This window comes from Cheilinus undulatus, linkage group 4, assembly GCF_018320785.1.
Source record: "Cheilinus undulatus linkage group 4, ASM1832078v1, whole genome shotgun sequence".
Lineage (NCBI taxonomy): Eukaryota > Metazoa > Chordata > Actinopteri > Labriformes > Labridae > Cheilinus > Cheilinus undulatus.
Window position 1 is genome coordinate 47,403,592 of NC_054868.1, and position 72,089 is coordinate 47,475,680.

Here is a 72,089-nt window from a genome sequence, read left to right on the forward strand (position 1 = left end):
TGGTTCCAACTTTTCTCAGCAAGCCAAAAGAAAGCTCATCCAACAACTCAAAGTGAAGTGCTCAAACTGCATAGAGAGTCCAGAACTAAAAGACTTTTAGCTTTTAGTCCTTGAAGGTGCCACATTTAGAAATGGGCAGGGATTTTCAAATATTTGAATTAATGCCTTAATTTATATATATTAAAAAAAGATTTCTTGCAGAATTGTACCACCACACACCCTCCTTTTTGCTGTTCCTATCAGCCACAATGTCATAGCTATTCAAGGCAGACAGACCACGAGCTACCTGAGAGTGAAATGATGGCATATGACCGTGTAGAAGAAAAGTTTGTATGCGATTAACCTTGTTTTAAGAAATTCACCACACTCCTAGAGTGTCACAGCGATGTCTCTGATTGGTGGAGCCAGCCGTTACCTGTGAAACGTGCATGTTCGGCCAAACTTAGCCATCTTTTTTAGCTACAGACAATTTAAATGGGGAAATAGTGATTAATGACCATGTGTAAGACACAAACTTTGTTTTAGGAAAACATTGGCAGATTCCACCATAACACATTAATTTTGTCTGCTAGGTAATTTTAACGATCCTAGAAAGAGTGGCGCGATAACTGTTGAGCTCTGTCACCTGATTAGTGAATACAAAAATTCAGTGGAAGTATTCATATTTTACCTAGGCAGTCAGAAGCAAGTGGTGAAAGTCTGGCAAAAATAGGATAATTGCAGCAAGTATGGGTTAAGAAGTACAAAAAAGGGTAAATGTGTAGCAGAAAAAAGGTGAAAAGCAGTTGAAAAGTGGCAAAATGGGTTTTAAATAGCAAAAATAGGTCTAAATAAGTGGTGAAAAGGGGTTAAAAGTGGCAAAATGGGATAAAAGCAGCAAATATGGGTTAAGAAATGCAAAAAAATGGCAAATATGGGCAGAAAAAAAGGTGAAAAGCAGTTGAAAAGTGGCAAAAACTGTTTAGTAGTGGCATGAAATGGATAGTTATGTAGTGAAAAGGCATTAAAATATCAAACTGGTTAAAATTTTAAAAAAAAATAAAATGATGTAATGTGGAAACAAATGTGGCATAAAAGGGACACACAGTGAAGAAAAGTGGATAAAAAGCAACACAAATGATTGATTTGAATATCAGAGCCAATTATAGCTTGACACTCTTTTCTGTTAGCTACTGTTAGCCAGGATGCTAGTTGTCCAATACACATAAATTGGTTTCATGAATAAATCACGACTGTGGAGGGTCCATTTTACCGGGTATGTTCAGTACTATCAGATTATTTAAGTTAAGAATTGAAGTTGAGCAATGCCATATCTTTTAGTCTGTTAATGGAAAATTTTATATATTAAAATCAACCCATTTAGACCCAAGGCTGTCCTAAAAAACCCTCTAAAACCTACGTATTGTTTTTAAAACAACCAACAAAAACCTGAGGGTTTTCACAAAGTTTCAACATTTACTACAATATTTCACATGAATGATGTAAGAAATCAATACATTTGAAAGCATAAGAACCTCGCCTTTACCTGTAAATAACGCCCTAAAACTTGCTGATGTCGTTTAACCAATTAAGCACTAAACTTTAGCTGAAGTATCTGCTGTCACATCGCAGTCTGGGTCGCCATTGTTGGACTAAAACGCTGCTTTATTGCTCCCCAAACTCAGGTTGTTAGCATCATCTGTCAACTGTAAAAACTTTTTCATCCATCAACTTGAAACACTGGATGCTAAAAGAGCTGAACCATAATATTTGTATCCTATCTGCCTTCTAGCATGTATTTTAACAATGAGCCTGCAGTTTGTTTGCCATATGTCTAAAAAGCAGTGTGATTGTCTGAAACAGACATTACTTCGAGTTTTAAAGAAAGAAACACACCAGCGTTTAATCTGGTGTTAAAGGTTCATCACACAAATGCTGCATCCGCTCTTAATGGGTTAAGTTAGCAAGCTTTTCCTGGTTCATCTTTTTGAATCATCCAATTTTCCTTGAATGATCGCCACTGAATTTCCAAGCATTTACTAGAAATGCACATCCCCAGCTGCTGTGTTGGTCCTTTGGATGTTTTTTTTTTTTTTTTTTTTTTTTTTAAATAAAGCCAGGCTAGAAGATTCTGATGACGTGTTTATGCTAAGCTAATCTCACTGCTGACTGGCTGTAGCTTCATGAATGCACAGAAATGGAGAAAGTATCAGTGTAGCTTCAGTAAGACAGCTCATAAGCACATCTTTAACCACGGTTTGTCGATGTATACCTTCAAACTTCACTGCAGTAAGGCCCTGAGGTCGTAAAGCCGACGATGCACCGATCACACACCAGCTACGTAAGCTGAATGTAATTTGACTTTTTAAACTTTGAACCTCAACAGAAATCCCTTGGCTGGTCACCACGTCTGTCCTCAGTAGTGATCTCATGCTGGTTGTTTTGTGTTATCTATGCTGGTAGTTTATTGAATGTGTTCATCAAACAAAGAGATCCTACGGAGCGTCCCGCAGGAATGTCGAACACAGTTTGTCCAGGGCTGCTGCCCGGTAAGGGAAACAGGATCGTAAAACGTATTTGTCCTTACTTCAACCCATTATGCCTTCAGTATGAAAATTAAAATTTAGATATGTATTTGTTTATAAAAAAAATGTAATTTTAATAATCACCAAGCATGTTCTTTATAAGGAATGTTTTCCTGATGAGTTGAATTATCTATTTTGTTTTAATGTTTATGAACCGCTAAGGCCCTCTGATTTATTTTATCTGTTAGAGAGAAAGCCCAGGGAACGTTGGATGACAACATATGTTAAGAGTTGTTTCTTGTGATTATGATTCGATGGACAAAAGCAAACGACTGCGTCTGTTGTGTTGTCGGTTTGTGTGAAACACAGTGCCTTTATCATGTTATCTTTGGAAATACCTTTATTGAACCAATCCATGCTTTTTAATAGATCTTTTTATTTACACTCAGTCCCGTTGTTTTTTTTTGTTTGTTTTTTAGCTGCAGTCATGCTCGCTCACTTCTGTTCTTAGATCCTCTGCTGTAAATATGTACATTATCATTTCATATGTGTCTTCAGACCTGCACCACATGTCCACGGTGTTTCTGTTTTTCAAAGGCAAACGCCAAGATGTCACTGTGCTGGTTCCACTTGTACATTTCTTTTAAAAAGGTACTTCATAATAAAGATGTTGAATAAAACAAATGCTTCGTTTGTGTCGTTCCCACATCATTCTCTGGATTACAACACTAGTAATTCAATTGTTACAGTACTTTCAAGGCCCCAAATGATGCTTCATCCTAACCTTTCAGGCACCCAATTGGGTCCTTTTAGCCACTTTTAATTGTCAGTATTTTTGCCTGTGTTAACACGCTATGGTTTCAAACTTAATCCCGAGCATTAACGCGTGAACAGCCCTAGTTTATTCATATGTTTAACAAAGAAGTTGATGTAATAGTTTAGAACCTGATGAAAGTGAGAATAAATATTATTTTTTATGATTCTGTGTTAAACCTGTGTTGCTCAAACAATGCAACAAAATCAATGTTGGAATTTTATTTACATATACATGGATCTAATAACTTCACCCCAAACATTACACTCTGCAATTAATGTTTGGAAAACGTTTCCTATTATGTGGTTTTCTCATTATAATAGGGGCTGCCATTATGAAAATAGCAGAAAAATATACATTAAAAAGTTCTGATTAGGGTTTAGGCTGATTTAAAGATTTAAGCTTTCAAAATGGAAATGTTTTTTATCTTTATGATTTTTTAGCACTTTTTCTGAAGGGACCCATTGCGTCCTAAGGGTCCTAAGTGAGTTTTTGATAAACCTCTACTGCTCAAAAATAATAATGTAACAAAATCAATTGTGTTGTAATTTATTTACATATACAAGGCTCTAATAACTTCACCCCAAACATTCCTCTCTACACTTAGTATTTGGAAAACGTTTCCTATTATGTGGTTTTCTATTTTTAATAATAGGGGCTGCCATTATTAAAATATTGCCAAAAAATGTAAAAACTTTTTTTTTAATAAATAAGAACTCTATAGCTCTGATTGGGGCTGAAGCTGATTAAAGATTTAAGCTTTGAATTTTTAAAACATATTAATATATATGATTTTTATATAGCATTGTTTTTCTGCAGAGACTCGTTTGGGTCCCAAAAGTCTGAAGTGTGCATTTTCCAGGAGGGACCCTGGAGGGTTAATTATGAAGATTATGGTGGACGATAAAGAAGATAATGCTAGGATGTTCTAGAAGTCAGTGATGAGCTTTTTTCCCTGTTTCTATGACCATAAATCAACCCCAGATTTGTGGACTGGGTGCAGGGATGAGGAGGGCCTCACTGGACTTAATTACTAAAGTGCAGGTGGGAGGTGATGGGGGTCTCTATAAGGCGGTGTTTGTCATCTCATCAGTGGCCTCTTTCTCCAGGATGTTGCAGTATGGAGAGGAAACACAAATGTAAACCTTTACTCCTTGAACTATTAAACAAAAAGATAGAAATTCAATATTCTTAAAAGTCTTTTAACAAACATTGATTAAATATATGATCAGGAGTAAAAATGCCCTTTTCTGTCTGTTGCTCAAAACATACAGGTGCTTCTCAAAAAACTTGAATATCATGAAAAAGTTTTTTTTGCTGTGATTTATTCCAAAAAAGTATCTTTTATATATATTCTACATTCATTTCATACAAAGTGAAATATTTAAAGACTTTTTTGCTTTAATGATAATGCACAAAAATTAAAAATCCACAATCCCAAAATATTAGAATATTGTGGAAAAGTCCAGTATATTGTCAGTTATTTCTCTAGCTCAGTTTCAGGTCACACAACCACAATCATGGGGAAGACTGCTGACTCGACTCTTGTCCAGAGGATAATCATTGACATCCTCCACAAGGTGGTAAACCACAGAAGGTCACTGCAGAAAGAGCAGGCTGTCTAAGAGGCTGTATCAAAGCATACTCATGTAAAGTTGACAAGAAGGGAAAAGTGTGGTAAGAAAAGGAGCACAAGCAACAAAGATGAGCTCAGCCTTCAGAGGATCGTCAAACAAGGCAGATTCAAGAACTGAGCTTCAAAAGGAGTTGACTTAGGCTGGAGTCAGTGGATCAAGAGCCACCACACCAGTCCAGTCCAGACCAGTCCAGGAAATTGGCTACAGGTGTTGTTCTTACTGTAAAGCCGATCCTGAACCACAGATGTCATCAGCATCTCCCCTTGGCTAAGTTTTCAGATAAAAGTCAAATTGTCATTTCATTTGTTAATCAAGGTCCCAGAGTCTGGAGGAAGATCAGAGAGGCACAGAATCCCAGGTCCTTGAAGTCCAGTGTTTCCGTTTCCAGAGTCAGTGATGGTTTGAGGTGCCATGTCATCTGCTGCTGTTGGTCCTCTGTGCTTTATCAAGTCCAGAGTCAACGCTGTCAGCCGTCTACCAGGAGAGTTTAAAGCACTTCATGTTTTCATCTGTTGAGAAGCTTTATGGAGATTCTGATTTCTTTCTTCCAGCAGGTCTTGGTACCTGCCCACAGTGAAGCCAAAACTACCAGAAAATGAGTTGCTGACTATTGTATGATGTAACTGTGTTTGATTGGCCATAGTGAAGCTGGGGAAATGTCAAGAGGAAGATGAGAGGCACCAGACTTAACAAAACAGATGAGTTGAAGGCTGCTATCAGAGAAACCTGGGCTGCACAACACCTCAGCAGTGCCACAGGGTGACTGGCTCCATGCCACTTTGCATAGATAATGTAATGTGTGCAAAAGAAGCTCTAACTAACTACTGAGTATATAAAGGAGCATAATTATTCAGGTCAACATTTCTGTATTATAAATCCATTTTTAACTGATGTTTCGGGATATTCTTAAATTTTTTGGTAGTGGAAACGATATTTGTAAGCTGTAATCATCAAGATTCATACAAAAGAAGTAATGAAATAAATCACTTTGTAATGATGAATCTGGAATAAATGTAATTCTCATTTCTTGAATTATTCACAGAAAAAAAGCAAACTTCATGATATTCTAATTATTTATATACATTTGTAAAGGGTTCCAAGTGCAAGCCATATGTAACCACTGGGTGGGAGTTGCATACAACACTCAAACCACAGGACTGATATCTGAGGAGAATGACCTGGACACTGATGAGATGACTTTGAGGGGCTAGGAAGGGATGCAGAGTAGACTTCTAAAGACCTAGGTCTGGATACAGATTAGATGTAATGGAGGTGGCTGGGGTGGAGGAGGGTGGCGGTGATTCGCTGAAACGACAAACTGAATGTGGAGGAGAGGAGAACAGATTTTAAAACATGACAGCAGCAGGATGATTGGATTGAGAGAGGTCGAACCAGCTGATTACCAGAGCAGGAAAACAGAGACACCTGAATGTGTATGAGGAATTAAAGGATTAATGGAAATGAAACAGCTTTCTGCTTAAACTATGCTAACAACAACAACAACAACAACAATAATAATAATCATAATAATAATAATAATAATTATAGCATACACACACAAATTAACAAAAATTATGACTCCTGGCCAGAACACTATACACAAATAAATTACTCTCTTAACAATTAAGTTCAGTGGGACCACCAACAACATTAATGTTAGCTTACAAAATAAAAACTCATCATTTTAGAGGAGGCTTACATTTTGAAAGAGGCAACAATGAACAACATGTCTATTTTTGTTGCTTTCAAGCAGAGCTTAACATTAACTTTTTTCTTTTTCAACAATCCCCAAGTAACTAGCCATTCTGAATTTTTATTTGCCACAATTCTTTTGTTGGAAATAATTCTATATATGATTAAAGTTGGCTTTTGCATTTTAAAATTTACTTGAACTAGATCTGCTGTCCTTTGAGATGTAACTGAACACTATACTTCCAACCTTAATATACTTTTTTCTCATCCAACTTGGAGAAAATACAAATTTACTAACAAAGTTTTTGTTCTAATATAAACTGCACACAAATCTAGCACTTATGATTTGTTCTGGGGGAAAAAAATATCCTTTTATGTGAGAAAAACAGCCTCAGTGCAATAAGCATCTACCATTATAAGTATTCACAAACACTCACTTACAGCTGAGCCCAGTAAGAATAAAACACAGGATGTGTCACCAATAAATATAGCCTGCCAAAGCAGCAAATGCAAGTCACTGCACTACCTGCCAAGGCTGAAATCCACCTGCGTTTGGCTGGTTGGCAGGCCACAGGTGTTAATGTTAGGCCCTGCTTCCAAGTCACAGTGATTATTTGTTTCAAAATTAACTGCTTAATTTTAGGATGGACCATGTCTTTGGTAACATAAACGAGCCTCTCTATGCAGCTGGACCCCTCTTTTGGAAAGTCCTGCTTAAACTCTAGTGATAGCAATAGGTAATCTGATGTCACAGTGGGCCAGAGTATCTGTGATGATGTTCATAATAAAAAAATAATAAAATTTTGAAATAAGTTACAAGACTGCAATCCAATTTTAGGTATGGTTACTGTAAGATGTGTTGATAACATTACAGGATGCAGACTGTATGATGCTCTTTAACTCTGTGCTTTGGCGCCCTCTTGTGGAAGTTTGCTGTCTAAAAAACTGATAAGTGGACGTTGAATCATGACGTAAGCACGTAAACAGACACACAAGAGTTGGAAAGCGTTGCTGGAGGAAGCGTTTTGTAAACAAGTCGAGTAATTTCTTGATTCATTCAAAGATTTATGGGACACTAAAGGGCTCCAGCACTCGATTTGTCCCAGTTCACCACCGGGGATTTTTTTTCTAACTGTAAAGAGCCGCTAAAGAGCTGCCGTTAGGCTAGGTTAGCATGTTAGCTAGCTGACAGCGTTAGCATCGGTTGGAGGCACGTTATGGATCCGTTGAGTATAGTGGCGGATGAAGTGGCTTTGGAGGGGCTGGACGGGATAACTCTTCCCACGTTGTGGATACGACTTGAGGACAGAAAGCCCAAGTTTCCTCTCAAACTCGACGACTGCACTAAGGAGCTTCTGTGGAGGTCTCTAATCAGCAACAGCGACCTGCAGTTTTATGAGCTCCCACAGGAGAGAGGGGATGTTGAACTGTTTGACAGGTGAGTTTATCAGGTTCTCTCCAGCCTTTTATATCATGTTTTAACAGAGGAAGTTGATGTGATTTTTAATAACAATTCCTAATAACGCTGCCTGTGTTTATTTACGTGTGATACATATTTTCCATTAAGGTATTTACACTTTATTTTAAGTAAAAAGAATGAATATCCCCTCCACCACTGTTGCAGCTGCAGTTTTTGCACCTCATTTATTATTCCATGTAATGTGGGAACATCAGATTGTACAGTTTGGAATGGGGGGCAGTTCCTGAAAAAGAATCCCATATTAGTGGCCTGAAATATTCCTTAACATACATTCTGTGTAATAATTTCTAAACTGTTTAGGATGTTCCTGTCCATAACAACCTCTGTAACGATGCAAGCACACACACACCTTGACAGTCTTCGCAATTATAAATGCCTTTTTTCTTTTTGCCAAAACTAGTAAGTGATGCTGATTTAGGTCTCTCTTGTTAAGCACAACAGCAAAAGCCCGAAAAACGGGTCTTTGCCCCTAGCATGAGATCCACTGTAAAATTTGAGCCAGGTAGTTTTAAAAAGCAGCATGAAATGTCTTTAAATGCCTTCTCAAGTTGGACTCCTTGTGCACTGATATGCTGTCATTGCAGAGTAAGCACACACACCTTACACAACCAGTTCAACCAGAACCAAGACAGACTTCTTTGTCAGTTTGCTGTTGAACTGTCTGTTCTCTGCATCTACTTTTTTAAGAAGAGGAGACATTTTTGGTTTAATGGTTTGGTCTAAAGATGTCCATAGGTGCTGAAAATTGGGTTGAGATGCTAAAGTGGGGCATGTAAGGAGATGTGAAAGAAGGATAGCTGCAACACTGTAAGGTGGCACAAACAGATTAGGAATAAATTTCACCCATTATTTTGTAGATATAATATTCTTACATTGTCTGTTTAGTAGAAAAAAACCTCAAGGGTCATCTTTAAGCAGTAGTAGTATAATAGAGGGCCTCTAAAAATGACCTCAGGGGGTCTGACTTGGCCCATGGGCTTCCAATTGAATAGCCTGGTACTAGTACTACAAGCTTTTGCTAAGCTTTTGATATGTAGAGACTTTACCACTTCACAGAGTTTAGATTCTAGTGAACAAGTGAATTGCAGCAGTGCACCTTCTGTTATAATCTCAAAGTTCCTTTTGTCTTGTTTTTTGGATGCGTTATCTAACATTCTGTGTTCGTGTCGTTGTTTGTTCCCAGATTTAAAGACATCGACCCAGAAACCGGTATCGAGACGACACACAAGTATTCTGACACCCGGAGAGACGTCTACCCAATCCATATTGTCCAAAACAACAAGAATGGGATTCAGGGCTCATGTGTCTTCTTTGAAAAGAGGAAAGATGTCACCAAGTTTGTCCGGTGCAAGTCCCTCACCCCGCTGATCACCTTGCAGGAGGCTTTGGAAAGGTTTGTGGAGTCTGTAATAGACAGAGCGTATGTTTTCACATCATACTCTAAGTAGACAAGTGCTGCTTATGTAGGCAGACAGCACTTAAATTACACACCCGATGTTTTAAAATGCTGAACACTTAGTGAAGAAATCCTTGATCCCATATTGCCCCCCCACAGGTCAGTTGTGATAATGATATCATGGCCACAATATTTGAATCCTTATCAACCCACAGCATTTGACCCCTACACAAACACATGTTGTGTAGCTGACTTTCAGGGTATTTGTGATATTTTTTGTGTCAGGAATTTATAATGTAATGTCTATTATTATGTCTTTTTTGTCCTCTATAAACCACTGTGAGTATAATCTAAGTTTGTTGCATGTACAACTTTTCTTCTTGGCTCCTCTGTCTAACCTCTTTAGATATGGCCGAAAGCTTGTCGTCGTGGCGTCTCAGTCACTGAGATTCAGGGCCCTGATTGGTAATGAGAGCGATCCTGATTTGAAACTCACCAATGAATCTTACTGTGTGTTGGAACGAGTCGGCAGAGCGAGATGGCAAGGAGAGCTGCAGAAGGATCTGCACGGATCCTCTTTCAAGTAGGAGAGAGAATCATTTCACACCAAATGGCTGCTGCTCTGTGTTCACTCTGCTGCTCTCCCTGACTGACAGCCTTGGTTTTGTCTCAACAGGATCGATGCTCGAAAATTGCACTACATGAGGAAGTCTTTGGTCAGACATGGACTAGTCAGCATGCAGTCTTACGTCACCAGAACCAAATCTGGGCAGCAGCTACACTCGATTCTCCTGTTGCTCAAACGCTTTCATGTAAACAGGTTTGTGAATGATTTATGTCCTCTGTTTCTCTTTTTTTATTGTCAACATTGCTGTGCAAATAAAGGACAAAGACATTTTTACTCTGCCCTGGCTGTTGATGTCTCTAAGTGGTTGCTCAAATTAGGCTTAGTTGCCCTGTGCTATGCTGAAGCCTAATTGTCTCTTTTGCCAGTCACTTTGCTTCAGGTCCAACTGGGCTAGATTTTGCGTGGCGCTAGATTTAATCTGACTGTATTTACAAAGGAAAAGGACAGATTTTGGCTCATGGGAAATCTCTTCTTTGGGTTGATTTTTTTTCTAGGAAAATTTTGATCCTATAGTTTCATCTTGTAGTAGTGAAATGAAAAAGGGAGGCGTCTTGTTGGACTCCCATAATCATCAGGAAAAGAAAAGTTGTGAGAATTTTTTGTTTTTTCAAAAGGTTCTAAACAGAGCAAACTTATCATAAAAAATACAGTCATATTGAAGTAATTGTGTCTCTTGCATCTGAGAAAATCCCTTGAATCCTTTGTGTTCTTTCAGGAGGAGTAAGTACGACATACTGATGGAGAACGTGTCCAACTTCCTCGAGCAGATGCCTGGACAGTTGGCAACTTTATTTACAGTCAGAGAGCAACTCGTGGGTATTTTTCTGAGTTTCTGTTAGTTTGAGAATTTTTCTTTGTTTGGGATACAATAATGACTACATGTTGTTGTTTATTTTCTCTTTTTTTTGCAGAATATAAATGAACGTACATACAAGCGTATTTTTCAGTATATGAAAGCTGCCAAGTTGATCGAGTTGTGCATGTGTCCTCTGGAGGAGTTAGACCCTGGGAAAGGGCCCTGCATAAATAAAAAAGGTAATATACCAACTACATTAGAAGAGGCTCTTGAAGGGTGACACAATATGGCTTAGAAATAAAATTAGAGCCATGTCTATCTTGGTTAATATCTGAAACATGTACAGGTAGAGTAAATGGAGAGAGAAAATTGGAAATTGGTGATTTTCTGTAGATGAATATAACGGTAAAAGGGCTTAAATGGTTATTTGATTTAAACAGTGGGCATTTTACTTCTCTTTAGGAGAGAAAGAAAAAGCCACTGGTGCACAAATTATCCAAATATCACTGGGTGTTTCCAGGCAGGGGAGCCTCTCAAGGTTTTCATGAGAAAATCCAGATTTCCAGGGTGTATATTTTCACAAATATGATTAATCAGTGACATAGATTTATCACCCAGGCCTATGTTAATGTTAGCATCTTAGCTAAAGCACATTAAACTTTATAATTTGAAGGTGATTATATTAATCATTTTATTTGCCTCATGCCTAACACTGAATTGTTTCTAATTTCCAGGGAAAAAAGTGCAAGTGCGCTGCATGAGGCTGATAAAACCATACTCAAAAAAGGGAGTTCCCGATGAAGACGATGATGAAGATGATGAGGAAGACAATGATTCTGGGGGTAGGAGAAGAGCTCTGTGTGCAGAGGGGCGTATTATGGAGATGGATGTCCTCACACAGGCCTATCAGATGGGTATGAACTCTTTTCTCAGATTTCAGGGAGGCTGTGTTCAGGGGAATAAAAATGCTGAGCTGATATGGTTTAATATTTTATATTTGTTGAGTATCTTAAAGGTGTTTGGACACTTAAAATCATCCATTTCTTTGAATAAGCCCTTTAAGACATGTCATTGCCAGATTAATGCTATTTCTGTTTAAGTGTTAGTTTCAAGTCTAAAAATGCTGCAAACTCACTTAGAATTCACAGTAAAATTTCCTTTAAGAATTTGCAGAAAACATAAAGCAGTCTTACAGCTACAAGCTACAGGGGAACAAGGTTTTATCATTAGATTCCTCGACTGGGAAAGTAGGGCTGATACTGGTATTTTTTCAAATACTTAGTTTGGTCCAGCATTTTAAGAAAATGCTTAACTCGCCTAACCTTGCAAAGCAGATGGATACGCCCGTTTCCTTGTTTTTCACTGGCGAATCCATCTTGCAAAGCTCCCATCTGAACCGTTTGGGCCCGGTTAGAAAGTGACAGGACCAATCAGCGATGAGGGGCAGTACTTTCAGGCGCTGCAGAGTTGTGACGTAAACAAGCAGCAGCAAGAGCTGGTGCAGTTATGGAGGAAGACATTAGCGTGGATGCTGCTACAGCGCCAGTTTTATCAGAACTTGACAACATTTCTTTCTTAAAAGAAGAACAAAGAACAGCAGCGAGTTGATTTCTTTTCAAAAATGAAAAAAGTCATGTACTTAGATGTCTATAGTCGCCATGTTTCATGTTATTCCTCAGTAGCTGCGCACGCACAGCTTGATAGCGGCTACGTCACGTGTTTTGTTGCTCTGTTTGGCCCGTAGAGATGTGACAGACAGAACGTTCACCCAATCATGTTCTTAGTTTTTTTCAAAGCCCCTGCCTTTTCTCAAACGTTTCCTATTGAGGCTTTCCCAGATGGATGTGTGAAACAAATCCATCTGGCGTGTCAGGTTATAACTCGCCAATATTTTCTGAAAAATTTTCTTAAAGTTGTTCTAAAAAGTTCCCAAGAGAAACTTACATCAGTTCATGAAGTGTTCTTATTCTGCTGAATCATTTGCACACCTGTTGTTAAATTGATGAATGCTGTGTCCTTGTAAGCAGGATGCTCATGCACATTTTTTCTATTAAGCATAGAGAAACACCCCTTTTTGCCCATATAAGGGCATGAGACTGCAGAGCAGTGTGCATACACAGAAAGTACCCAGGAGTGATCTGGGAAAGCTTCAATAGGAAACATTTGAGAAAAGGCAGAGGCTTTGAAAAAAACTTGGAGTATGATTGGATGAACGTTCTGTCACATCTCTACGGGCCAATCAGAGCAACAAAACACGTGACGTAGCCGCTATTACTGAGGAATAACGCGAAACATGGTGATTGTAGACATGTAAGTACTCGACTTTTGTCGTTTTGGAACGACAGTGAAAAACAAGGAAACAGGCGTATCCGTCTGCTTTGCAAGGTTAACTCAGGACTTGAAGTATAAGAAATACTTAAAAAGTGGATGTGATGTTGAATAAATGAAACAGAAAAGCTCATTTAGCTTTATATTTTAGTGGCCCTGGTGGATATTAAATATAGTAGCAGATAGAGACTTGATCATATCATAGGTTCAGACAGTGCTGTCATCAGAAATGGCAAATAGTACGCTGTAACAAGAAAGGGATGCATCCCAGATAGATTTTTTAAAAATTTAAAGGCCAAAATTAATATGACTTTATAGAAACTTAAACTTATTCTAAAACCTGACTCTGTAAAATGATGGTACATACATCACATGAAAATATTCAGATACCCATGTGTGAAGGTAATTTCTTTAGTTTATCTGAAAGTTTTGCCCCCAAAGTGTCTGTTTAGGAAAAAGCTGGCCCCTGTACAAATGTCATTGATGATTCATGATCAAAGATATAAAATGTATCTAGTATGATATGTTACTGTGCCTTTCTTAATTTAGCAGATTTAAGTGCTGATAAGTACAAAAGTAATAATTTTACTGTGCCATATCAGCGCTCAAATTTCTCTGTGTGTTGTTAGATTTGTTCCTAGCTAAGAGTAAATCATGGATAAGAAAACTTTGGTGAATTACAGATTTAAGAAAAAAAGGAACTCCTGCCTCATCTGTGCAGTTGTCCTGGTTCTAAATCCAGCCTGTGGCTGCTTTCCCTCATGTCATTTCCCACTCTCTCATCCCTGTTTCTATCCTTCTCTGTGAAAAACAGCAGAAAAACCCCAAAATAAATCTTTAAAAAACGACATGTGGGCATGACAGAAAACATTCTTCTCATCATGGTTGGTAAATGAGATTCATATTAAACTAAATTTTTGAGAGGATATTGATGAATGCGGCTCATCATTTCTATTAAGATGCAATACTGAAGAGGAACAAGAGAGAGAAAAAAAATGGAAATCAGCACACCTTTAAATTGCTTTATATTCATTAATCTTTCATTTATGTCCTCTAGTGCTATCCTCAGGAACAAATGGAATAGCAAAGACTGCTATTGGCCAGAAGATGAACATTGGGAAGCTAGAATCCCGAATGGTCTGCCGAAATCTGGAGAGGGCCGGTATGGTTAAGGTAAGATCAGAGTGGTTTTCCCGTTTTTTGGGATTTTTTCCTGCCTTATTGTTAATGAATCTCATCTCCTGCATGAAGTGGCCTTTAGTGCTGATAAACATCCATTAGCTTGCTAAAATGACAGATTGAATGAACATCAGTCTTTTAGCATCGACTCAGTGGTTGTCCACTGATCAACTAAATAGTCTATGCTGATTTTTGGGGGCGTTCAGTGGGCAGCATTATTTTGATTTATTGTGAAATATAGGCTGATTATTTTTAGTTATTGTTTCACATTATCCCGGTATTTTTATCTTTCTGATCATGTATTTTGTGTTAATGTCGTCTTCACCCTGCAGGGATTCATGGTGGACGAGGGTCGGCAGAGGACGACAAAATACATCAGCCATAAGTGCGTTTCCATAAACCTCTTCATAATCATCTCCTTATAAAATTCTCTTGCTTAATGGTTTTCTGTACATTTGCCCTGACAGATCCGTGGAAGTGAGTAATCAACTCCAACTTTTTGCCAAAGAGCAGGAACGGTGCAAAATGCTCACCTCGTCTGGGCCTCAGAAAACCGATGGTGCAGTCGCCACCCCTAAAACACCAACGCCAAGAGCAAGAGAAAATAAAAGTTCAGCAAGAAAAAGGAGCCAGAAAACAGACAAAAGAGGAAACAAAGATGCAAAAGAGTTGGAGCAAATATGTGCTGCTGGAGAAATGGAGCCAGCAGATGAAGGGTTGGATGGAGAGAAAGGAAATACCACAGGGAGGAAAAATGATCAGGCACAATCTGAGATCCCTGTTATGGAGTCAACAAAAGCTGAAGGTGAGTGCATATCAAAGCTTTGCACATTTTACATCACACATCAAGCTACATTCACAGGATGTGTCCTCACTCACCAGTCTCTCAAACCAAAACAAACTGCACCGTCTTGTCTCCTTCCCAACTCTGGACGCATAAAAAAAAAAAAAAAAAAAAAAAAGATTAGAACCTTTTCGGGCCTTTGAATGAAATCTAATTATACTTAGGTCCCATCAGTGTGAACACAGAGCTGTTAACAACAAACTCAGACAGAATTTGACTTTTTTTAAAATGCCATTACATTCAAAAAATAAAATAACATTTCACCACTTATATCTCTTGAAATTTAGATTTGACTTTGTCATTTTTATTGTTTCGGGAATTTATAGATCCAAATATTGTTTGCTCTCTCTTATTTCTTTTACTTCATCTTCCAGATGCAACACTAAACTCCATCAAGCCCGCAGCAGCAGACTCAGAATCCACCTCCAGAGAAGGTAATTCAATGAACCTGAAACTATCTTTAAAGTAAGAGTTGGTATCATTACCAAAAGCTGTAAAAATTTTTTGCCTTACTGAGGCAGTGGAAGATGTTTGTAAATATGAAATAGTCTGACAATAAGTTTAGTATATACAACTCTTTAAAGATCAGTTATACTCTCTGCATACAATCATCCCTGCTACATATGTTTGCATATAACATCGTTGATTATATCATTGATGTTTTTTAATGTAACAGATTTAAACCTGCATCTGTAACATGAAAATTCACAATCTACTTAAAAATAATCACCTTTTTTTACCTTATTGAATTAAGGTTTTTTATTGAACAAGATATTTTGATGCCTGTGTTCTGCACTGTGTTCTGTAATTGACTAATGGATCATTAGATATTTACAGAGTAAAATACTAATTATTATCCTGGATTCTGTTTATTTATGTTTATTCCATTTTCAACAGAAACCAGACAAGCTGAAGAAGAGGAAGGGGAATCTAAATCACAACCCACCAGTCCTTTGCCCCAGAATGAGGAGTCAAATTCAGCCTGTAAATCAGGAGAAAACAATATTGAGGTTGTAAAAGATGCTTATCAACTGGAGGTGAGTCTCTTAGACTGTTAATGGAGATATTTTTGTTGCAAAACAATTTACAGAGGTGCAAGTACAGTTCATTCAGAAAGTATTCAGACTCCATACATTTTTTCATTGTGTTATGTTGCAGCCTGATGTTGGCTTTATGGCAGAGTGGATGGAAGATCTTTTGAATGCATGACTTTCACAAAACAAAAAGGAATCACTTGGTATCCTGTCAAACTTAGTGCAGTGAATCCGTTGCTTGTAGTTCAAATGAATGGGAGCTTACGTGTAATAAACTCCTGAGAGAGGAGCTTTTTTGGAATCCTTTTTTTTTTTAAGGTTTATTTTGGGCATTTTGTGCCTTTATTTGATAGAGGAGAGGATAGTGGATAGAGTCGGAAACAGGGAGGAGAGCGGGGAGAGACATGTGGTGGAGGGCCTCAGGCCGGATTCGAACCCGGTCCGCCCGCGTACATGGGTCGCGTGCCTTATCCATTCTGCCACCTGCCCCCCCGGAATCCATTTTTTGCCTTGTTTCTTCCATTTATTTGGTATTAGTAAAACCTGAGAAGTTTTTAAGGTATCCTATAAAAACTATCCCAAAATATTTTCAAATATTCCCCAAATGTTTGAGTTTAACTTTATCATACACCCTAAATACCTCTATAGATTACTCATAAATTCCATGTAAATTCTTGAAAATGTTCAAGGAAATTCCACAAAATTCCAAAGCAAATTCCGCCTAGAATTTCATATCAAATTCACTAAAAATTACCCAAAAGTCCATTCAAATTATGATAAATTTCAAGCAAATTCCTTAAATTCCCCATGAAAATTCCTGAAAATTTCAAAGGACACTCCACATTCAAATTCAAATCAAATTTCCCAAATTTCTAAAGTAAATTCTCCCAATTTTTCATGAAAATACCTAAAAATTTTGATGCATGTTCCCCCCAAATAATTCCAAACAAATTCTCATAAATTAGAAATACAGTTCCCAAATTTTCCAAATGCCCATGAAAATGAGAACAAATTTCAAAGTGAATTTCCTCCCAAAACTATCCTTCAACATTTCCTCAAAAATGCCTGAAAATTTAAAAACAAATTCCCCCAAATAACCAAACAATACGTCAAAATTTTCCCAACATTTCAAGCAAACTGCCTAATCTTTAATGTACATTCTGGACATTTGTCTTAAAAATTCTCACAGCAAAAATTATTGCTATTGCAGGAAAGTCAAAAAGATGTAATGTCCTTAAATGTGCATGCAGCATCTCGGCAGGATAATGTGGATCTGTTTGCCTGTTTGTGTGTTTTTTGTAAAGATCTATGTTTGCATGTTTGGATCTGTTTACATCACTGTGATTTATTTACAACAATTATTGCTCCATATATGGGAGCATTTCTTTGATTTTTGCGGTGCAGCACTGAAACTAAAGTTTAATCAACCTCCCTCAGGCCCCCAGCTGCATCACCTGGTCCAAAAGAGCTCTGGACAGGTCTCATGAGACGTACCGCATGCTCAGGAGAAAGAACCTGATCGTTGAAGCAATCCGCAACTTCAAAGTCATTGAGGGAACTTTTCCGTAAGTATTTCTTCAAATGTTAGGGTTGAATTCAAAGTAAAAAAGAAGGAACGTGAATAAGCAGATGTTGTTTTTTTTCCAGACTACAGAAAATGATCAATGAGAACGAGAAGCTGGACGGGAACAACTGTAAGTGTTGCAAGAAGACTATTTTGCGTCTCATCCACAGTCTGTCCAGAGAGGGTTTACTTAAGATTTACAAGACAACTGTGATACAGGACGGGATCACCAAGAACGTAAATGCACACAGCACTCCTTCATGCTTATAGCTCTTAACCTGCATAAATGCAGCCGTGAATTATACAACAAACGTGCAGACTAGAAAGAGATGAGCTTTAACAATAGCGGTTATTGTGATCAGCTTAAGCTTGTCTATCTGATGTCTTTCCACTTACAGATTCAGATGTTTGTACATCCGTCTGTTACGCCCAACGATGACGTAGTGAATCGAATCATTGATCAGGTCCGCTTCAGAATCTCCAGCTCTTACCAAGCCAGTCGGTGAGCACAAACTAAATCCTTTAAAAACCTATGCCAGAAAGATAATACACTCTTTATTAGTGGGAAGTTTTTGCTTGCTGTAAGAGCCTGAACCATTGGCACATTTTCAAGACCGATGGAATTCAGATAGGGAAAAGCTTTAAGCCTTGTTACAGTTTGACATGTCCCACCTGGGCTGATGGTATTGATGAAATAGTTTGTCCTTTGGATTGGAGAACAACCCTGGTGTTCCCTCTCATTTGTACTTTGTCAGTTTCTTGATGGTCTTCCTCTCTGTCCCTCAGTTTGCAGGAAGCTGAAGAGAAAGCCAGACAACAACAAAAAGACAAAAAGAGACAGAGCGATGACGACTTCAAGCCTGAAACAGGTTCTGTTCACTTCATGTTTTGAGAGCAGCAAAATGAGAGGAGTTACTAAACTAGCCTTTTTTGTTTATTTACTGTTGTATATTGTTATTTACTGTTTTGCTCCTTCCCTCTCTGTTTTTCTATGTATAGTTCGTGGATTGGGCAAAAGTCTCGGCTTCCAGCCTAAGATGCATCGCCTGCGCGTCATTCATAACTTCCTCTGGTACCTGATATACGGTCACCCGCTCAGACAGGACGCCTCTGGTTCTAACTCAGTCAGTCAAACTCCAGAAAACACAGAGGTGCAGCCCTCTGAAAGCACTGCCTCCGGCTCTTCAGATTCACAGACTGCAGATTCTTCTTCGTCCAAGTTAGATGTCGCATCAGGGGATGAGGATGAAGAGCAGGAAATATCAGAACCAGGCTCCTCTCAGTCTAAGATAACAGGTGAGAGAGCTTCCTGTGTGAGCACTCAGCAGTGACAGATCTGAGCTGGTTTTGAATAAACTTGTTTATTTTCTATGACATGCTGTGTTTAAAAAACACAGCTGTGTGTTAAGTCTTGGTGATGCATTCAGGAGAGGTTTTTCCCACTAATTTTTATCTTTACTGTATTGTCTCTGGTAGTGTATGCTGAAGAAGAGTCATGGAAGAGGTTTATGCCTCCGGTCCGTGTGCGTAAGGACTACAGCTCTGGTTGGGCGATGGTGGGTGACCTGCTCCTCTGCCTGCCTCTCTCTGTCTTCATTCAGGTCATACAGATCAATTATAAGGTATTGACATATGTTTTGCACTCCATCCCCCTTAATCAGAGCTCAAACAACAGCATTTATGAGCTTTTTTTATCAAACAGATCAGAAAGAAAATAATTTCCGTGAATCATGATGGCACATTTGGGTACTCGTTTCAACAGGTGGAAGGACTGGAGGAATATCTCAACGACCCCTTGAAGCAGCACCACCTGGTCCGGATGCTTCCTGCTACAATCAAAAGACAGCTGCTCTATAAACGGTGACTTTCCTTTTCTCTCTCCTTCTCTACACCTGATCCACTAGACCTATTTCTAAAAGATCTTCATTTCTGTACCAGGAAATACATCTTCTTATTCTTCGAGAGCCTGCAGAGGCTGGTGTACATGGGTCTCCTGCATTTTGGTCCTATAGAGAAGTTCAAGGACAAAGACCAGGTATGCAGTCCACTACAACAAAAGTCACAACAATATAACTTTCACTGCCCTGAACATAGACTCCAGTGTTAAATTTAGTCATTGTGATGGTTGATTACCTTTTTCCATGATGAAGACAAGACTAAGCTAGCTCTCTTTCTAAAACCACAGCTGTAATTGTTAAAACTCTTCTGAAAAGTAAGTTTAGTTTTCATTAAGAAGAATGAAATGAGACTCAAATACTAGTCCTGGACTGTTGGACTTTTAAAATGCATATTTCTCTACTGTGCATATAATTGGTAAAAAAAAAAAAACACGAGTAGAAAGCTTTTAAGGTATATCAGTATTTTCTTCAGTGTCTTGGACTTAAAGTGCTGCAGACATTCAGCTGCCATCACAGTAATCATGATAATATTTTAGAACAATAAGCACAACAATCCTTCTAAATACAAAGATCCACAAGTACATGGATTAGCACATACCAATGAGAACCAACATCCCAAATATATATCACAAACCCTTATTGAACAAGACAGGATAGAAATATGTTTACAAGTCATCAAGGTGGGATAACCTGGAGGATGATGGGAACCAGGAGGCTTTAGCAACTCTGTTTTTTTTTCCTTTATTCGTTGACATATTTTATATAAACTTTTGGGGCTGTTTGAGGATTATTGGCCGTAAGCAGAAGTTATTTTAAGCCTTTTTAGAGACAATCAGACACAAGAGATAGCACTGCAACAAACACTACATAAAATGTGTTTGACAGATTAGTCAAATGAAGTAAAAATGTCACAATATTTTATTTGTTTAGACCCATGGTTTTTAACTGGTGGGTCGCATAGCTGCTTTTAGTGGGTTGGGAATTAGTGCCTAGGGAAGACAGTGTCAAAATGTCTAGTATGTACAAAAGACATGTCCATTTTTTTTTAATTTTACCTTGTTTTGCTGGAAATGGAAAAAAATACAGTTTTCTTAAGATTTTGACTTATTTATCCTGTTGTCTTGATTGGAAATATTTTCAAGAAAGCTGGCTTCCCCATGATGATGTCTTATTTTTTCAAGATCTTTATAAAAACAACAAAAATTTATATTATCATAGTAAAAAAGAGTTTACTGACATGTTGGCATGCATTTCCTGCTAAAGTTTTGTTTGGTTTATTTTCACGTGCTTTATCTAGGGTCCAAACTGCAACTTTTTTCATGAATTTAGAGGTTGACCATGTTTGGAAATTTGAGTCACAATTTCATATGAAGCAGGTGTTGGTGGGTCCTAAGGCTAGACCAGTCAAGAACCACTGGACATGACTTAGGCTTCACATAAAAACTGATTGGTTGGTTGATTGAATGTTAAGTGTAGTGTTTTGCCCTGTGTATAAATTGTGCTTTATAACTCGACATGTCTTAACTTAATCTTTGTGTGTTTGTGGAACAAAACTTCCTTGTAAAGTGTGTGAACATAAAGACATGAACTGTTCCATCAAAAATGTAGACCGGGCTGTAAACATACTGATTTTCCTTGCTGGTCATATGGTCATTTGAACATGTGTATTTGATCTCTGGTGCTTCTGCATACTCAAATGGGTGCTCAAGGGGTTGCAGGTTTTTGTACTTCAGTATTGGCTTCATTTTTCAACTACAGTGTTTGCCTCTCTGGAGCAGCTTGTGATGCAAAATCTAAGGCATTTAATATGACTTTTTTTTTTCACACTGCAATGGATTTTTCTCCATGCTGTTTATAAACCCACCATTACCAAGAATATTTATTCTCGTGAATCAAGAATCAAACGTCAAGAAAATTCTTCATAGTCTGTCTTTTATCCTTTCTTTTTTTTTTTTTTTTTTTTAATCCAGGTGTTTTTATACCTAAAGCGCCATGCCACCATTGTTGACACGACCAGCGCTGAGCCTCACTACTGGCTGGTCACAGAGTCCCCTGACAAACCTTTTGAGAGGCGGCAGTACACGTTCAACACCGCTGAAGATGTGGAAAACTACTGGTTTGACCTGATGTGTGTCTGTCTCAACACACCTCTGGGTAAATGAACACATCACCTAATATCAGAATAACTCACAGGGTTTATAAAAACATAGAAAATGCATTTTATGTAGAATTCCTAACGTGAATTTTTTTGTTTATATTGTAGGGGTCATCCGTAATAAAAGAAATGTCACCAACGAGGAAACACCTCCCTCCTTTGTGCACGATCGCTATGTGTTTGTAGGACTGTCATATTTGCTGAAGTAAGCAAGAGAAGTTTATTTCTGTTTGATGCTTACTTTAAAACGCCAGTATTTAAAATACATTTTCCTGTGCATGACCACAGAGGCAGTCGTGAAGTGTGTGACGACGGGTCGATACCAGGTGACGCTAAAGGAGCAGGAGGGCTGCACTCTGAATTCTTCAGTCATCTCAAACGCAATTGGCTGTGGACCAATCACCTACTCGCTGTCAGAACGGTACGTATTATAAAACACAAGTAGAACAGAGGCATTGTTGAGCTTTTGGAGTTAAACTGTTGTTTATTACTTTTAGACACCAAGTGGTTTAGAAGCCAAAGAGACCAAAATCAGACTGAACAGCCTGCTGAGTAGAAGTGCTCTCCGGATCGCGCTAAAAGCTGGTGAGTTGCTGCTCAGAACATGAAGAATTTCTGTGCTTGGGCTCCATGTGTGTTGTGTCTCAACTTTTAGAGTGTATAAAAATAACCCTGAAATGGCATGTGAAAATAAAATAAGAGTCGTTTTAATACTAAGAGTGGGAACTGCAGGGTTACCCAGAATACCAATAAATGATAATAAACATAATACATGGCCCAGGTGACTGTTACTGTATATAACGTCTGAAACATGATTTCACTCACTGTTCATCTACCCATCGATAATTTGGCAACAGGAGGAAGTTCTACACCTCGATATCTGACCAACAAGAAGATACTGACAGTGGAAAATGTGGAGGTAAGAGCTCAAACAATGTGGTTTTCTTCTTAGATTGTCTTCTTTAGGCTTCCCAGGCTAGTCCTGTCCAGGCTACACACAGTGTGTCAATTTGTACTCTTGTTTCAAGACATGACATTTATTCTCCCATGACCGCCTTCAATATGAATGTCACAGAGAAATAAAATAGGGAAGAAAGGAGGTTGTAGCAGAGCTGTTAGCCCCAAATTCCACATACTCCGCCGTCTGTGCTGCATTCCCAGTGCACAGTGCTTTTCTCCTACTGATGGCAAGTGACTTTGCCCACTGGAGGCATTTCTGGAGCGCTATTTATTTATTTTTTATTTTATTTTATTTTATTTTTTATTTTTGTTGCTTCTGCCATCAGTGAGTACATTCAGAAGTTAAATGGTTGGGGTTTACTACAATGATGTGTGGTTTCTTGAAAATTCTGTGCAATTTCTTTTCAAAAGTTAACTTCTTCATCAGTGGCACAGTAGTGCTTGGTTGCCTGTTGCTTGTGCCACAGGATGAGGTGTAATGTTGATGTGGTGATCATTTACGATCATTTACAATGATCGTAAATGATCATTGTGCATTGTGAAGTTGACCAAATGCTTTGCAAATTTTTCTGACTGGATCTACCCGCTCTATGTGGATTGATCTGTTTTGGCAAAAGAGACCTGGTGCGTATCTCAAAAGGAGTGGAATGGCACTTCTGGGATATGCTGGAGACGGACCGGAGCCTTTGCAGTAGAGCTGCAAAGGCTGATCTGGAAGGGAATAATTTACTGCACAGTGCACTTCACAAGTGGATCGTTGCACAGCCAGAGTATGTGGAAATTGAAGGTTAAAGAGGCAGGACAGAATCAACAGAGCAAAGGGGGGGAAAGCACTGTGATGTGTGCATGTTTGATTATGTCAGTGTAACGTACTGATGCAAGGCTTAATCTGAAAGACAACTGGACTTCTGGACTAGATTGGACTGCAATGAACCTTCACAGACAGGGCTCCATGAATTAACAGACAGGGGTACTAAATATTACCCCAGAATCAATATTAATGCCTTAAGACAGGATGATTGTATAGCTTTATTATGGTGCTGTTGCTTATGCTTTTTGTCTTTATGTGATTTTAACTAGGTGGGGATAGAGCCTGCATCTAGAAACAAGCAGGTGGTTGGAGGAAAGAGTCAGAAGAGAAAGAGAAGCAAAAAAGAGGTCATCAAACCCCCACGCAAGAAGAAGAAGGGTACAGTGAGAGTGTAAAATTTAACACATGTGACAGACTTCAACAAGATCACTAAAGGAGTTGTGATGTTTTTTTTATTCCACTCTCAGAACCAAAGAAACGTTTGCCTGCCCACGATGAGGCGGACCACAGAGCTTTGAAAATGATGACCAGACAGAGAGTCCTGTGGAGCGTACAGGAAGACTCACTGATGATGCTCTGCAGTGTGGCCTCACACTTGTTCAACAGCACAGTAGGCATACAAAAAGTTTCATATTTAACACATGATCCCATAAGATAAAGTCAAAATAAACACCTACATCCTTTAGGCTGAGGTCAAGCTACACAGTTTTATCTGTTACGATGGTCACTATGTCAGATAGGGACTAGAAAAAAGAAAGTACTGGGCTAGAATAGACTACATCTGTCCTGACTGTAAACCAACATACCATATTTGCTGTATGTTTGTCTGTCTGACTATTGTGATGAATGTTACGATCCACCAGTCAGGATTTTTTTAAACCAGTTCATCCTCCAAAAATGTTAATCAGCTGTGTCTTTGTGCATTGTTATTGCATTGCAGCTACGAAGGCCATTTGTGTCTCATTGTGTGGTCAGAGACATGCTCCACACAGAGTATGAGATGTCAGCTGATAAAACATCCCTCGCCGTTGGACGTCGCTCAAGATACATCCTTAAAAATCCCCAGACTCTTCTAAACTACAGGTACGTTTAATTATAAATCAGCCCACACATTTTGAACTCAAACCTGAGCCTTCATTCATCATCGTAAAACAGGATCTGTTTGGCTGAGGTGTACGAGGACAAACCTCTCATGAAGCTGTTAGACGAGAACAAACCTTCTGATCCAGACAGTCCAGAGGTAATTTTTTGTTGGTTTTGCTCATGATTTTATTCCTCTTCTTCACAGCCACAGATTTTTTTTGTAATTTTACCTGTGGATAATTCTGCTTTTGTCATTGCAGGATTGTGCAGCAGCGTTCTCTGAGTATGTTAGACTGCTCAGAGAGAAGTTCAGCTCCTCCCTGAGCGCTCGTGAAGTGAGCCTGCCTGACACCAAACGTGAGCTCTTCTCACGGTAAGAAAGTTTCCCCTCCTTAGCTGGCCTGCAATCATGTTGCAATGATTTGCAGGCCCAGGGTAAAGACAAACTTGAGTCCCTTTCCCGTTCAGCTGAAAGCAACTATAGTGAGGTAAGACAAGCATTTCATAGCATCTCTTTTCAGTTAAACATAAAGAGCCTTAAAATCTATGGCTAACATTATTTGTTAGCGTTTTAGGCAGACCGGTATGTGTCTATATGGGTGTAATTGGCTTGATTTTGGGGGCTTTTGAGGGGCTTGGACCTTGTCATTGGGGCCAGGGATCCTCCAAAGGGACTCCAACCAACACACTCGAACTCCTACAGTCACATGAAGTAATAGATAACAATAATAAATCATCAGTTGAAAGAGTGACATTTGGAAAATTTGGACTGAAAAGTCTTCACTACAGATTTCAAGGCATTCAGAGACACCAAGTTTTGCAGTTTAGATTCGGCCTGCAGATTGTTCCAAGCAAAAGTTGCCAAAAACCTAAAAGTATTCTTTCCCAGTTCAGTTCGGAATCAGGGATTTTGTCCAGGATTGCTGTGCAAATCAACATGTATGAACTGAACTGAAAGAAGTTACCTCTTTTATGTATGTCATCATAAAACCAACAATTACCTTTCTTTACTTGAAGAGCTGTCTCACAGTCAGCAAAATGGAGAAAAACACAGAGAACCTGACTTCGGATTTACTGACATTTTGGCTTTTTTGGGTATTTTGGTCTAATACAGCCATCGTCTGGATTTCTATTATGAAAGGTTGCACATGGATTTGCATTGATAATACATCCTGTCCACATTGCCTACCCATGCTTGTGCTTGCATGTTAGCAACCGCACTGCAGAAGCCCTCCTCTTCCATCTGTGCCAGGCCCAGGGAAGTGCACTGTGCTTGAGCATGGTACAGAGCACTCACATTAGAGAGTGTGAGTTGGAATGACTTAAAAAGGCTAAGTGAATTTTCTGAATTATATTGCGCATGTGTCTTTTCAGGTTTAAGGTTTCAGCGATAGAGAACAGAAAGCAGGTGCCGGCCAAAGACACTCTCCATTGGTAAGGATTTTGTTAGATTTGATCATTTTCTCCCTCTAATTCAAATGTTACATGCTGTGGTGGACGTTCATAATTTTACTGTGAATTGCAGCACTGATGACATTCATGCTACCGTGTTGCATAACTTGATCCAGAGCACTCTGGCCATGACCAACAATCAGATGAAGTCCTCAAGATCCTTTCAGGTACGAATTTATTTTATTTCTCCTCCTTTTCTCAAGTTGAAATCATTTATTAAGAGCAGAATCTCACTTGGTCAGTTTCAGTTAACATTTATCTGCTGGGAATTCCCAGTTTTGGACCTTTGATGTGCAGCTACCCCATTCCTCCCCATATTTCCCCCGTTTTCATCAGCAGTAGCGTGTGCCAGGTTTGAGGCTTAATGTAGTCAAAAGAGATGAGTTATTTAAAAAGCAAGTCAGATTAAAAAAAGACATGGGATATTTAGATACAAGTCATTTTAGGTACTGAGCTGTAAAGCTTGTTTTTTTGCATTTCAGTAAAAATCCTCACTTTAATATTGGACCTAACTGGGTTTCCTTGGCTTTTGCTGCTAGTGTCAAGTGGACACTCATGCAACTGCACTTTTTTTAACTGTCACAGCAGATGGCTCTGCTGGAAGTTCCCACCTATAAAAGGCCATTTTTCCTTGCTTTGCTGAGGGTGGATTTTTGTTTGGTTTTGCAGATAATACAACAAAGAATACAGTCTAGACTTTCTGTTCTTTAGAAGGTGTCTTCACATAACATTTGTCAAGAATTAGCGGTATACAAATAAAGCCGGGCTTGGCTTCAACTTTGAGGGTTACCACTTGATTGGCACAAATTTAATCACATGAACTTCTCTCATCCATTTCTCCCTCAGACCTTCCACATGTACAGTAAGTTTAACCAGGAGCTGCTGTGCCAGGTGTTCATTCAGTGCAGGGAGAGAGGCTTGGTCAACCGCCGTCGCGTCAACCAGCCGTTTGGGCCGAAGAAGAACCGAGCGCTACCCATCCTGCCAATGTCTTACCAGCTGTCTCAGTCCTACTACAGGTACACAACCACTTTTAGGAGGATGCGAGGATGTTTTTTTGTTGTTGCATTCAGGGGATTTTTGCTCAAAAGTCTGCTAACTTTTCTGTCCTAAAAGGAGAAGGAGGGATATTTAATTCTTGTCACAAATACATACTGGCTTTTTGAACTCTCCTCTCCTTCTTCTTCCTGGCAGGTGTTTCTCATGGCGTTTCCCTCACTCCCTGTGCACTGACTCCTTCCGCTTCTTAAGGAGTCTGATTGCCAACAAGGTTGGGGACGACAGACCCTTCATTATCTTCTACCATGAAACTGAGAACAGGTCAGCAAACGGGGAAATGGTGGTGGAGAAAAAAACAGGGACTGAAAGGAAAAAAAAGACAAGTGATGGAGGGGCAGCTAGCAGACCGGTGAATGAGCCGGAAAAAGCAGCAAGTAGCTCCACAGAAGAAGGGGAGAAAGACCAAAGAAAAGTGGAAGAAGACACTTTAATGGAGGTTGGTGATGAAAACACAAACACAACCGGCACAGTTGTAGAACAGAAAAGCCAAGAAGATTCCTCAACAGCTGAATCAGCTGAAGGTCCATCCACCAGGGAGCAAACAGACGATCATCAGTCTGAAGCTGCTGCCTCAAGCTCCTCTCCTGAAGCTTCAGGGGAGCCAGATGTTTCAGACATGGTTCGGTTTCCTCTGGACTCTCCAGGAGGATCCTGTGTGGTCTCTATTAGCCTGATGTCTCTGGGACTGCTGGCGGTGCACCTGTCCATACCCAAACAGATGGTGGTGGTGGATAGCACCATGGTGGAAAACGATGTGGCCAAGAGGTGAGTAATGGTCCATTTATGAGCTCACTTCAAGTGTTTCAAGGGTTGGACTTTTGAAAAATGAATGGAATTAGTTTTGTTTGTGGTTTGTTTTGACTGTGTTAAGTTTCTGCTAGGGATTTTCCCAGGTGAATAATTTCTGGTTTAGCAGAATTGGTAGAGCAGGCGCCCATATACAGAGGCTGTAATCCTCAATGCACTGGTCGCGAGGTTGGTTTCTGGTCTCTGCGTTCTTGCTTGTTCTATAGGTATAAGGGCAAAAAGCTCAAGAAATAATCTTAGAAAAACACATTTAATCATGGATGAATAGACTGGACTGAAGTTGAGAAAAACTCAGAAATTAGGGGCTTTGTCTGCTCTGAGACTGCCAACATTTGATGATATGGTAATGTTAGATGGCACTTAGTTAATAGTTTATACAAAGGTTTCTTGGCAAAGCTATTCTGATTGGATTGATTTTTAAATTTAATTGAATTTTGTGTTATTCTTTAAAGAAACACATCCCATTTTTTTCATGTGGATCCTTTAGGGGGCTCAACTTTTCTTAGGTCCTGTTTATACCCCACTTGAGAATTTCTGGGTAATATGATATCAAAACGTTAATACACCCCAGTGCATCCTGAGGATGACTTGAGATCTTTATTTATTTATCTGAGTGTCAAAAACCATTGAGGTTTCCCTCATTTTTCATGCCACTGAGATACAAAAAGACACACTTAAAACAAACCAAGAAAAGATGCCTCTCAGTTAAAGCAATTACACACTGTAGTGAAAGGATTTGATGTCATCAACTTAAATTTTCCCAGAGATACTGAAGGGTTTCTCAACATTTTAGTAGCATTAAATCTGAAGGCAGATTTTCCAAATTCAGAGTTGCGTAGACTTGTAATTTAAATGAGACGTGGGCAAAGATTTGAAGTTTACTTTGAATTATTAAAAGTGCCAAGCTCAAAGAATTAGGTAGGTTTTCAGCTGTTATGGGTAGCTTTGACTAAAAGGTGCTCAGAGAAGGGCTCGACTTACAGTCAAAAAGTCAAAGAAGCCTATGAAGCCCTTTTTTGACATTTGTTTTGTTCATTGTTAATGATCAGTGATTGAATATATGATTCTTTAGTTTGGCAGCTCTAGAGGAAGAGGATGACGACGATGAAGATGGTGAGGAGTGTGAGGGGAGAAAAAAACTGGAGGTGAAAGCACATCAAGCATCTCATACAAACTACCTGATGATGAAAGGATACTGCAGTCCTGGCATAGGTACGGTTTGATTTACTTTTCTTTGTTTGATGGGTGCTTTCTGCATATCACAAAATCTGTCTCACTGCTACATATATGCACAGTATACAAATTCCACCAGCAGGGGGCTCTCAATTAAAACAATAACAAAAGACAATGTCAGGGTGTTTCCATGTCCTCCTCCTGAAGGTTTGTCCAGAACCTTTTTTCAGTCAAATGTTTTGCTTTATCAAGGGTCCAAACTGCATATTTTTTCATTAAATTAGTTTTAAAGGTTGAAAATGTTTGGAAGTTTATGTCTTAGTTTTACATTAAGGAGGACCTGTTGGTGGGCCCTATGGCTAGACCAGGTTTGAACCACTGATGTAGATTATTTAAACTGCCAAACCTTGTTTACTGAAATACAAATGTATAAAAAAAAAAGAGAGAGAGGGGAGTTATAGATAGACCTGTTTTGGAAGTAGTTACACAAACGGTGGCTTGCTTAGCTTTATTAGCTTTAGCTAAAGCTAACATAGTTACATTTGCTACATAATTAAATTCACTACATAAGCCATTGTTGCTAAGGTAGCTTTTGCAATGTGAACTTTAGAAAACTAGCTAAAGCTACATAGGTACATAGCTTATGTGCCAGCAGCTGCTTTAGGAGCTTAGCTTTAGCTACATTACCTACATAGCTTACATACCGGCAGCTGCTTTAGGAGCTTAGCTATAGCTGAGTTTGCTCTAACAACGTAAGCTTAAACAGATGTAGCCAAAGCTGACTTAGCTACGCAAGTAACTTAGATACATAGCTTCAAGGGTACTTTGGGAGCTTAGCTTTAGCTTTGCTAACTATGTAGCTACCTTAGCTACATAGCTACTTATCTACCTAGCTTGCACAGCTAACAGAGCTACATAATCTACATTGGATGTGTTAGTGTTTTTATGGTGGACAAGCCTTTTCCCGTTTACTACGCTTTATTAAATGCTTTGTAAACCAGGTAAATGGAAGTTTAATCTGATTTTATTTTGAAAGTATAGCTTGTGTTCTATTCTGAGATATATGTAGAAATACAAATGTATTAAAACAGTTTAAAAAAGAGAGAGAAATTTTATCAAGGAGTTTCACTTCAATAAATAACTGATCAGGGAATTTTTCCAATCTGTAGTTAAAAATGCAAGTTTTTGGATTGCTTGAAGTTGTAAAGCTGTTGTTTTGTTCTGTTGTTTTTAGTCAAACTCCGTAGGCTGAACACCACCGACAACATCGTTCTCGAGTCGTGTAATGTGAGGTTGCAGCTACGCAGCACACCAGCTCACAACATCTTCATTAATGAGAGTAAGTAAAACCACCCAGAAGACATGGGAAACACTGCGTCATCTGCATAAAAACTACTCTGACTCTTTTGTCCCCTCAGTTACAGACTCTCCTCAGTTAAACTTGTTTAAATATGGTCCGTCACTGGTGCCCTCCAGCCTTACCCAGTCCATCCACTCCTCCTTCACCCCCTCTCAATCTGATGTGATCGAGTGTGAGAACCATTTGACGGAGCAGAGAGGATACACACCACAGGACATAGAGGCCTGTGCTCAGATCAGACAGAGCTTAAATGAAGCTGGTGAGAATGGTGCTGATATGCAGGATCTCCAGGTGTCTCACCTACACCTGCAGGAGCCGCAGGATGGGCGCACCAGGAACCTGCAGCAGTATCTGAAGGTAATGTGCTTTTATTGTGAAATACAAAGCTAAAATCCTGGTGTATTTGTTCATATAGGATTTATGGCATTGTTTCACCAGACATTATTATCAGGCAATTCAAAGTGCTTTTCAGGCGGATAAAAAGCATTTCATGCAAGATTATGTTGTCAATTCATACAGTTTACACAAAAGAGACGTGTGTCCAGGCTGAACAGATCTACCTCCAGTCATTACTCTTTAGTCGTGCAGCTGTTAGCTTTTGACAAGTTCAGGAAAAATCCCCTAATGTTCTTCTGTTTTCTCTTCAGGACCTACAAGAAGAAGGCCAGGTGGTTAAAGTTGGGAGTTTCGGTGTCCGCTGGGTTCTCATGCAGCACGCTGAGCCATGGCTGCTGACTCTAAACTCCAAACAGTGGTACCAGTCACAAGCCACATCAGACAAACTCACTTTCCTGCAGAGGCAGCACAACTTCCCCTTCATGCGCAAGAGATGCCGGCGAGGAACGCGGCGCGAGAAGGAGGAACCACCTGCAAAAAAACTAGCCGTGGAGAGACAAGAGGGCGAGGACAAGGAAGAGGTCGAGGTGGTTTCCAGTGATGTGACAAGAGATCAAATAAATGAGGAAGAACAGATCGAGAACCAAAAAGAGAGTGCGGATAAGGAAAATGGAGAGGAAGTGTTGAATGAAGAAGAGGAGGGAGGAAAGGAGATGCAGCCTGAAGAGAAAGGAGAGGAGGATGTAGGACAGGAGAAGATGGATGCTGAGGAAAAATTGGGAAAAAGGAGAAGGCTGAAAGCCAGGAGGGGCAGTATAAACGATGAAAAGGATGAAGGTGATAGCACCAAAGAAGGAGCAGCTGCTGTCTATGACGAGTAAGTACACACTAAATAAATGTGCATGTATTTAATCATACCTTTTCCGACCCAAGTTTACCTTCTGTGTTAATCAAAAACATTTCATCCTCACAGCAATGAAAATATAAGTTTCATCAGCCGCCCGTGGCGAATGGTTGACGGGACCCTGAACCGGACGGTGTGTAAGGGCATGCTGGAAGGTATTCTCTACCACATCATGTACCGGCCTGGACTCACTCAGAGGTCACTGGTGGAACATTACAAAGATCTGCTGCAGCCAGTGGCAGTGGTAGATCTGGTGGAGGTAAAAGAAAATCACAATTTACTCACATCTTAGTGAGGTCTGCGCTCTCCGAGTACTTTTCTAGTCTTTAATAGTTTTAGTCTAGGTATGACTAAAACTTTTAAAAAATTTAACCGAGTCTTAATATTTAGTCTTCATTTTTAGTCAAGGCATTTTTTTATTTATTTTTTTTTAAGAAATATATATGTAACACACTCATTATTGCACTGTCACTATTTCAATTGCTCTAACATATACTCAAGAAAAGCTGAAATACTTTCTTACTTCATCTCTGCTTGTGTTTTGATGGATTATATTCACAGTTGAGAAACATCAGAGAAGGGTCTGGCTGCAGACTGCACATCTCTGACGTCCACTCTCACCGACCGTTTCTCTGAGACGTTGTTTATCTCAGAAAGGAAGTGCTGTGATTTGCCAGTACAACATATTTCCAGTTTAAGATATTTTTTTTAATTCAACTTTATTTATTAACAAAGTCTGGCAGTTACATCCATGAAATAACAAAATTACAAACATTACAGACTAAAAAAAATGTCATAAATAAATTAAAGAAGAAGATCAGAGGTCTAATCTCAAATTATTTATAGACCCCTTTCAGAAGTAGTAGTAGCCACAAACAGTGGCAGATAGCGTAGACACATAGCTTCAAAGCTGCTTTGTGAGCTAAACTTTAGCTTTGTTAAATACATAGCTATATTAGCTACCTAGCCCTGTTATCTACATAGCTCTGGCTTAGTGAGCTTTAGCAAACAGAGCTAAACCTGACTGAGCTGCACAGATAATGTAGATGCATAACTTCAAGGGTGCTTTGTGAGCTTTGCGTAGCTTTGCTACCTATGTACCTACTTAGCTACGTTAGCTACATTAGCAACTTATCTACATAGCTTATGCAGCTAACAGAGCTACATAATCTACATCGGCTGTCTTAGAGGGTTTTTACGGTGGACAAGCTTTTTTCCTGGTTACTCAGCTTTATTAAACGTTTTGTAAATCAGATTTTGCAGGTCAAGTTCTTGACTTTTAACTTTTGGTATCCTAGCTAGTACCCTAACCCTAAATGGAAGTTTAATCTGATTTTAGTTTTGAAAGTATAGCTTGTATTTCTATTCTGAGATATACCATCTCAGATAAACAGTCTGTGAAAGTGGCCCTCAGGGATGAACACTCTGTAGCCAGACTTTTCTGTTAAATATCATAGCACTGCATGTCCAACAGTCCAGCACAAACATTTTTGTCTGGTTTTAGACTCCTTGACAAAAACTAAACTTACTTTCTATCAAATATCTGTTTTTAGCTAGTCTTGGTCTAGTCTTTCACTAGTCTAGTCTTTTTTTCTTTGAAAAAAAGGCAGTAGGCAAATATTTTTTGTCATAGTTTTAAACATTTTTACTCTGCAAATTTCAGACATGGTCAATTCGCACAGCATTAAAAACACACAAATTACCAGAAGTCCCAAAGTAATCCTAATCCTGTGCGAATAGGCTATAGGACTAGCTAAAGATAGATCTTTGATGATTAAAACTCAGACCAAAAGTACTGAAAGTTTAGTTTTCATCAAGGGGATTAAAAGGAGACTTAAATGTTAGTGCTAGACAGTATGTTAGACAGTTTGACTATTTTACATTTATTTTAATTTTACAGTTTGGCTCGTTAAATTACTTCAAAGACAATAAGTGTCTTGACTTAAAGTGAAGACTAAAGTGCAAGAACTTTTATTCTTCTAAAAACTGGATTGAAAATAACATTTTAATGTAAAGACTAAAACAAATACTGAATTTAAAGTAGCTTCTGTAATGATCACAGCTAGGCTCATTCAGTTCAAAAGAGGAAAAAAATCTTGTGTTTTCTTGTAAAAGTTCATACTTTCAGAGCTATTTCTTCAAAAAAAAAAATCCATATTTACTTCTGAAATTATTTTCTTGGTGCTTTAGAGAAGCAGTACATTAGGTTGTGTATTTCAGAACTTCACTGGCAGATGTGCTTATAGAAGCAAAACTTTAAATAGTTGTCTGTTAATAATCCTTCCCATCCTCCTACAGGGCCTCATACATATGGGCTGTGTGACAAAGAGAACTCTGGTTAGAGGCCCTAAACCTTCACTCTTCTCTTCCTCTTCGCCAAAGACCAGAAGTGACAGACAAGTGGAGACTGAGGATCCAGACTCTGTGTTTTATGAGCCCACCATCAGCTGCTGCCTGAGGCTCGCTCAGGTGTTTCCAAACGAACGACACTGGAACCTCTGTTTACCGTGAAGGTATTCAGGGATCTTAATGGCCTGCACTTGGTTTAACTTTTCCTAGCTGTTCATCACTCTCACTTGTTCCCATGAAGGCCGTTTTTCCTGAGATGTCACTCACATTGTGAAAAGTTCAGACGTTGAACTGTAATCCCAGGTTTTCTTATCAGCAACTGACAAGACAATGGATTGTAAAATTTAAGGGGACATCAGGCTCATTACAAGGTAAAGTATTTTTGATGTGTCATTCTAGTCGTACATCAGATAACGTTAACATACAACAACTGCTTACCTAGCATTACTGAATTACTGAATTTAAAGCCCAGTTCAGACCGAGGTTTGCGATATGCAGAGATATTTGAGAGTTTGGCTTGTGAAGGTTGCAGCTGTCTGAATCAGGCCGTCTCTGCTTGTATCAAGGCATCTTATGATGCTGCTTGCCATTCAGCTTAAGTTACAGACGGCTGATTTCAGGGTGTTGCACGCAGATAAACGTGTAAAAGGAAAAGGGAATCTTATTTTGAAAGGCTATAAACACCACCAAACATTTGTTCAAAACAGAATATTCATATTCATTCTGTGAATTCTGGAAATGCTTATATCTGTTTATATCTATTGTATCTATACTTTAGGAGCTTAACTTGGAAAATAACTTATTCTTAGCAGACATCTTTGTTCAGAAAAGCATGTTTGTGTTTATATGTGTCATTTCATTGCACTTCCATGCTACGATGGTGATAACAATGAGTAGTAATCACTCTTGTGCATCCTTGTATGATATAAATGTTACGCATTATCACAGGAAAACAAAAACTGCCAGAAACGTGAATGTTCAGTTCAGTCCCTACTGTATAGACAGTTTTATTATGCTGTAACTTAAGAAATACATCATTTATAATAGAGTTACTGTGAGTAATGTTGCTCTCAAAGTAACTCCCGTCACAAGTTTCAGCTCATCACAAATCTTTGGTCTGAACTGAGCCTAAAAACAAATTTGAATTCCCATCTCATGATAAAATAAGCTAGCTGCTAACTGTCTGCTGCTGTTTCCTCACATGTTTTCAAGTAAGTTCTTCACCAGATAATACCGTAAGGGACTCCTACTTTGCTTTGAATTTGAAATTGCATATTTGATAGTTTACCAGCCATATTCCTAGCTAAAATAACTGCACCAACATAACAAATGGAAATGTTACCCAAGTAGTAGTTGAATGCCAGCTCATTGCTAACAGTTTTTAAACAGTAAGGTAAGTTATATATTTAATTTCCGTCCCCTCACTTCACTAACACATCCATGGTCTTCTCAGTTAATGATAAAGCTGAAAGCAGGAAGTGAACTTCTATGTAGTGTGACATAAGAGGAAAAATATTCATCATGTGAATGTGGGGGAAAAGGTGAATTTTAAGGCTTTTCACTTTAAAGCTACAGTTGGGTCATATAAATTTAGAGAAGAATCTCTTGCCATTAGATTCTTTGACAGATATGTTCTCTCTTCTGGTTCCACAGAACTTTTGTTGTAAATCTTCAAGTTTTATATTGTTGTTTTGGTTGTGCTTATAACCCTAGAATTATAAATTAAAATGTGTCACATAAAGTTCTTAGCGTCTGTGTGTTTTTTGGCGGGAAGTATTTTATTACAGTGCTCACACATGTAGTTTTTTATTTTTAATAACAGTGGGGTGTGTTGAATTGATAGACAATGTACAGGAAAGGATAAGTGCTATTGAATAAATTGAGATTCTACTTTCTTTTTCCAGTTCTGAGATTAAAGTCAAAACTCTGACAACAGGCCATAGTAGAATGTAAACAACATATCAGATGTTGAAGCAGACATTTTATCATTTCATACAAATATAACGTCATTTTGAATTTGATGGCAGCAACACTGGGGAGTGAGGAGAGCAGCTGCTGGAGTTTCAGGAGAGGAATGTTGTCCCATTCTTATCTGATAGTGTTGACTAAAGTAAAGTGTGCTCAAAAGGACAATAAAGCATGTGATTAAAACAAATAATGCACTTATTGTGGACCTTAATTGTAGTAAAATAAATGCACTGAAGCTGACAACCTTTCCTAGTATCAAAGAATCTGTAATAGTTTTGTTTTAGCAGTTTTTACTCCAGATGTAACAAGATGCACACCTTCCAAAAAGTTCAACTTTTGCCTCGTCACTCCACAGAAAATTTAAATTAAAAAAAGGAAAAGGTTTTAACTCATCAGATCCATAAACACATGAGAGCATGTTTCAGCCATGTAGGCCTTTATCAGGGCCAGAGAGGTCTGAGCAGCAACCACATCAGGAGAGCTCCAGAGGGACACATTTTTCAAGTTTTATTCAGCATTTTTCCACACAGACATGCAACAGTCCCTGCATCTGCTACTTACTATTACGTAAAGCAATTCAGTGTGCTTTACAGCTGGAAACAAAGCATTTATAAAACCAAGAGAAAAAAGATAAGGCATAAAGCAAAAAAATAACAAATAAGATCAAAAAGGAAATATGATATTTACTAAAAAAAAAAAAAACAAGCAAAACATACATCATAAAAAGTCTAATATTGCATTGTATGTTTTAAACACTCATCACTTGTTTGGATAGATGGTGCTGTCCATAAGGGGGGGATAAAGGGCCCAGCCAAACTTAAACCTGAAGCAACAAGGTTTTTTACTTATTTGTGCTGTTAAAAATGTTAACCTCTTTTCTTAAAACAGAATTACTGTTTTATTAGTGATGTTAAGAATGTGGATGGAGACACTGAACTAAACGATTAGTAATGCCAGACCTCACAGCTAGGCCACAATGTGCACAAATGACAGGATGCCAGAAAAAAGGACAAAAAACCGAGAAAACTTTGTAGAAAATGATTGAATAATTGTTAAAAGAGGCAAAAAAGTGGCAAAAAGTGGCAGCAAAGGGTTAAAGGTGGGAAAATTGATAAGCAGCAACAGAAATTGATCCAAAAAAGGGCTGAAAAGGAGTGGTAAAAACAAGCAGAAAGTAACTAAAAGGGTCAAGAATGTGGAAATGGGTAAAAAGCAGCAAAAAACAGTGTTTAAAAAAAAAGTACATTTGGATTACTCTAAAACTTCAACACCACCGTTGTTTTTATGCAATACTTAAAAATGTTCATGTTTATTCAAAATTCACCATTAAATTTTTCACCATTAAACAACATAGAGCACTCTTCAACTGACCCTGTGCTTTTATATAATGCAGTACAGTCACCATTATTTCTAATAAAACAACACTACAACCTTGAATTTATTTTGTGTATTTCTTGTCATCACATGGAAAGTACATACGCCAAAGCTTGGATCGTTTCACTTGCATTTGACAGCAATCAAAAAACACATTATCCCCTAAGATCTTGTTAAGCTGTGTACATGACAGGAAATTTGCTTTGGAGTTTGACTGAAAAATGAATCTTTTGAAAGTCTTCGATTTTGCAGGAAAACACAGTCTCTTAAGGTTCAACATTTTGAGGCCAGGTACAGAGCCTTGCAAAAGTATTCACCCCTATGATGTTGTTCGTGTTTTGTTATACCACAACTGTTATACTATTACTGTTTAACAGCACTGTCTTTGTGTGTGCTTGTCCATGTATGCTTTATCCTTTTTACAGGAGAAGATTTAATACTCTGAAGTTGCCATTTTTGGAGGTTGTCCAGTAGTTTTAAGGCACACCAAGAATACACACCTGATAACCCTATTTCTTACATTTTGGCAGTGTTTATAGCATTTTTTCTCGAACTTCCTCAGTAACTATTTAATCTCTCTCAACATTATTCGGTAGAGGAATAAAATACTCTTTGTTCTCTTTTTGTGTTAGACTCCTCCAGCAAAGAAATCTTTTAACTATTTGCTCTGGAACATGTGTTGTCCCATGGAAGAACTCCCATATGGAAAAGATATAGAAAGATTTTACTAAATCCCTACATCTTTTATCTGAAGTTTGTAAGTAATATACATGGCAGGCAAACTAGATACAAGATCTATGTAAATTTCTTGAAGTAAGAAACTTATACAATTTTATAACTTACAAGAACCATATTAAGCAGTTGTTTTACTATTCTTAGAAGATATTTAAAATATCAAACTTGAAACATAAATAAATTGGCCAAAATTACTGTTTAATCATCTGAGTATGTAAAAATTATTATATCTAGAATAAGCCTATTTCTCATTTATACAATTTTAGACACTGCACCTTTGAAACATGGTAAGAACTTTTGTAAGATCTCACAGCACAGATTGACTAACAAAAAAATCTTAACTATGTGTAAACTGCAACAGTATATAAATGGCACTCAGTATTCTGACCCCTTCAGTTTTGTTCTGCTCCATCTTTATGCTACAGTCTTTGAAATAATCAACACTTAGTACCCCATAATGACAAAGTGAAATTAGGATTTAAGAAATCTCTTGTAAATTTATGAAAAATAAAAAAAAATCTGAAATATCAGACCCCTTGCAACACTGTAAATGTAGCTCAGGTTCCTCAATTACTCTGGTCTTTTCTGAGATGGCCATAATACCAGCTCAAAAAAAAAGCCATCTGGTCAAAGGAGCAGCCTACAGAGCTGCAGAGCTGCAGTGACTGGATTGTTGACAGGCACAGATCTGGGAAAGGCTACAGAAACATTTTATTTGCACTGAAGGACCTTGAGAAGCTGAGTGATGTAAGAACTGATGCCAGAGGCGGGCATGAAGATTCTAAGATGGATCCAATTAATTGGAAACTGAAACCAGGTCACTTCATGTCCATGTTTCACTGAATATTCACATTCTATGTTATCAGAATATTTTTTTTTTTCATTTATTATTAACATAAAGTAAAAGTTACATAAACAACTCATAAAAATTCAAAACTACTTGCAGGAATTCCACAGGATAAACACTGCAAATCAAATGATTTTTCTGTCCATATATAACTGATGAATAATGGGATAGATCAAAAAACTATAAAATTCTTAAGTGGTGCTATAAATGCAAAAACTGATGCAAGAGTAATCTGAATTAATGAAAAGAAATGATAGTGCTCAATATTCATGGCAAGCTGACCTTCAGATCCTTTTCGTAAATGTAAAATGATGATAAAAATATTTTTTCATTTACCGACAAACTGTTATTGAAGACATTTTTCAAAATGGACTCATGCAATAAATAGTATGTAAATAGTATGTATATGTAGCAACAGATTAGGAGACAAGTTTGGTTGATATGTCTGATAAATGATGCATTTGTATCACAAATCTATATGAAAAAGAATCAGCTATAATAATGATTGTGATCAAACAAAAGTGATATTGTGTTTCCATATTTGTGTTTCATCCCAGTTGGAAAGTCAAATGAACATGTTAAGTAGCAGTAATGGCAGATTAGTGTATTGAAAAGGGAGAGAACGTCGTCACATTACCACGGTCTGAGGCCTGGTACCAGTCTGCATGCTAATGTGCTATTCATTGTTTCAGTGACTCAGCTAACTCCAGCTAAATAGTGGATGTTTTGGATAGCTTTGGTGCTTACCTTTCTGAAATAAGCCCGGAAAGGTTATGCTAAAAGTGTTCATGTACTAAAAGTAGGTTTGTGCGCAATACTAATTTTCGCTTTACTAATCTCTATTGACTTAAATTAACCACGTTAGCATCTGTAAACCCATTTAGCCGCGATGCTAACTATTACTATGTTATCCTCTATTGACTTAAGTTAAAAACTAGGGATGTACGATATTGGATTTTTGCTGACATCTTATATGCCAATATTTACATATTCATTTTAGCCAATACCGACATCGATACCGATATTTAAATACCCTTTTTGAACAAAAAATGTTGGTCCTTTTGGACATTTAAAGGTTTAAGGATGACCAAGGAGGCAATTTTAGTCCTTAAAAAACAACTTCAAATTTCAAGAATGAGGATAAATAAAGAAAAAGACCTCACCTGACATATGTCTGTTTGTTCAGACTAAAACTCCACTAATTTATTGGTATATATGGACAAAATTTACAGTCAATATATGCTGAAATACACAGGAAAAATATCAGATGTAAATATCGGCAGAAATTTTGATATCTGCTGATGCCGATATTTGCCTTTTTAAGCTAATATCTGCCAATACCAATACCAGACCAATAATATCGTGCATCTATACTTTTAAACTTTTTTTTTTTTGCTACTTTTTAATGCCTTTCACTTATTTAGCCACCCATTTTCGAACGCCACTTCTTCTGCCTGTTTTTGCCTCTGTAACCTGTTTTTGCCACTTTTCACAATTTTTCATCAATTTTTGACCCTTGTTCCCTTTCGTAACCCATTTTGGCCACTTACTACCCCTTTTTTCTACTGTGTAACCACTTTCACCACTTTTATCCTACCAGTTTTTGCTTTTTAACCTTTTTTTTTTTGCCTCTTTTTGCAATTATTTCATTATTTTATTATTTCACTTCCCTCTAGTTTGTTCTTTGGCATCCTGATGTTTTTACACATCATGGCTTAGCAATGAAGCCTGACATAACATTCCCAGAGGTCTAGTCAATATGCCCGTCCACTTTGTTAAGATTACCAAAAAAGGCTGATTCTGTTTTAAGAGAAGCGTTGTTATTTGAAAAAGGCTGTGTTTTACTACAGGATAATTAAATTCATGTTGCTTCTTTGATAAGGTCATTCAGGTTAAATATCAAATCTAGTTATAAGAGATTAACTTTACAATAGACCCTGATTTAGCAGACCCCCATGGGACTCCTATTTGGCTTCTCTCCCCTTTATCCTCCCTTATGGCCGGCCTTGCTCAATAATGGATGCTTTTTAAAGCATCAAAATGCAGTGAAGTAAAATGCTCCGAAACTACTCAAAAAGTCCATGTTCAAAAACTTATTTCAGCGACAGGAGTAAAAGTGCTACTCTCCACCTCGATCTTATGTGGTTTATGTTCTTCGTTCTCAGTGCAAGGTCATTTTCCCAAGGGGCAAAAAGGTTTCATTCCTTGAATCATTCATTCAGTCATTTGAGGAGTATTAAGATACTGAATTTCAGTGATTACAAACATCTGAATCATTGAAATTGACTGTTTCAGCTTTTGCAGACAGAGGCAGACGAACAAACTGTGAATCAGACAGGAACACGGCAGTCACCACAGATTTGGACCCTCTTAAACTCTGTCTTCATTTCATATAATTATGTTACATTTGCATGCTTAAAAAGCTCATATTTAGGTGAGTTAATTAGACTGATAACAATAAAATAAATAAAACAACCATCACAGGTATGCAAAAGTGAATCTAAAATCTCCATTATCTGGAAAAGCTCTTCTAATAGTGAAAACTCTCTTTACTTACCACTGATGGCCACATGGAGGAGCTGCACGCTCATCAAAGCAGCCACCAGAGTAAACATACCCCAGCGCTTCCTTATTATTGTCTGTCAGTATTTGGGTGGAACAGTGAAAGCAAAAGTTGACCCTGGTTTCCTGAAAGATAAATAGTCTGCTCCTTAAATACTGAATGAAACAAAAGCTATTGACATGCCACACCCTACTGAAGTTGTGTGTTCATTGTTGTTCTAAAAATGAAAGCATTGTCTGCTCAGGCTGCCCTCTGTGTTTTCCATGTCAGAATGAAACTGAAAGTTTGGCACTGATGTAAGAATACAGAGGGGTTTTCTTTTCATATTCTGCTAGTACTCTTTCAGATAAACTCTGCATTCTCTTCAAAGTGACTTTATATAAAATAAGTGCTTTCTCTGCCATCTTCTGGCTGTTACTGTTAAATCTTTAAACAGAAAGAAAGTTAGTCTTTAAGGGGATGCATTTTCTTCATGTATTTAGGTACATTTCTTTGAAAATATTTTTAATTGCTACTTTTTTTTCACATGCAGTACCTATAAAAGTGTTCACCCCCATGGATGTTTTACCCTTTAATTCATTTTATAAATCAGTCATGGTCAATATAATTTGACAAAAGTCCAGCCATAAATTCTCTGTTGGATTGAGGTCTGGGCTTTGACTCTGCCACTCCACAACATTCACCTTGTTGTCTTTAAACCATTTCTGTGTAGCTTTCACTGTACGCTTCAGGTCATTATCCTGCTGGAAAATAAATCTTCTCCCAAATTGAAGTTCTCTTGCAGACCGAATAAGATTGTCCTCCAAGATTTTCCTGTATTTTGCTGAATTCATTTTTCTCTCTACCTTTACAAGCCTTCCAGGGCTGGCAGCTGAGAAGCATCCCCACAGCATGATGCTGCCACCACCATATTTTACAGTGGGGATGGTGTGTTTGTTGTGATGTGCAGTGTTTGATGGCCAAAAAGCACCATTTTGGTCTAACCAGACCAAAGAACTTTCTTCTTTCTTCTTGACCATGGAGTCTGCAAGGTGCCTTTTAGCTAACTCTAGTCCAGCTTTAATGAGTTTTGCATTGCAACTCTCCCATAAAGCTTTGACTGGTGAAGAACGTGGGCAGCCGTTGTTGTGTGCAGTCTCTCCCATCTCAGCTGATGAAGCTTGTAACTCCTTCAGAGTGGATGTAAGTGTCTTGGAGTGTTCTTTTTGTCTTTGTGGTTTAATTGTAGCCAGGAATACTGATTCATCAATGACTGGACCTTCCAGGCACAGATGTCTGTATTCTACAGTCACTTGAGACACATTCACTGCACTCAGGTGATCCTCATTTCACTAACTCAGAGACTACTAGCACCAGTTGGGTGGACCTCTGTTGAATTAGATCGGCCACTTTAGAGGGGGTGTGTTACGGCCGCCGCTGTCTGGGGACTTTACCTTCCTTCCTCTTAGTGTGTGTGTGTGGGTGTGTTCGGGGGGGTGTGTGGGTGTGTGTGTGTGGGGGGGGGTGTGTGGGTGTGTGTGTGTGTGTGTGTAAGAGTTCTGGTGTGAGTGCACTGTAGCTCTCAGGTTGATGCTGTTGCATGAGCTGATTGACTGATCCCGTTCACCTGCACCGGGGATGGCTGATTGGCACGGAGGTTCACCAGCCGAATCCACCAATCAGAAGAGGCTGCGCAGAGGACATAAGGAGCCGGCAGACCAGAGAACACCAGCAAGCTGTAGCCAGCCATGCTCGCGTGCCTCTTTGTTAGTTGCTGTTGTTGATAATTCTGTGAATTTGCTGAGGCACTAGATCTTGTGGTTTTGTAGCCAAATTAGTTACTTTTATACACACACTTAGTTTTATATTTGTTAGTCACATTAGTTGGGTGCTGTTATTGTATTTCCTTTTGTTGGTTAGTTAGGTTTTTGTTTCTTTTGTTTTGCTAAAAACTCAATTAGTCTGAAAAACTCTAGGTTAGAGTCTCTTTTTGTTCTCCTTTTCCACTTTTGCACAGCACTCATTCAGCTTAGTTGCCTCACCTTTGTTCATTTGTTAAAACAACCCTTACTTTTGTTAATAAATAACTTTAAATAACCTTAACATCTGTTTTTATGTTACTTCCCTTTACCCTAATGAGTTGCTTGTAACAGGGTGAAAAGACAGTACCAGCTTTGTTGTCTGCTGCTCAAAATCCAAGTTATTGCCAAACCAGAAAACTAGATTTTTGCAGAAGGGTCCACACAGTCTGATAAGGAACCAGCAGTATTTCTTTAGCTATTTGCTGTGGCCAAATTAAAAGGATCAGTGTCTTGTTTGAATTGAACAAAGGTTGTGCAAAATGTAAATAAATGAGAACAAAATGCAATGATTTGGAAATCTCATAACCCCATATTTTATTCACAATATAACATAGCAATATATCAGATGTAAAAAATTTCCAATTTCATTAAAATATTAGCTCCTTTTGAAATTAATGGCTCAAAAAGTAGGGACAGGACAACAAAAGACTGGAAAAGTAAGTGGTATTAATAAAACAGCTGGAAGAGAATTTTGAAACTAACTTGATTAATATGGTACAAGTCAGTAAAATGACTGGGTATAAAATTGTAGAGAGGCAGAGTCTAACAGAGGTTCACCAATCTGTGAAAAACTGCAACACTGCAATGCCTCAATGTAAAATTACAAAGACTTTAAATATCTCACCATCTACACCATTGAAAGATTCAGAGAATCTGGAGAATCTCTGTGTGCAAGGGAAAGGTCAAAGGTCAGTATTGGATGCTTGTGATCTTCAAGCCCTAGGGTGGCACTGCATTAAATACTGGAACATCCTGTACTGGAAATGACTGCATGGGCTGGGGTTAAAGCTGATCATTCAAAGAAGAAGCCATATGTGAACACGATCCAGAAATGCTACCGTTTTCTATTGACTAAAGCTCATTTGAAAAGGACTGAGGCAAAATGGAAAACATCTCTGGTGGCATGGGTTGGACTAATGCCTATAGCATGGGCAGCTTACATGTCTGGAACAGTACCATTAATGTTGAAAAATTTATAGAGGCTTTAGAGCAGTGATAGTCAACATGTGGCTCCTGAGCCACATGTGGCTCTTTGGTCATGATTTGTGGCTCTTTTATGTCTAAATTCGAAATATTATTCCACCAGAAAACCATAAAAAGGGAAACTTTGACCTCAGAAATTATCCATTGTAAGCCACGTTGATAGGTTTGTTTCCCACACATACACAGTTGGCTTTAATTTCTATTGCCCTTGTTTGCTTTTTTTTTTTTGCCCCTTTTTTCCTCTTTTTTGCCACTTTCAATCAATTTTTACTTCTTCATGCCAGCTTTTGCCACTTCCTTTTGCTCCTTTTTGGCACTTTTATTCTGTTTTTGCTCTTTTCTCCTGTGTTTTGCATTTTTCCCTCTTTTTTGCCCTTTTCTGTCACTTTTCATCTATTTAAGCTGCCTTTTGCCATTAAACACCAGCACCCCCTTACACTTTTGCCACGTCTGCTTTTTGCCTATTTTTCCCACCTTTGTTGCTGCTTTTTACCCGTTTTAGTTACTTTTACTTGTTTTATGCCATTTTTTTGCTGCTTTTTGACCATTTTTGCCGACCTGCTACTGATGTTTTTGTCACTTCTCGCCCATTTTTGCCACTTTCTGGCCTTTTTTGTCACTTTTTTGCCACTTTTTGACCAGTTTTGCCACTTTAACTTCCTTTTATTACCATTTTTGCCACTTTTCCCCACTTAGATTGTGGCTTTTGCCAAGGTATTTTTCAACAGTTTGGCTCTTTGGTTGAGCAGGGTTGAGTAACGCTGCTTTAGAGCAACATATGCTCCTATCCAGAAGTCTCTTTTCTTGCATATTTCCACAAGACGATGCTAAACCACATACCTCATCCATCACAACAGCTTGGCTTCACAACAGAAGAGGCCAGCTAAACTGGCCCGTCTGAAGGAAAAATTTAGCAAGAAGACCCAGGACTGTTGAGTAGCTAGAATCCTACATCAGACAAGAATGGGACAACATTACTCTCCCAAAACTCAGGAAACTGGTCCCCTCTCTTTCTAGTCCTTTACAGTCGGTTGTTAAAAGAAGAGGGGATGCTGCACAATGACAAGGCCCTATCCCTACTTTTTTTTGTATACTTTTTGTATACATACACACACACACACACACACACACACACATATATATATATATATATATATATATATGCATTTTCTTTTTCTTGCTTTTAACTCAAAGGTTTCAAGTGCGTGCTTCTGATCTCAGATTCATATCATTTAGGAAAATAATAACTGAACCTTATCTTTTAATTTCATTTGGAACATTTTTTGGGGGTTTCAGAAGAACTTTTCTCACTGCAGTATCACTTGAATGTTGGTCAATCAGCAACTACCTGCTTTTTTGTATTTTTTGTTTTAGATATCATAATTTAGCTTAATTTGTTTTATATTCTACTGCCTTTTTACTCAGTGTGCCTATACATATTTGTCACACCAGGTTTATGTTCACACCATGCTTTTCCCCTAAACCGGTTTCTTCAGTGACCCCCCATCCTCATCACAACCATCATCACCATCGCCACCACTTACAAACAGAAAAAAGCAGAAGTGAAACACCACAAGTCAGTTGTTCTGCTAAGATAAGGTTACTTGAGGAAGTTAACCTTTGTAACATTTCATGCAGTTTCCAAAGATGGATTTCTGTACATCAGAGATGACGCCATATAGACAGTGTTGTCACAAGAATTCACTGAGTTCATAGATTAGTCATAAGTTCTGCACGTTTCATACTTATAGGGAATTATAGTGATGAAATTTTAAGGGGGATTTCTGAGTTTTTTCCCCTTTAAACAGCTCTGGTTTTCTGAATCTTCACCAGGGACTAAATTGCTTTCTCTTTAATGTTGAACAGCTGACCTTGAGCTTTATAATGGCAGTCTTAATACTGTCAAACTCCATACAGCCTGTGAAACTTCCAGAGACAGAAGCAGCTCTTTCAAATGAATTCTCAAGCATTTGACTCTCAGCCCTGGTTTGAATGAAAATTTACTGTACTGTAACAGTAGGCTATTTTAATCCTAAATCATCCAAATATGTTCAACATGGGCCAACTTCAGCCAGTAATCGGGCTGAACAGGCAGCTGCTATGCAAACAAGTTCAATTTTCGTCTCAGTGTCTAATATGTAATTACCCACTGACATTATCAAACTTGTGTCTGCACGTTTGTGAAAGCTTGAAGAAGGTGGAGCAGTCACACATGTTCTTGTTCACAACAGAAACAGCTTGAGGTGAAAATTGTGACTACATGCACATGAACCAACAGGCTTTAACAGGAAACGGGGGTTGAAGGTTTCTCACACCACTATCTCCTATGATTGCATGTGAAAAAAAAGTGACATGGCCTTTCATGTAGGCTATCAGGCTATCAGAGGCAGTGGATGCCACAAGCACACTTCCTGTTAAAATTATGATTTTCCACAAGAGAAGTGAACACGATTGTGGCCTGGTTGAAAAAAAAAGTTTCATCATAGCTGATGCTTTTTTGGGCACACACTGTAAAGGGTAATCTGACATGCCAGATAGACTGTTCCATATATCTACTGCATGGATATATTTCACATTCGTCTGGGAAAGCTCCCATAGAAAAGGTTTTGGGAAAGACAGGACTTTTCAAAAAATTCTTGAAAGGTGATTGGACGAACATTCTGTCTGCCACATTCACAATGGGCTGATCAGAGCAACAAGACAAAATGATGTTCTACTCATGTGCTTCTCCTGGGCTGACAGGCTACTGGTGCCATAGCTGTGAATGGTGGAGCTCTTCATGTGATCACGTGTGCTCTTTTAGCCTTCTCTGAACACGTTCACATATAATAAAATAGAAGTAAAGCCCACATTTTACTTGCTCATTTATCTGCCAATGGGGCTGCAAACAATGAAAAAAAAGTAGTTGGATCTTTGATACTGGATAACATTCAGACGTTATAGGTGCAGTGTGTAAAACTGAATATCAAAATCTAGAAGTGGGTTCTAGATTGCATTTCTCTGCTGGAAACTGTGGCAACCAGTTGAATTTAATGTGTATCTGTAATGTGAAAACAATACAATACAATAACTTTATTTATCTTTTTTTCCTCTGTTACCATGGAAACATGTAAAAATCCAAGATGGCGGCATCCGTGGAGGGGACCCTCCCTATGTATGAGTTAAAGGTTTATTCTGATTTGTTTTTTGTTTTTTATCAAAATAGCTATTTTTGAATTTAGATGACTAAACACTTATTTAGACAGACCGTCTTAGAAATATTTTGCTTTGTTTTACCAAGTTTGTTCAGCTAAATGCTACCAGGTAAATATTACACACTGCACCTTTAAAACACATGATTAGGTTTCTGATTTTTCTGAGCCAAAAACAAAACAGAGTTTGCTGTAAAGGTTGACAAAGTGGAGGGACTTTTCTGCTTTTCTGCAGAGGCTTATTTTTAGGTCTTATCATGACCCATATGCAGACCAAAAATCATGAGCCTAGACTGAATGGTGTGCAGGGGCTGAATATTTAAAGGACATACAGTATTTAAAAAATCAGAGGTGGAAATGTTCAATTGCACAGAAGGGGGCACGGTGACAAAGTAATGATATTGATGTATGAATGTATTCAGGATCAATGTTTGATCATCCCTGTGAAGTCTGATGGGGATTGGCATGAGCATTAAAAAAGTTAAAAAGGCAATATGGGTGTATCTGTAATGAAAAAAAAAATGTACAAAAAAGTAGTTTAAGTTTGGGCTCCGGTCACAACCCCGCCCAATGGTGAAAACTCACAGTTCATACAACTTAAGATCTCCAGATTTTCCAGTATGAGAAAAAAAATTCTGGAGTCATTCAGATGAAATCCCTCTGATTAGTTTGTTAAATTATGAAACTTGTGAATCACCCAAATATTCCAAAGTTAGACACTTAGCTGTTTGTAGTGCGGTTCCTGTACATTATAGAGGATGACCGCAATAGACTTTTTCTCTCATCTAATCATGATACATATGTGTACTGATTTTCATGCACGTAGCTTTTACCAAGTCCCCTATCTCAGCAGGTCCTTCAAGCAGGGGCCCCTTGATGGACCTGCACAGTTCCACCAAAATACCAACATTTCCACTGGGGGATAATTTCTGTCAAGTTTGTTGAGTTTTTGAGCATGTTAAAGACTCCAAATTAGTGATTGTTATGACAGAAAAATCACTTATACTGATACAATAGGGTCCTCTGAACCTAGGCTGGTACTCGGGCCCTAATATTCAATTTTTTTAGATATTCAAATATCTTGTTGTAAGTAGATGCAGCTTTGTTGGCTATCTAAATACAAACTGGCTACCTACAGAAAGCTCTTTAAAAGGCTGTGAAGCCTTCTCTAAGACAAGATAAGATATTCCTTTATTTATGGAAGCCTATTTCCACCAGTTAAAAAAAAAATACATTCAAAAAAGTTCAAAAAAGTTCAATGGCACGCACATCCCATAAAGTTGAATACTGGGTGCTGGACCAAAAGAGTGAATCAAGCAGAGCAGGTAAATGAGTCCGCACACCAGAAGCTGCTCCAAGGGCTATTTAATCTGGTGATAATCTTTATTAAATAGCCCTTGGAGCAGCTTCTGGTGTGCGGACTCATTTACCTGCTCTGCTTGAAAAAAAAAAAAAATACAAAAAGTAAAATAATACTGACAAAAAAAAATTGTTAAGTCATAATTATGAGATACTAAGTCATAAAAATGAGATACTAAGTCATTATTATGAGACAGTATCTCATAATAATGAGATACTAAGTCATAATCTCATTATTATGACTTAACAATCTTTAAATGTTATTATTATTTTACTTTTCCTATTTTTCTTTTTTTAACTGTCGGAAATGGGCTTCCATAGCTTCAATATTTATTGGTCCAACAAGGGAAAATTTCAAATTTACAGCTGCTAGAGTGTTGTAAACAAAGCACACAATTAGAGACATAGAACCATAGAGCGAGAGTAAGAAGAGCATGCAATTAGGACAATGAATAAATACAAAATAGGAAATACTAAAATGTACCTTGCGAATTAAAAAATAAATATATCTAAATATTATTTACAGCTGTTATGTACATGTTGGATATGTTACAGACTGGACATGGTGGAGATATTTATATGTACACCTATATACATACACACATATATATAAACAGACGTGTACAGGTTATATAAACATGGTTTATTGCACAGGGATTATTTGGAGCAGTTTTTGTTATGGAGTCTAGCAGCTGCAGGAAGGAATGACCTGCGATACCTCTCCTTCACACGCTCTGGGTAGAACATCCTGTCACTAATGGAGCTCCTTCGTGCAGTGTGTTTTGGAGGGGGTGGGAGTCTTTGTCCATCATGGAGGACAATGTGGCTGTCATCTTCCTCTCCCCCCTCCTCCCCACAGGTTCCAGAGGGCATCCCAGGACAGAGCTGGCCTTCTTAATGAGTTTGTCCAGCCTCTTCGTGTCAGCTGTGGTATCATGTAGACATTATTTTTGATTACTCTGCAATTTGTAATAAGTTACGTAATTCAGGAAGTTATATCTGCTGTGATAGCTGCTGTGATGCTGCTACCCCAGTGTAGAAAATAGAGGTGTGCCTTCCTAAATCATGTCCAATCAATTAAATTTACCACAGATGGACTCTAATCAAGGCGTAGAAACATCTCAGCAAAGATCCAGAGAAATGAGGGACCTGAGGTACACGTAAAAAATGGGGGGAAAGTGAAGGGGTCTGGATACTTTCTGAATGTTCTGTAAATTAGATCTCACATGCTCAACACTGAGATAACACCATCAGCCTTTGCTGCGAGTGGGTGGGTCAGGGCAGCTTTGGGCTGTTGCTGACACAGATGGAAACTGTGAGTCTAAATCCTTTTTAAACAGAATCTATTTTGATTAGGTTACTCATGTTCATTTCATGCTTTCATTTGTTTGTCACATGCATTTTCTTTTCTTGCTTTTAACTCAAAGGTTTCAAGTGTGTGCTCCTGATCTCAGATTCATATCATTTAGGAAAATAATAACTGAACCTTATCTTTTAATTTCATTTGGGACATTTTTTGAAGGTTTGAGAAGAACTTTTCTCACTGCAGTATCACTTGAATGTTGGTCAATCAGTAACTACCTGCTTTTTTGTATTTTTTTTATTTTAGATACCATAATTTAGCTTAATTTGTTTTATATTCTACTGCCTTTTTACTCAGTGTGCCTATACATATTTGTCACACCAGGTTTATGTTCACACCATGCTTTTCCCCTAAACCGGTTTCTTTAGTGGCCCCCCACCGTCATCACAACCATCATCACCATCGCCACCACATACAAACAGAAAAAAGCAGAAGTGAAACACCACAAGTCAATTGTTCTACTAAGATGAGGTTACTTGAGGAAGTTAACCTTTGTAACATTTCATGCAGTTTCCAAAGATGGATTTCTGTACATCAGAGATGACGCCATATAGACAGTGCTGTCACAAGAATTCACTGAGTTCATAGATTAGTCATAAGTTCTACATGTTTCACACTTACAGTGAATTATAGTGATTTCTGAGTGTTTTTTTTTCCTTTAAACAGCTCTGGTTTTCTGAATCTTCACCAGGGACTAAAATGCTTTCTCTTTAATGTTGAACAGCTGACCTTAGGAACCTGGGGTCAATTTACATTCTTTTACTGAGTGTCATGAGTCATATGAATGGACCGGATACATACACATGCAGAACCCAAGCGGTTTCTCTGTGGTTGAAAAATGAAGCCGATATAGAAGTGAAAAAGAAGAGGACAATTTTATCACAAGCTGACACATTTTCTCTTAACCGCAGATTCTCAACGTGGGGGTCAGGAAACACTTAGAGGGGTCTCCAGATGCCTTAAAAAACTACCAAATATTTTCAGATTTGCCACTTTACACCAATTTGCCAAATTAAATCAGTTTCCATCACTTTTTCCCACCAATTTTGCACATTTTAACACAGTTTTGCCACTTACAACCCATATTTGTTGATTTCAAACCATTTCCACCACTTTCTTCCTGTCATTTCTAAAACAGTTATTTCACTTCCTACCTATTCCTCTTTCGGCACATTATTTCCACAATTAAACACTTTTTACAGCCATTTTTGACTGTTTTAACCACATTTCATTATTTTTTAAGTCCAATTTCTGTCAATTTTTCTGCCTCAGTTAACCCATTTTTGCCAGTTTCAACCAATTTATCTTCCCATTTCCTCAAATTTTCCAGCCATTTTGCCACCATAAACCTATTATGGTCACTTTAAACCCATTCTGGCATTTTTGCGGTCCTCTTTTGCTACTTTTTTTTGCCCCATGTCTAATTTTTGCTGATGTAACCCATTCCAGCTATGTTCAAAACCCCATTTCACCGCCTTTTACACCAATTTTTGCCACTTTGAACCAGTTTTAATCACAGCTTAACTTTAAAACGGACCATGATTTTGCTGACCTCCATGGCCCCCCAGTTCAGCTGGGCCCAAGAAAGCTTTCCCATTTAAAGTAAGGGCAGCGTTGTCTGAACATGATTAGTCTTGATTGTGCATGGCTGTGTTCAACCACCTGGTCTCTGGCACCATTATTATTGGGGTCGCAGGCTAATAAGGCTGAGAACCACTGCTCTGAACTACAAGCGTGGCTGGATCTCTCTGTTTCCTTCAAGACTCTTTTCCTCCTCCATGACTGTGCCCCAGTGCACAAGGTAAGGACTATAAAGACATGGTTTGAGTTTGGTGTGGAAGAACTTGACTGGCCCACACAGAGCCCTGCCTCAATCCTATCGAGCATCATGGATGAACAGGAAAAGGAGATTTTGAGCCAGACCTTCTCAGTAGTTCCTAAACTTCCTCTGTTGGGTCCCCCTTTGGTAGGTGATATTTGCAGGCCCCCCTACCCCTCACCTTTTATACCAGCATGTGAAAACTTGACATCATTCACAATTTTTGCAAACATATTCCTTTTTTGTTTTAATCAACCACAACATAAAACCTAAAAATCTGACACACTACACAGCAAAATCGCCAGTGTTAGATTAACACTGAGAGTGTTAAATCTAACACTAGAAAAGTGTGTATATGTGTCCACTCTTTTGAGTGTTAATTTAACACTTTTCAAAGTGTTACTTTTTTTACACTGAACCAGTGTTACTGCAACACTGTATGGTGTCAAAAATTTTCACTGGTGTTTTTGCACAAAAACTGGAGTACTATCAACACTACTGAGTAGTGTTGATAGTACTCGACACTCACGTCAGTGTTAAAAAATAAACACTAAGGAGTGTATTACAATTAATTTCAGCAAGAGTGAAATACTGTGGATAGCAACTGCCCCTCTTCCACCAATCTGGTAATAACTAGACACAAGATATGTAAGTTCCACAAAATGTGTGTTGGTAATGAGGAACATCTGACAATACTGACCGCCATCTCACATTGTGAGGTACTGAACAGTGATCAGGGAGTTATGAGGCAGACTCAAAGATAAAGCTTGACCTGGGATGACAACCTGCCCTCATTTCAGTGTCATAAGTAAGCAGTCACCACAGCCAAGATTTCACCAACCCAGAAGACAACTACACTCATGGTGCAAAAGTGTTTATGCATCAAAAACTTAGGAACTCAAGATAATTCAAGAAACATGTGCAAGTGAATCCCAGTAGTGACCCCTGTACAACAGGCAACATCTAAACACAGCTAATCATCTAAAAACATCTAAAAACATCTGAACCCAGCTTAACACTCTGCACTAAGGCATGATGGGAAAACTCTGCCCCCTAGATTTGAAATTGCAGTAGGTGGGGCTTGGATCAACTGACTCTCTGCAGTGTTGGAATAACACTGGTTGATTTAACACTGTCAAATAACTCCAACACTGAAGACCATTTACTCTGAATGGAGTTCAAATAACACTTCAAGTGTTAAAATCAACACTGAAATGTTTAACACTGAGAATTCAACACTCCAGTTTTTGCTGTGTAAAGATGAAAAGTATCCTGAAATAACTCAGTGAACATCTGTAAGATTCCTAAGTCCTGACTACTGTGGGCTTATTTGGTGCTACAGATCTTCTTGAGCAGCTGTGAAACTGACAGCCTCAGTTCATTTTCAATGTCCACCTTTGATCTCTCTTTTGTCTTAATTGAGGCAACAGCAGATAAACAACTATCTCACACAGACAGGATGTTGCAAAAGGAAAGAATGTGACCGAGGCTCTCAATCACATTGACAAATCTGAGCTGACATCAATGAACTGCTCCTCCTGAGTGTTGAAGTCAACAGCTGCTGTTGCTTAGCCTTGACTTTCCTTGCTGCATCCCTTGGTCATGACGTCGCTCCCTGCTTGGGGGCTGACTTAATATCTGGTCCATTCATATGACTTAATATATGCTATACAGAATTAATGGACTGAAATCTACGGAAGAGTATTGGGGCCACTGAAAAAAAAACTTTTTGAGACAAAAATTTTTTTTTCACTTGTGAGAAAAAAGTCAGAATTCTGAGATTAAAGTGACTTTAATCTCAGAATTCTGACTTTTTTCTCACAAGTGAAAAAAAATGTTCACTTGTGGCCCTAATACTCTTCTGTAGAAATCCACCCCCACTCAACAAAAACACTCCACAAGCCTTCCTAAAAGAGTGGAGGCTGTTATAGCTGCAAAAGGGTGGGGTGGGGACGCCATACTAAAGTAGGGGAGACCTGGGCCAATTGTAACAGGGAGCAATTGTGACACTCAATTCCTCCAGTTGACTTATGGCTAAGCCACGCCCCCTCCACTCACTCAGACCAACAATGAACATTCGGTGACAGGCACTATGGCAGGTGTCACAGTAGGAGACATTTCACAGGAGGCCACTGATGATTTTTGGAGACAGAAAGATCATATTTATCTAGAAGTCACCAAAAGGGTCTAAACTACGCATTGGAGAGATATATTAATAATTTTATCGTCGAGAAGGTCGATAAAAAGCTTCAGTTACATGCCAAAATTTACAGGTCCCAGTGCAAACGTGATAAACCACAGACCTGGATCTTTCCGAGTTCCGAGTACAATCGAATGCAGCATTAGAAACAAGCTAGAGAGATGAAACTAAGTCTGCACATGCTCAGAAGGATTCTCTCTCTGCCTGCCAAAACCAAGAGTACCTTGATGCAGACAAGATGGCCAACATACATCCAATCCATACCGGAAGTCACAACCAGAAGTCCGTTCTGAAATAAGGAGGTAAGGAGGTTTAGGCTTTTAATCAGCTTCCTGCTTTATTGACTCACAAAACAGCAGCATACAGTCCAAAACATTCACTTCACGTGTCTTAGTCTGACTTACGGTAGAAGTGTCGTAATTCAAGGGACAACTGTCGTAACTTTCGTAACACATTTTGTCACAAGCAGCGGATCATTTTGTTTCAGAGTCCTCTTGGCAATTTGAACTGAGCGCTCTGCCTGTCCGTTCCCTTGAGGATTATGGGGACTAGAGGTGGTGTGTCTAAAATGCAACTCTCGAGCAAAGTCTTTGAATACATCACTACTGAACTGGGGTCCATTGTCACTGATTACCTCCTCAGGTATCCCATACCGTGCAAATGTTGCTTTTAGCTTGAGATTGACCTGAGCTGTAGTTGTTGTTGTCATGTGGAGGTTCTCTAAATACCTAAAGTAATAATCCACTATGACCAGAACATGTTCTTTGTCGTGTTCACACAAATCTATGCCAATTTTCTTCCACGGCCGATCTGGAAGAGGTGTTGACAGGAGTGGCTCTTTGTTTTGTGCTCGTCTGTGCTCACGACAGTACATACAGTTCTCTACCTTTTGAGTGATCTGTGAGGCTATCCCTGGCCACCATACCGAGGTGTTGGCTCTCACGGCATTTGTTAAGCCCTTGATGACCCTCATGGATACAATCCAGTATCTCTGCTCTCAGTTTTACAGGTATCACAATCCTGCTACCTCGAAGTGTCATAATTCAAGTGACAACTGTCGTAACTGTCATAATACATTTACTTCCATGACACGTTCGTCTATGGTTAGGCTTAGGCTTTGAAACCCGAGTGGTTAGGTTCAGGGTAAGGCAGTGGGGAAGGTGATATATTTGAGATCCAGCACCAAGGGTTAGGCTTAGGCACGAAAAAGACAAACACTGGTAGCTGAGTCCAACACGAAGGAGAAGAAACTTCCGCTTGGGACTTCTGGCGTGGATTGGATGTATAGCGATGCCCATGTCGGCCATCTTGACTGCAGTTGGGTCCCTCTTTGCCAAAAAGAGCAGGAATACTTCAACACCACAGAAGCTCTCCACAAAAAAAATGATTTTGAGGTTTGAACATTACTTTTTGGTTTAACAAATGTTTTTTCTTTTACTGTCTCAAGTTTAGATGAAAGTTAAGTTAAATTGTTTAATTTTATCCCTGGCCTTTTGGTGAAAAAAATCAATATGAACAACCTATGCTAACATAAGTGCTAGTAGCTAACACGAGAGACTTTATCATGGCTGCTGCATGGGGGGCAGTTTTAACACCAGTCACTGTGTACTAATTGCCATAGCCTACTACAAGCCATACTGCCTCATGTAAGCAAATGCTGACTTAATTTTCCTTTTTAAGAATAGATATATTTCACAAATTTTAAAAGAAAAAATGCATCATAAATAAATAAATAAAATTTATTTAACATAGCAGCACATATAAGCATATTTTTATGTTTTCAATGAATATTAGATATATGGCCCAGAGTATATGTATTATAAATATTTAAAAAATCAAAGGATTTTTGTATTGCCAGTTTTTCTGTAGCAATAGTGAAATGTAGGTTTTGTGATTGTATACTAGGCTATTCTACAAAACAATGAGATTCAATAGGCTGTAGTTCACTTGTGAGAAACATATTAAATGAATTTATAACTTAGCAAAAATTTTGTCTTCACAGCATGCCGAAACTTTAAACCACTCATAGACAGTGTTTGGGAAAGGGCAGAGCATTTGAAAAAAAACTTGGAGGTTGATTGGATGAACGTTCTGTCTGTCACATCTTTACGGGCCAATCAGAGCAACAAATCATGTGACGTAGCCGCTATTGAGCTGCGCCCCTACTGAAGGAGTAAACTCCATAGAGAACTGCATAACGTGAATCATGGCAACTGTAGACATGTCAGTACACGACTTTTGTCGTTTTTGAAAAGAAAACAACTCACTGCTGTTCTTTGTTCTTCTTTTAACTAAGAAATGTTGTCAAGTCCTGATGAAACTGGCACTTTAGCAGCCTCCACGCTAATATCTTCCAACATAATTGCACTGGCCTCTTGTCGCTGCTTGCTTACATCACGACCCCTCCGCACCCAAACGTACTGCCCTTCGACGCTAAGTGGTCCTGTCACTTTCTGACATGGCCCAAACAGTTCAGACGGGACCTTTACAAGATGGATTTGCCACTGAGAAATGTGGAAATGGCCGTATACATCTGCTTTGCAAGGTTACTTGAATTGGGGAAAATAAAGATACATTTATATGATACTGTAGCAGAAATGGGAATACTTCAGAGGTAACCCTAATCTGAAATATAGAGGGTTAATATGATGTTTCTGGTCAATGTTACAATTGCCCCCTAAACACTGTTACAATTGTAAAAGCTTGTCTACTTCTATTGAACTGAACAAAACAGAGTTTTTCTACTTTCTGAGTTAAAATACAGCTATAGCTTTATCAACTAGTGCAAAAACATATGTTATATTTAAAAATGTCTTGTGTGTTCCAAGTAATCTGTGAGTTATGAAGGAAAATGTGAAAATGTTACAATTGTCCCTGGTCTCCCCTACATTTATTTGCATACAATGTCATTACAGTCCCTGTTGGTGTGATGATCAGATGGCCCATACAGTGCATTAGGAATATGAATGAACAGAGTCGAAAATAAAACAATAAAAACATATTAAAACAATTAAAGGGGTCAGAAATTATGCAACCAGGTTGGTTCCCATGTGGTTTTCTACTACTCTTTTTCTAACCTGCTGCTACCATTAATAACTGGTCCTCTGGACCACATATCTATAGAAAACTCTATATATGTCTATGCTCTGGACTCATGCCGACTTGGAAGGGCGGTGGCGGCTGGAGAAAGGGCGGAAGTAAAATAACAAACAGGCAGCCAACACGGAGGAAGTGGAAAAGAGATGCTGATAATGAAGAATTTTGAGAATAAGAGGGAGCAGCCATGAAAGTGCTGATGGGAGTGGCTCTGGCCCTAAACGGAACGCTTTCCCAGGAATTCGATATAGGAAGTGTGTTTCCGGATCTGCGATCCTCCACCAAAAACAAGCTTATACTCGTGTCTTAGTAATGTGTAGACAACTCTTATTTGTGTATTTACTTATCTGAAGCCCAGTGGGTTATCATAAGTTCAGTAAAGGTCGTTGCTAAAAAAAAGACTGTCCGAGAGTCGTGCCTACTCCACCAAGTTACATTTTCATTGACACTCCCTTCGAAATTGACGTGACTAGTGAAGCTGCAGCGGCTTTGGAGCAGAGGAGCTTCCGCTCGTTAAATCGGGACGGGAGTGGACGGGCTTTTCTTTGCCAGCGACTTTCATAACTTGTTAACCGTCTTTATCACCGGCCCGTTAAGCTAGGCTACAGGGCACGATGTTTTTATATAAAGGGATTTTTGCTTTGGCTTTCTTTAACTTTCTCAACGACATCCATGTGTCCGGCTGTGGTAAGTTTTCATATCAATTTATCCTAGAAAATTCTACCATTAGTTTTCTGTTCCCCGTAGTTTTTGCTGTTCGGTATCTTGTTTGTAACGTCGCGGTCATAGTTCTCAGCGCTTATTTTACCCGAAGAATGTCAAGTTGGCTCAGTTTCCGGCTTTTCATTAAAAAAATACGTCTTTACAAGATTATTCCTTTATATTTTTAAGACTAGACCATATGTTTGTTATGTTTCGTGTGGGAAATAGTTGTAATAGCAGGCTGAAGTTAACTTAAATGTGCCATCAGATAAACCGGGTCAGTTAAGGTTGGAGTGTTATATCTCTTTGTGGCTTTACTGTTAATCACAGTATGTTGAATTGCTGCCATAAAATTCGTTGATAGTTAACAATGTTGGTCTGAAGTTGCTGAAGTGGGCAGGGCAGCTTTAGTAAAACGGACCCCTTCATCCTTAATAAGGGAGATAAAGCAGTTACTGATGAGTTTACCAACAAATCAAAGTACATATGAAGAGTTCATTTGCAAAAACAGATGTGGCTTTTTCCGTGTGACATGTGACTTCTGCCACAAAACATGAACTTTGACCAAGTTTCCCACAGGCTTTTATCAGATTTTGCATCAAAACAGGTTTTAGATCAGAAGACAGCTCAGTTGAAAGTGTTAATTTTAACTCTCTGTTCATTATTTACCAGAATGGAGTTTAACTATTTTTGCAAATGAACTCTTCGTATAATTTATCAACTCAATATGGCATGCGCTTTCGTTAGGGATGCACAATGAATTACATTTCTATCATTATCACAGCTTTTTTCAACAAAGATAATGCAAGGGTCTAAATTTTCACAATAGATCAAGTTAAACATTAAACTATTGATTAGAGCTGTCACAAGATAGATTGTTTTAGTTCTGAAGCTAAATTCTGATTAATCACACCCTTTTTATTGCATCGAAAGTGTCCACTATTTTGTATTAAAAGTGTTTATGAGTCATTTTTGGATCGTTACTGTCTTAAACTAACAGCAATTGTCCAGCAGATTAGTTACAGCCCTGCTTTTATAGCTAGATTGAAGACTTAACCATGGAAAAAGGAACTTTTTATGGATTGAAAAGGAAATAAGTGAACAGTAAAAGAGGTGAATGTTTTGTAACACGTGCTTCAGGTGACTCTTGACTTGTCTACTGAGCTTTCTGTGAGTATTTTTTGGAGCAATGCATGGGTGTAGCACGGGGGGGACAGGTGCAATGATTACCTGGACCCACAGTAGAGAGGGGCCTGCAATGAAGTCTTTATTTTAACTGTCATTATTGAATCAAAACTGACTAAATGAATTGGTCGACAGACTGAAATTTATATCAAATAGAGTAAAATACAATTCTGGGGGGCCCCTGCTCCTTCCTTAAAAATGTCCAAATGGTGTAGTCCTGCGCTGCGAAATAATGCTTGTACATTTGCTTTAATCCATAGTAAAATATTGCTCATAAATGGGGAAAATATGGTGCAAAAATACAGTAAAATGCAGGGATATTTGTAAAAATGGTGTAAAATTTGTTGCTTGGCTAGCCGGTTAAGGGGGGCCCTGTGTAATATTATGTCTGGGGGACCAAAATTCCTAGCTATGCCCCATGAGCAGTGGTGGACTTACTTTACATCACTGGGGCAGCAGGGAGATATTTCTGTGGCTAAACCAAAGTTTGTTGAAAGGGACAATTAAGCATGTAATAATCATGATTGAAAAAAATTGTTCACTAATTGTAGATCATAGTTAATTGCAATTAATGTGATAAATCATGACAGCCCTACTATTCATTATTAAATCAGAAATGTGTTGTTTTAAATCACATTGTATTCAAAATGTATAAAAGCATCAACATTGTCGACATTTTACTAAAAAATACGGAAATGTGGGAAAAAAAAAAAAAATATATATATATATATATATATATATGTATAGTGGTTTAAGCTTGAATAGTTAACTTTCAGTGTCAGCACATATGAAAATCTTAAACTATTAACAACTGGTTTATAGACTGCACATATTGGCCTATGTAGGCAGTAAATATCAGCCATATGTACAAATATGTTTGTGGAGTTTTAGGCAGGACTAGCAGATCTACATCAGCTGTAGTCTTTTCTTTGTTCATCCCAATTCCTTAAACTCTAAAGTGTGTTTTAAACACACAGAACGTGAAACTCCACCACCAGGGGCTCTCAATTACAATAACACAATATGAGGTGTCCGGACAAGCACTGGCCAGCTCCACCCATCACTGGTTTTTATTTCTTGTTCTTAAATTGAGGACTCTGTTCAATAAAAATGGAACATTGTAAGGCATATTTAGTAAACAGACAACTGAAGTTTTGTTTTCAGTTATAAATTTTTCATTATGAGGGAGAAATGCACTGAAAAAGGCACTTCCCGGTCATGATGGAAGTGGTCCTAGAATGTGCTTTTGCACTGGAATTGACACTAGAGTGCATGCCTATCCTGGTATCGCTTCCAGCATGACCAGGAAGTTCCTTAGTCTGTGCATTTCTCCCTCATTTGAGGAGTTGTTGTTTTTTTTTTAAATGAAAACAAAACATGGATTTTCTGTTTAGTAAATACACCCTATAATGTGCTTTTTTGTTGAGAAGAGTCCTCAGTTCAAAACAATAAGTATTATTGAGGAGGAGGTCATGGAAGTGGGTGTCACTGAGCAGTGCTGGTCTTAATTTACCTGAAATGCTGAGAGTAGAGGCTTGCCATGCTACAGAGGTGAGTTTCAAACTTGTAACCTATGGGAGGCTACATGAAAAGACATGTCCTGTTGCAATTATGAAAATTAAGAATTTTTCTGTCTTTGGACATTTTAGGAAATATCTGAGATACTTAAGACTTCAATTAAAAATGGTCACTTAAAATATTAAGTATTTCAGTGCAGAAATTCTACATTTTGTGTCATTATTGACTGAAGTTTGAGGTCTGACCTCCATTTCTAGATGCTTATCAGTATTGTTTTATTATATGTGCTAAAATAAATTTGCAATCAGATATCAGCAAAAATGTCATGTTTTGCATATCTTTTTGAATTATTTTATCACAAATACACTAACATGTAAACCTAGGTATTCTGTAGCATATGTGTAGAATTGTTGCAGGTCTGCACTGCTAAGCTTGTTTTATTTATATACTGTGAGGCTGCCTGGAAACATACCACTTCCTTAAATATCTAAAGATATTTCAGAGAAAATAAACGTGAAAAAACATCAATATTTAGAAGACGCGGTTGAAAGCCCTGATGTCAACTCTGATTTAATGAACAAATTTTAAATGTTACTGCTCTTTTAAACCATAACTTTCTATGTCTTTGTTGCAGATACAAACTGTATGGATAAACCAAAGTTTACTCCATCCACCCTGGTGGTGAAGTATGGTGATCCAGCATCTGCCATCTGCACCGTATGTGAGCGTGACTGTCTCAACCAGTTATTTGATTTAGAGCGTTCTGTGGGATCCACAACTAAAAACGGAACCACTATTACATGGACGATTGACAGCCTGACCGAATGGGATCTATCTCTCCAATGCTATTATAATACTGAATCTGGTGACCAGTGTTGTAGCATCCTGCCTTTCACTCTCTACAGTAAGTAATCCTGCTTTCACTAACACCAGTAAAGAAATGGATTTAGAGTAGTTTATTGTTATCACAAAAAAGAAGGTTAAACAAATAGATGAAGAGAGAGAGAGGAAGCCAGACAGCAATTTACACCCACCCTAAATGATTGGGAGATTGTAAACTTTCTCTGCTCATACGTTTGCACTTTCATCAATTTAGATTTGATGTTTCAAACCCTGACTATTTAACACCTTAAATACAGATTCCACTTTTAGAATATGTGAAGAATATGGGCATTCACAACAACTCTCTACTTTTCATTTTGATCCTGCATGCCTTCCGTGTTTGCACACAGCCCTACAGTCTCATGCCCTTTTATGGGCATTAGTTTATCTATGCAAAGTTGGAAGTAATGGGACCAGCCTCCAGCTTTGGAACACATTCATCCATTAAAAAAACAGTGACGAATAAGTCAGCAGTTTAAGAATGGTCTCATGAATCCTCCTATAATTTTTCTTAGGATATTTTTAAGAAAGAATTTAAGATAAAATCTGGAAGATGTTGTAGAATGAGGCCCAGTGTTGTGAAAATCAATCTAAGGATCTTTACTATCCCATGCTATAAATACTATTTACATTTGGCAATATGAGCAGTGTACTTTCAGCTCCTCATATGTGTCGGTTAACAAAATAAAGTGCTGTATGACTCATGCAGAGAAGTATAACCAGCATTTTTTATTAAGAAAGAATAGACTCAAGTAGCCTATAAGAAGAGGAAATATTTAAACTTGTGATGTTAACCAGGAAAACCAAACTTAGATGGGCACCTGGAGGGAGGATAGTTATGATTGAGGAACAAAGGAAGTGTGCATACGGTTAAGCGAGGCAGGGATGGTGACAGGGTCAGGAGATAAAGAGGGAATGGGATGAATGATTAATAAACTAACAATACTTCAGTTACTTTAAAACGTACTGATGCAAATACGGACATGCTCAGACTTTTCTCTGGGGTAATCTCTGCCTGTGTTTTGACAGATAATGTGCATGGCAGAGAAATAGAGTGATGCATGTTTTAATATTTTTAGCTAATTGATTTTTTTTTTTTTTTTTTTATCATTTACCCCCAAATCTCTCTCTGCTTGTCTCCACAGAGCCTCCGGATATGGTGTCGTTTAGTTTTAGTGACCACACCGGGCCGCTGTTAGAGTATACACTCTACACTATGGAGTGTAATGTAAAGAATGTTGCTCCTATTGACAACGTCACTGCAGTCTTCTACAGAGATGATAATGCATTTGCCTCGGTTAAGGTCAGAGATTTAAAGAATATTAAACCAATGGATTACACCTTTACACATGAAATTATCCCCAAGAGATATGAAGAAGGAGCTGTTTACTGGTGTGCTGCAGAGCTTGATCTGGGAAGTGAAGGACCACAGCCCCCTCCAGAGGTCATGTCACAGAAGATGCCTACCACTGTTTACTGTGAGTCTGATATAAAATCTCATTTTGCTGTTGCTGTCAAAAATGTCAAGTAGTTTTAATCAATTAAACACAGGTCCTTAATGACCCTTAATTCCACTGTCTCAGTCTCATAGCCCACAGAAAGGGCTGTGATTTATTGGTGATATCAGTGCATGTGTGTTGGATCTCTGCCATCAGTGCTAGTGTCCTTACAGTTATTTTTGAGCTGAATAGTGTATCAAGCTATTATCGGGTTCTAATGTTCGAATTACTTATTCATGCCCCTTTCATCAGGAAGAGACCGTTTATAACCAGAAAGATAACAAAGCATATTTTTTTGAGCTGACACTTGACGCATCCATGGAGTTGTGAGTGTCAGTGTGTTGAAGGTGATGTAAAATCTTTGGACACACCCCTTCACTGGGGTGCCATTTGGCGAATTTTCGCTTGGCTGCGCACATCTCCAAAATTTTTACAGACACGCAAGACATCAAAACGTGCTACAGACGTGATTTTGTTGCAAGGAGGAAGCTGGCACTGGGTATAAATGCACCAGACGTTGAGGCGTCATTATTTCGTGTCAGGCTGTGTCTGTGTGCCCATCCACGCTGAAAGCATATAAAGTCAATACAACTGAGTCTATAGGTAAAGGTAGTCAATAAAGCATGTAAATTATTGCTCCAAGATCTCTTTGAGGTAACATTTCAGCAGAAATTCCAACAGGACAGAACTGTATTAGAATATTGAAGTCCTTTCCAAAAGTGATTATATATGTGCTGTTGTGTATAATCTTTACTTAATTGATATTCTTATTCATATTTCTGTAATGACAAGGAGTTATGTTCCTCCTCCATTTCATGGACATACAGATAAGCCTGAGCTGGGCACACGAGGATTTCCAGAGATGAAAGACCCTGTTGCAGGACACAAGCTGGAACTGAACTGCACGTGTATCGGTAACCCCACCCCCTCTTACAACTGGACCCATCCATCAGGGAGACCCTCCCCCTTCACAGGCAGTATCCTCATTATTGACTCTGTAACTACTGAAGATAGTGGCAGGTTCACCTGCAGGGCCAGCAACAGTGTTGGGAGTGTCAGAGTGGAGTTTGATGTCAATGTCCGAGGTGAGTTATAGATTTTGGCATTTTCACTCTTCCAGAGATAAGACTGTTTACTGATTTGTAGAGTTAGAAATCGTGCCCCTTAGCACATGGCATCACAAAGAATAAGACTGGTCATATTCACACAGCACACATTTTCATCTGGCATTACCCATCATCCTAAGGTGGGTAATTAATCACATTATTATCATTTTTATAAATATGAATAAACATGAATCTAAGAGCAACTCAACATCAGGTATTGTAATTACCAATTTCAGTCCTCTCCATTTCATGATCAGCTTAGCTGCTAACACTTATAGTAAAATGTTCAGTCTTCTATCAGTCATAGCTGTTTCTGCTGATCCTTCTTAGAGTTAGCACTGTTACTGACAGTATAGCCATATCCAAGAATATATGTTGGAGATGAATTTATGGCCAGGACAGCCACAAATTCAAATTATTCACTGAAGTTTCTCTACTTGTTATCTCGCTTTCTGCATCTCTCTCCTTTCTTCTTCTTTTCCCTCTTCTCTCTTTCCACATCCTCCTGTACTTGTTTTCTGTAACTCCCTTTTCCCTTTCTGCATCTTTCTCCTCCCGTCTCTCCTTTTCTGCTTTTCCCTTTTCTCTCTTTCTACATCTTCCTCTTCTTGTTTTCTATATCGTTCTCTTTTTTTGGTTTCTCCCTCTTCTCTCCTACTGCATCTCATTCTCTTTCTGTATTTCCCTCTTTTTTTCTGCATCTCCATCCTCTTCTCTTTCTGCCTCTCTCTCTCTCTCCTTTCTTTTTCTGCTTCTCTTACCTGCATCTTGCTCTTCTTGTTTTCTATATCTTCCTCTTTTTAACCCTTCCCTCTTCTTTCTATCTGCATCTTTCTCCTGTCCTCTGCATCTCCCTCAACTTTCTTTATGCATCTTTCTCTTCTCTTTCTATATCTCTCCCCTTTTTTTCTGCTTCTGCTTTCTGCTTTTCTTCCTCTTTTTTCTGTATCTCCCTCTTTATTCAACATCCCCCTCTTCTCTTTCTGTATCTCTTTACTCTCTTTCTCTGCTTCTTCCTCTATTCTCTTTCTGTGTCACTTAAATCTTTCTGCATCTTCCTTTCCTTTTTTTTGCAATTCCCCTCCTTTCTTTTTGCTTTCTCCCTTTTTTTCTCCATCTCTCTCCTCTCCTTTTCTGCCTCCCCTTCTTCTTGTTTGCTGTATCTCCCTCTTTTTTCTGCATCTCTTTCTCTGCTTCTCCCTCCTTTCTGTTTCATATATCCCCTTCTCTCCTTCTGCATCATCCTCTTTTCTTTTGCATCTCCCTTCTTATATTCTCCACATCTTTCTTTTCTCTTTTCTAGTTCTTTTCTATTTGAATATCTCCATTTTCTCACATCCTGCAACTTCCACGTTTTCTGCATTTCCATTTTTTTCACTGTCTGCATCACCTTCTTCTCCCCCTCTGCATTTCCCTCTATCCTTTTACAACTTTAACAAAGCTTTGGCAGATGGCTGTTTATCATAAGTATGGTTCTGCTCAAGTTTTATGCCTGTTAAAGGTACAGGTAAAACCACTGATGCTAAATGTTGTGTAGTGCTAAGCTCATGGTGAATTAATGTTTGGGCTGTCTTTTCAGATATCACATCAAAAACTATGATCCAGACCTGCCTTCTTTATATAGTGTCCAGAGATAAATTTGGTTATGCTATAAAGATAGACACTGATTGACTGGGCATTGTTTTATCTTGGAAGATCGCTAAATGCTCCCTAAAATTTGCAAGTGAATTGAAGCTGTTCTAAAGCTCACTTTTTTCCCTCTTTTTATTTTGTCTCAATCTTTGCAGCCAACTACATCAAATACATCGTAGTGGGGATTCTCATCGGGCTTGTTCTGCTTGTTGTGATTGCGTATATCATCTACAGGCGCTCACGCCATCGACATGCCCCCGTACCGAATGTAGAGTAAGTGGATGGGAAAGCTTTTGATATGGACCAGTAGCTTTGTTGAAGCAATAGTGTAAGTGAAGAGGCTCATCTGTGGCCTAAAGCAACCATTAACCTCTACTTACACCTCATTTGAGTGAGATGAGGACCTTTGCTGTACCCACTTGGTCATTTCAAGTCGTCTCTCTACTGGTGCTGTCATTAAAACGCCCAAAGAAGTTTTGAGTCATCCTGTGTGGCAATACTGAAAGGAATTTCTTTCTTTTATTCTCACATATAAACTTAATTTTCTGTGGAAATCACTTTTTAAAAAGGGATGTATACCGCTTGGATTGTTTTGTAAAATTGTGCCTGGTGTTATATTCTCTAGCTTTATGGCTCATATTTTTTTGCCCTATTTTCTGGATGGTTATGCTTTATTTTTATGTACCAGGCTTTTGTCCTGTTTGAAGTTCTCGGCTATTTTTGAATGAAGAAATCAGAAGCTTACATGATTTCATCTTTCTAAAATACTCAGTATCCGTTTATCTTAGTGTTGCTGAAAGCTTTACATTCATTATGTTGAAAATTATTATTTTTTCAATCAAATAAACATGGTGACATTATGAGCAGGGGTGTTCAGACAGCAGCACAAGGGCCAACTTTGTCATGTGGTCCATTTTTAATTTGCCCCAAGCAAATTTAGAAAATAAAATGAAATATGGCTTTCATTGAAGGTTACAGCAAACAATGGTCACAACTTTCAACATTAAAAAGTGAAAATTTGTATTACTTATGTGGGAAGTTATTATATTTCCAGGGGTTACACTGTCAAAATGATAATTTCCCATATGTAACCCTCAGTGACAAAAGCTTAGGCACCCTCATGTAAAAATCCTTGCTGTCATTTTTTTTAAGGTTATTTAAGCTGTACAGATGATATGATGAGAGGTTAGTTGTGCACTGAATCACATGCTTCTGCTAAATACTAATATTTTGAGTGTGTAAGAAGTGTTCACACTGAAAAGTTTACTGAAATACAGTGTACTACTGGTGCACTCAAAACGGTCCACTCTTAAAGACCCTGTAAAGTGAAATCCAGTTTTTGTCTTAACACTCTAGATCTGTTGGAATATGGTTGCTGTAAACATGTGAAAACACTGAGATCTACATGTGACTTAATTCTGGATTTGAACTGTTAGAAAGTTTTTCACTTCTTTCCTGGCTAGGTTTAATGTAGGCGGGGCTAATGTGTGGACTGGTGATGTCATCACCCCACTGTGGGAAATGACCCCTCCCCCTAACACTACAATATAAAATTACAGAGCAGTTCATCTCAGTACAGTCTGTTGTTAGCTGATGTCACTGCCTTTATTGAAAGTTAACTGTCAGTTAAATGCTGTTTTTCTGTTCATTGTGAGGTAAATTTGCCAAATCTATCAGCCACAGTAGTCTAAGAACCATTTAAAGCATCATAACTGAGATTTAAGCCAGAAAAAGGACTTTGTGTTTTCTCTGGCACAGAGCCAGGCAGCTGTGCTCTGATCATAAGGTCAGTGTAAGGGCAGGGGATGGGCTAACGGTGAGAGCTTTCCTCCATTCAGATTGTAACATTTTTCAAAACTGAGAGGATCATGTTTATCCTGAGTGGGCGTGGCTTCAGCTCATTTAACGGACACGCCCATCCTGGAGCAGATTTTACTGCCTCATTTTTCATGAATTTAAAGCTTGATTTTTTTAAGAGATGTTTTATTTGAATGAGATTTAAACTAGAGGTTTATGACACAGTGACCTGTCATACAACAAAACCTAATTACAGATTTATTTTCACTTTACGGGGTCTTTAATTAACACCATACTGGTGAGTGATGTAGCAGATTTAGTGTGCTAGCTTGCATTGGCATCCACTGGCTAGCTAGTGTGCTCCTACCAATGGTGGCATAATTTAAATAAGCAGAAGGCATTTAAGGCAAAATAAGTTAACTCTCTGCGGGAATTATGATAAATAAAATACAAGTTAAATCAATTTAATAGGGGGTGACAATATAGATGTCACATTTTTATCAGCTCACATGTTTGCAATGCGCTGTTATAAAAGGAGTAGAAGAAGAAAAAAGTGGGAGTTAAATCATCATCAGTGCAGAACGGCAGTGCACATTTTGGGACAATATTACTCTGTTGAGACTAGTGCTGTGTACTGCATTAAGGTATGAGACTAGTGCTCTGTACAGCATTAAGGTATACTTCAGTAACTGAGACCAACAGAAGTATTTGAACTCTTTATTTTATATACATATATATATATATATATATAGATTCTTGCTGTTTTGTTTCCGCTGTATCACTGAGAAGGACCTGACTCGGAAAGACCCTTTAATTTGAGCTTGTAATTATGTGGAATTATATATTGTAGGCTTGTTCTAACCCACAGCTACCTATTGAGCATGCATGCCTTGTATTTATCTGTGTACGTGTGTGTTTATTTTGTGTTGAACTGTTACTGTGTTGATGATGTGCGAGCAACATGGCACTGAAAAGAATCCATACAAGCAAAATATGTATTATACTAAGGTGCAAAATGTAAAGTGTAAATTTGAATGAATAAAACACTTTGTAAAACAACAGCCTGCATACTAAGTCTTTAAGACATTGCATTTAAAAGAAATTACATATGAATGAAAGTCAAACCCAACACTGCTTGCTTTGCTGTGGCATGTGAATGCATAGGTTAACAGTTTAACAGCAGCTGTTACTATCAGTGCACAAATGGGTGTGAATGGGTTAGTGTGTCAACTGGAAAACTGCAATGCAATCTCAGATCCTTTCACTGTTTTATTTCCTCACTATCATAGTGTAACCCAGCTGTAATTTTAGCCATTATGTGTTTTGATGCCATTATTGTAAGTTAAATGTCCTCTAAGCAGTTACAGCACTATTATGCTACTGTCCCTTTAAGACAGCCATTGTTGTTTACTAATTCTCCACTAGGGGGCACCGTCCGCTCAGACAAAAATATCCAACTTCAGACGCTGCAGCAGCCAAAGTAAAGGGAGCTTACATGTGTGCTGCTTCTCCATTCTCTGTACCAGTTGCATCATATCGTCTGCCCACAATATTTTCACTCCTAGTGCATGAACTCTTGCTGGAATGGAGCTGTTGCTGTTTCCTGGTGGCCGTTGTGGAAAGCTGCTGTCGCTTTGCCCCCTCTGGGACCAACCTAAGTATTACAAGCCCAATACTCCCTTCTCACATACATATAGAGCTCTATAAACTTTTATTTTGCTGGCCAGCACTTTTTTTTTTCTCAAAGACAATCAAAGGACATTTGCGATTGCGAATTGAGTTTGAGAGTTTGCAATTTTTTTTTAATGGACTGTGAGACTCTAGATGTTAAAAGACAATTCTCTGTCAAAACATTCATAAGGAAGACAGAACTTTAAGTTTCCAGTAACAACCACTTTTGAAACTTGTTTTCTATAGAAGGAAAATAACTTTTATTTCCTTCCATTTCACATTATTAACCACTGGTCTATAAGGTCGCTTTTGAAGTGGTGTTTATCTTTTTTTTTTTTTTGTTTAGTTTGAAGAAGTACCAGTTCCTGTTGTGCTAAATATAACATTGTGTCTCATCCCATGAGGTTTGATGAAGATGGATGTTCTTCTGTCCAGAAATCTGTGTATACTGGATTGGTAGTAAACTGCTATCAAACCCTGAATAAATTCTCCTCATTGGTTACAATAGCTCAAAGAATGCCAGTTCCAGATTTTAGTCATCCAGGGTCAAAGTCTGACCTTAAACGCCCCGTATCATACAGAGGATGTGTGGCTATCCTTGTTTTTCTTAGTGTGACAGTGGAGACTAAAGTAAACCGAAAGCTGCTTCAAGGGCTGGAAAAAGTAATGACAGATTTCCTGTTTATGGCACTCTTTAGTCAGGCATGGAAATACCTCACCTTTCGGCGAAATTCGCCGTTTTGAAACCAAAATAGGTGATCTATGTGAGTCATGTAGATCTGATGGGATTTTTTTGGGGTGGATGGGTGGTACGGACGGGACATGGAGGTATACCAGAGATTATCAGTAACTGCGAGCATGTGCGCGCCTGAAGGGAGCCTTGAATTTGCCTTGAATTTGATAAAAACGTTCACTCTAAAAGCGTGAGAGCAGTGAATGTACACTGTAAGACTTTTTACTGCAAATTTACAGTATTTTAATGGTAGCAGCTTCGCCAGCAGCATACTGTATTTTTTACAGCACTTTGCTATGATTACAAATGACAGCATTTCACTGTAAACAGAGATACAGTATTATGCACTTTTATATTTCAAGGGTTTCATCTAGAACCCACACAGGGACCACTTTATCAGGGTTTCATCAATAACCCTCTTGTCTTCTAATGGTTATATGAAGAACCACATTGTATTCTACAGATCAGGCAAAATTATTGAATACCATATATTGTATATTGTGTTCATCCATCATTGTTGACATTGAGAAAACATTCAAACAATTTTTAATTTAAAAATCTTGGAACAATGATGGATAAGGAGGGCAGACTCTCTGAGGATAAGCCAACAGAACAGGAGAGGTTATCTAAGTGAGCAAAGGACCAGTGGAATCAGCAACATGACAGATAGACACAAGCCAGGCACACCAGGCTGTCCTCAGCAGGTGGATTCATATAATCTCCAGCAATGGTGACATAGAAAGGGAAGAGAAAAAAAGACAGTCAGCAGCATCAATACAAGGCATACAACGGGGACACTGATAATTCACAACATCTCACCAGAAAAGGCATCTGAATAGTCACCAAAACCCTCTTGTTGAAGCCAGTGGCATACGTCATTCTTTCTCCAAACTCTGTAACTCATGTCTACAAAAAAAGAGAAAAAAAAAACAAATTTTAACATTAAAATAGTCTACCTTTCTCCATAAATGTCCTTAGCTAGAGTCACACTTGCTGAAATAAGATAGTAGATTTAACTTACCTTGATTCTCTGAGGTTTCTGATCTTCTGTCACTTCAATCCAACATCTAATACAAATTCATACACAGGTGATCACATAATGTGTAAATAGTAATCACCACTAACATGTCACCTGTTTTGTAGAGAAGGGCGGACCATGTGGTGTAATCCATAGCAAAACCAGCACTCAGCTCCCACAGGGCAACCAATTGGGCAGTAGAAATAAAATTGATATGGCGGCTCAGTAGGTAAGAGCATAGCAGTTCTATTTTGAAGATTGAGGGTTCAAGACATGGTCTTCCGAACAGAGAGCACATCGTGTTGCTTCATTATATATTTGCACTGTATTCTTAGGTTAAGTGCTGTACATCATGACTTGGAAATTATCACAAAAAACAATATCAGAAAAGATCTTCAGCAGACAAATGCTCCTCAACTCAATCCCATACACAGTGTATCTCACTTTAGACGGACTAACCTATTAACATAGTTTTGGTCTGTGGCAAAGAAGGGTTCCCACACCAGGTCTGAAACTGGTCAAACAAAGGGCTGGCTGGTTAGTG

General features: G+C 38.4%; 3 protein-coding genes across 5 annotated transcripts in view; all 3 read left to right on the forward strand.

The window, feature by feature from the left end:
• LOC121508151 (axin-1-like) overlaps positions 1-3,164 on the forward strand; it is a 27,261-nt gene extending 24,097 nt beyond the window's left edge. For all 3 annotated transcript variants that reach the window (XM_041784735.1, XM_041784737.1, XM_041784736.1), the window contains exon 13: positions 1-3,164. This exon is cut by the window's left edge and continues 3,593 nt beyond it. The gene's annotated coding sequence lies outside the window, so the exon portion shown is untranslated.
• Positions 3,165-7,645: 4,481 nt separating this feature from the next.
• LOC121508452 (general transcription factor 3C polypeptide 1-like) lies at positions 7,646-35,973 on the forward strand. Its single transcript, XM_041785317.1, has 40 exons — positions 7,646-8,085; positions 9,311-9,520; positions 9,930-10,106; positions 10,200-10,343; positions 10,867-10,963; positions 11,063-11,186; positions 11,682-11,861; positions 14,333-14,448; positions 14,787-14,839; positions 14,922-15,259; positions 15,673-15,732; positions 16,196-16,335; positions 17,770-17,897; positions 17,980-18,133; positions 18,295-18,398; positions 18,683-18,765; positions 18,896-19,192; positions 19,373-19,518; positions 19,659-19,756; positions 19,835-19,931; positions 21,765-21,948; positions 22,058-22,154; positions 22,238-22,370; positions 22,447-22,534; positions 22,807-22,868; positions 23,990-24,098; positions 24,188-24,330; positions 24,661-24,803; positions 24,876-24,960; positions 25,064-25,176; positions 26,178-26,237; positions 26,329-26,422; positions 27,102-27,274; positions 27,450-28,079; positions 29,194-29,333; positions 30,529-30,633; positions 30,713-31,011; positions 31,302-31,867; positions 31,964-32,153; positions 34,193-35,973. Exons 1-40 carry the CDS (start codon positions 7,865-7,867, stop codon positions 34,403-34,405), a joined length of 6,594 nt encoding a protein of 2,197 aa, XP_041641251.1. The 5' UTR covers positions 7,646-7,864; the 3' UTR covers positions 34,406-35,973.
• Positions 35,974-57,999: 22,026 nt separating this feature from the next.
• LOC121508775 (cell adhesion molecule 3-like) lies at positions 58,000-69,184 on the forward strand. The gene is made up of 5 exons (XM_041785855.1): positions 58,000-58,489; positions 61,842-62,111; positions 63,235-63,567; positions 64,416-64,673; positions 66,482-69,184. Exons 1-5 carry the CDS (start codon positions 58,417-58,419, stop codon positions 66,601-66,603), a joined length of 1,056 nt encoding a protein of 351 aa, XP_041641789.1. The 5' UTR covers positions 58,000-58,416; the 3' UTR covers positions 66,604-69,184.
• The last annotated feature ends 2,905 nt before the right edge of the window (positions 69,185-72,089 follow it).

Coding starts and splice junctions, on each gene's coding strand:
- LOC121508452 (XM_041785317.1), top strand. CDS start 7,865: ATGGATCCGTTGAGTATAGTGGCGGATGAAGTGGCTTTGGAGGGGCTG. Junction 14,449..14,786: donor AGAGGGCCGGTATGGTTAAG/GTAAGATCAGAG, acceptor TTCACCCTGCAG/GGATTCATGGTGGACGAGGG. Junction 15,733..16,195: donor AGAATCCACCTCCAGAGAAG/GTAATTCAATGA, acceptor CATTTTCAACAG/AAACCAGACAAGCTGAAGAA.
- LOC121508775 (XM_041785855.1), top strand. CDS start 58,417: ATGTTTTTATATAAAGGGATTTTTGCTTTGGCTTTCTTTAACTTTCTC. Junction 62,112..63,234: donor CCTGCCTTTCACTCTCTACA/GTAAGTAATCCT, acceptor TTGTCTCCACAG/AGCCTCCGGATATGGTGTCG. Junction 63,568..64,415: donor GATGCCTACCACTGTTTACT/GTGAGTCTGATA, acceptor ATGGACATACAG/ATAAGCCTGAGCTGGGCACA.